The following is a 60,948-nucleotide window of genomic DNA, read 5'->3' on the forward strand; positions in this document are numbered from 1 at the left end:
TAACTTATGGCAGCTGCAGCCTAGATACAAGCAAGGGACTGTCAACTCTGCATTATAATAATCCACAGAGGTAATAAAAGCATCAATAACGTTGAAGGGCACTATTTCTAGAAATGTTTCATCTTTAACATGAGACTTGAGAGTGAGGTTCTGGTCTAAGATAACACAAAGGTATTTAACGGTGCACTTTCTCTCCATCTGCGAGAGGAGAGCTTCACCAGTAAGGAGTTACCTCTGCGGCAGCGTACCTGACAGAGTCTGAAACACTCGAGAAACTTGGTAAAAGGACCTCACACAAGGCACAAAGCAAACAACTAAGGTGTTTCTTCTAAATAAATACTTCACACTCGGCCAGGTCAATTTTGATATATTAATATTAAGGGACTGAACTGAAATCACAAGAGCGGCTTTGAAAGTTTTGCCTTGACTACATTATCTATTCATCTGCCTGAGCACAGGATGTGTAGATAAGGCATTTCCCACTATTTGGACCATGAGAATTCACATTTATAAATGTTTAGTTTTGGTTTCTTTCTGAAGGAGCTTTGTAACCAAACTGGCCTGGCCGTGCTTTGAGTGTCTGGTCACAACCGAATACACCCTGAAACTGAAATTTCAGAAGGTCTATATTTAGTTGAGTTGGTGGATGAACTGAATATACCTAACGAGATCATATTTCTGCCATTCAAACTAATGGTTAAGGTTATCTTCATTAGTTGAAGGTGATGAATATGATCGGTGTGACGAGTTAACTGACTCACAATTGAGTATTTTTCTCAGCTTTTGCTGACAAACTTTCTTTTCTTATGACTTTACACAATATGGCTTGATTCAAGACACTAAAGCTACATTTTCAGCGTGACTCAAGATGTGATGTTTCTTCTTCAGCTTCTTGTGAGACGCACCTTGCAGTAGCTTATGTGCAGATATTTGCAGCCCCAGTGGGAATCAAACCCTCGACCTCACCAGTCAGAATGCCTTGCTCTGCACGCTGAGCTGCCGAGGACACATGATCCCAGTCATATCAGAGGGTTTAAATGGGTTTAAATGAGGGCCCTGGGGAGGGGTGAGGGAGGTGGGGTTGAGAGGAGATGAATGGCCAACATTGGGAGCAGCAGCAGGGCATTCTGGGAACTGGTCATGCTGAGGGGTTCCTTATGGCTCTCTATGAGAAATGGAGAGAGTGTGACAGGAGCCAAATGGAGCTGACAGCCAACTGGTTTGACTTCCTCTGATATCAACACACACACACACACATACACACACATACACACACATACACACACACACACACTCATACAGACACACTCTGACACAGAGTGTCTCATTGCATCAAATCCCTTTCACTTCCATTCTGACCATGTTTTTTTTCTCCTCCATAATTTTGTTTTGGAAAAACATAAGCTCGTGTTTCGCCTCTCTGAAAGCCACCAGCGCTCTCCAACTACTTTCATGTGTCTGTCCAGCTCGACCCTCAGCTACTTAAAGACTTTTGTTTGGCTGCCGCGGGGCCGAGGGCAGATTTTGGCAGGAAGGCAGGTGCTGATAGGGACAAAGTCCATAACGCAGAGCAAGCTGTGTGCCAAGATGCTAATGGCAGTCTTTAAAAAAGAATGCCAAAGGAACAGAGTGTCGGGTGTGGTGAGTCTGCCAGCGGAAAATATCCCTATGACCCTGTTGTTCTTCTGAAGAGTGATGAGTTTCCTCTGTGGACAATCGTCACAGGTTAAAAACAGACGGAATAAAGAAGCACTTTGTTATTACTTTATGTTTACTCTGTGAACTGTGTCATATCAGCTCTCACTGTACAGTTAATCCGCAGTGTACCTGCTCTGTTCAGTGTGTGAGATTTAGATGAAATTGATCTATCGACATAAATTGAATATAAAATAACCCTAGTGATGATTTTACTCGTGTGTAATCACCTTACTTGTATGAATTGTATTTTTTTACAGAAGTCAAGATCCAACAAACTTAAAACCTTTTGAGTTTTTATGAAAACTGAGGGCTACCATTAGGTGCTCAATCACGTTTGGAAGGGGAGGGTGTGTTGACGAGTATTCAGCTGCAACATGTTACTTCACCACTAGAAGTCACTAAATCCTACACACAGAACCTTTAAACCCAACACCTGCTGTTGGGAGAGCTCTGCAGGGACAACCTATTTGTTTAGGGCTGTATGAATGTGTCAATGCAACTTGACACATTATACAGTGGTATATATATTTAAAAACCATTTAAACAAGTAAAATACTATAAAAAAATGCTACTATTGAAGGAGCCAGAACTTTTGGCGGAGTTGACTGCTTTTAGTAGCAGCTGGAACTAAACCACTAGATGCAGTGAAGTTCACCTGTGACAATGGAATGGAATCAGCTTTTCCAAATTATTTTATAGCATTACGAGTGCTTCTCACACTCCCCGTTTCAGGTGCTTCAGGAGAACGTAGTTTTTCAAAGTTGAAACTGATAAATAAAACTACATCTTCATTGAAAAGGAAACAAGACAGACTTAATGGACTGGCTACGATCTCCATAGAACATGAACTGGAAGTGCATGTATAGGTATGTGTGTATATAGGTATGTACATGTATGTATGTATGTATATATATTTATATGTGTGTATATGTATATGTGTGTCTATATGTGAAGGGTCATGTTCGCGGATGTCTGTATCTATGCGTCTGTGGGAGTGTATATGAATAGGTGTAGGTATATTTACACAGTGCTCGAGGGGGATAATATTGTACTATGTGCTCTTGAAGGTTTGATGGAGGCATATTACTAAGGGCTTTGTAGGTGAGGAGGATACTTTTAAATTCTATTCTAGATTTAACTGGAAGCTAGTGTAGTGAAGCTAATACAGGAGAAATGTGATCTCTTGTCATGGTGCTTGGCAGGAAACGTGCTACAGCCTTTTGGACGAGCTGCACAGTCTTTAAATACTTGTCGCCTGATAAGTAAGAATTAAAATAATGTTTTTCTTTTTGCAAATCAGCAATACACCTCAGTCCTTTTTCAACTGAAGATCTGTTTAAAGAAATGTTTCTCGTAATTCCAGGTATGGAGCTACAGCTGCAGAACTGCATATGGATTAAGTATATAATAAAATTTTTCCTTATCAGCAAAGTAGGAATGATTTGTTTATGTAATTCACACAAATTGAACAGATTCTTCATCAGGTTATGACTTAAAAGTGAAAGTTTGCCACAGGCATCATCTCACTCCACACACAACAACAATCAATCAGGATAATCATTATTGAAATAAAATATGTGATAATATATCCTAGAGTCTTGATGGTTACGGTTAACTAATCAAAGTTTTAGTGCTTCTGTGGCTGCATCATTTGCAGTGAACAGCAGTTTATGTTTAACTGTCAGACCTCAGGATGTAGAATTCATCATGGTGCACATGCTGAAACATGATTCCTGTTCATTCGTGGGGCCTCCCTCACCCTCGCCCTCGCCACTCAATGTTTATGGCGTGTGTGCTGCAGTTACAGCTATGTAGCCGAGGCTGGACAGCGACTTTTTACTGCCGATGGCCTGAGCATTCCTGTTGCTTTTGTCACAGCAGCGATCCTTTCTGATGCATGAAGAAGAAGAGGAAGAGGGGAGGACAGGCAGAAAGCGAGAGGAAGTCCGAAGCAGGATCAGCCCCGGGTTCAGTTTCCATGACTGAGGACATTCTTTGGCCGTGTAAAAGATTAAAAACAGCTCTGCTGACTCGCACATCCAGATCACTGAGTGATGAGAGGAGCAAGATGGCTGGAGACATTCACGTTTAAATTTGAGGAAGTCAATTTAACCACATTGACAATATCAGGGAGTCCCTCATGAGGATTGTCAAAATCAAGGACAATACAAGCTGCCACAATTCAACCTATTATGTTAACATTAATTGTTGTGTTGTGTTGTTGGTGTTTCTACTGGTCTTCATTGTTCTCTAAGAAAACTTTGTACCAGTCAAAAGTCACAAAAGTTAGACACACCTTCTCATTCAGTGGTTTTTCTTAATTTTTCTTTCTTTCTACATTGCAGATTAATATTGAAGAAATTCAAACTATGAAGGCACACATATGTACGGTGGCCCTGAGAGCTCAACGAACAACAACTTAAGAAAACACATGTAAGTTGACAAAACACAAGCAAAGTGAGAAAACATCTTCATCAATTTCACAACACAACACAACACATTACAGAAATGCGCAGCAAATAGACAAACACGCTGCAATTAGAGAAACGCGCAGCAAGTAGAGGAGAAAACACAACGGAAGTGTTTCCAGAGGACAGCTATAAGTGATGGACACTGCTGCCACAGGAGACACAAAAACGTCCAATACACCATACAAATTCGGTTCCACACAGGGTTCTGCCATCCGCGGCTGTACAGTTCAGTGGTGTTCATATGTTTCGCAAACGCTGAACTTAACGAATCAGTTTTCATATTATTAACGTGAACGTAACGATGAACGTGAGTGAACGACATGATCATTTTTTTAATCATCATCGTATCAGGCCATCATGAAATACCAGGAGCGGGCAAGCGTGTGTGTTTGTGTGTGCGTGTGTGTGTGCGTGTGTGTGTGCGTGTGTGTGTGCGTGTGTGTGTGTGCGTGCGTAGCGAGCTCTCCGGTTCCGGGCATAGACTGTATATAGGTCCCGGGGCTCCGACCCCGCCCACTCGCTCTTTTGATAGTAAATGTTTCCTACCCCTGCACACTATGGACAATACATTGCCTCACAAACAGGGGCTTGCTTGTTAGCGCTGTTTATTCAGTTTAACAGGAGAAGACGGCATGTCTGTGGATCCAGTGTTGTGCATGAACGAACGCAAAAGAACGCGTTCATTGAACACGTTGACTTTTGTGAGAACGATGAACTGAACGCAACTCAATGACAAATAATGAATTTGAACGGTGAACACGTTCATATTTCAGCGTCCTCGCTTATAGACGACAGGAAACTTATCTCTTTATGTGTAACTTTATTAAAGTCCAGCGAACACGACACACTTCTTGTTGTAACTCCGACACTCCTGTCATCCACCACTGTGTTCTTCACTCCCCTTCCTCATTCACCCTTGACATGCCAACTCATCAGCCAATGAGAGCCTGTCATGCCAGGTAACTCTCCAGCCATTGGTCTAGAACTGTCACTTGCCCCACCCCGACTGGTTCACTGACCCTCTGGAAATCCCAATACTTATTGACATGTTGTAGTTAGCTGAACATAAGTCATAACAAACACATAGCAGTCAAACAGAACATAAACCTAACTACCAGTCCGTTACAATATTATCTGAGGTCTAGCTAAAACGTTACGGAATGTCTTCTTTCTCCTGAGGAGAGACGCTGTCTAAATCGAATGCTTGCACCATGTAGTTGCTCAGTGCCCGTGAAATGTCCGCGATGTAACCTAACCTGAACCAAGTAACTCGACTTCACACTACGTTACCCATGATTCATCGCACACACACATGCACACCAAACAAGCAACGTATTCCAAGTGTTTTCTTCTCTGGCCAGGTTCTCGGCTCCGAGCCGTAGTCTGGAGCTCGGCTCACGGGTTATCTTGGCTCGCCGTCCGGACCGCTCCGTGAAGAAGGAGGAGGAGATGTTTCTTTACTTGGAATGCGGCCACTTTATTTCTCGGATATACAGCAGGAGCAACACTCGCATCACCTCTAGGTGGTCCGTCACTTCTCCTTATAAACACACTTTTAGGGTCTCTTCCCACAATACCCAGGTGCACTAAGTCACACACTACAAACTTTCCTTAAAGGGGCAGGCCATACCTGCAACACAACAGCTCTGGGGTCGGATTTATAAAGGATTGCGTAGGATTCCTACTAAAAGTGTGCGTACGCTCAAAAGCCGGAAATGACGTTGGCCAAAGCTAATTCCGATTTATAAAACCGTGCGTACGCACACCTGAACGCAATGTTCACAGTCAACTTGGAAACATTCGTACGTGGATCTGCCTCCAAATCCGCCCTCCACACGCCCACCGTCAACCATGAATGGTCAATGCAAAGCACGGCACGAACATTAAATGATGCCGCTGACCAATGGGTTTCCACAGTGAGTCCTGACGGAGGCACGGCATCAAGCGATGTGAAGAGGAAGTGAAACTTTCTGACACTGACATCGACGTGTTCGTTAGTGAGGTGAAGAGCGATTTTATGGGACAGCAGTGATGTCACTAATAAAGAAAATACACTGACACTCTGCCGCTGCTGTGGATAACACAATGTGTGAGATCAGAAATCGCTGAACCCTCTCTTCCTCCTCGTCCTTCCATTCGCATGCACACATTACGCAGATCCCCGCACCACTTTCACGGCAGTATTTATTTATTTAGAGAATCGGAACGATTCCCCCACATCTGTGGATCCTTACCTCCACTGGGATATTTTTTGGAAAGTGTCTTCATTTCTTATAAGTGATCTCCTGTGCGCTCTGTGCGCTCTGTGCTCCGTGCGCTCCGTGCGCTCTGTGGCACGGTCATGTTCACTGCAGTGAAAGGAAGTACTGAAGATATTATAGAAGATATTATTAAAAACTATTAATGACTCGGCTCTGTAACTCCACTGTTAAATAGAATATGAACGTAATTTGCTGTAAGTTGTTTTATATATTTTTTAATTAAAAGGCTCGGGTGGAGCAGATATGTCGCGCGAGCAAAACTAAGATGTTGGTTTCAATGTAAATGATGAAGTGGATCAATAATCTGCTTCAATTCAACACCTCATGTCTATATCGCCACTTTCCCGTCCCCAAAACGTTCGTACGCATGGGTCAGAGTTTGCTTAGAAATACGCAAATTTTCCCGTCAAGTTCGTTTTTATAAATCCCAACTTTGGCGTGAGCAGTGGCGTACGCACGTTTCAGGGCCCGTTTTGTGCGTATGCAACGGTTATAAATCCGACCCCTGGCCTCTTACAAAAAAGGCAAGTGAAAGGAGAGATGTAACCTCAGCCACTACATCCGATGCACCTTATCATCATCTGCGGGATTTTTACACAATATCGGATAAAGATTCTGATCGTAATAATCTCACCTTTTTGTGCAAATTATGTCCTCCTGCGCTGAAAAAGCAAGTCCGGACGTCAGCCTCATCCACATCTAATTTAAAACGGCATGTGGAGCGGAAGCATCCAGCTTGCCTAAAAAGCTATCTCCAAGAAATTGAAAGTCAAAAAAAGACCAAGACCCTCTGCCAACAGCCCCAAATGACCCAAACCTGATTGTCTGCAGCCTTCAAGGGTATGATTTCCCAGCAACAGGTAGACAAACTCATAATTGACTACATTGTTGGAGATTTACAGCCTCTGAGTAAAGTGGAAAAGCCCTCCTTCATCAGACTAGTGAATGGTTTGCAACCAGGCAGACGTGTGCCTTCAAGAAGGCAGGTTCAGGGACTGTTAGATCACGAATTCAGTGAGGTCATCAGTAAACTTAAAGCTGAACTTGCTGATATTGACCATGTTTGCACAGCAGCAGATTGTTGGTCAGCTGTCAACAAAGGATTTATGGGCATTACCATTCATTGGCTGGACAAAAAAGATATATCACAGAGAAGGTCAGCAGTCCTTGCATGCCGCCGAGTCAGAGGAGCACACACATATGATGTGCTGGCGAAAGTGTTGGCAGATGTGTATAAGGAGTTTAAAATCCAAAACAAAATCGTGTGCACTGTGACGGACAACGCTTCAAATTTTGTTATAGCATTCAACTGTTTTGGAGATAGTGTTGCAATTACTGATGCAGCTGATGAAGCAACTGAAGATGATGCATCAGAAGAATCTATCCCTGCCAGTGAGAGCTCAGATGAGGATGATGAGATTGAGCCTGCACCTCTCTCAGATTTAGAGGATCCTTGCCTTCCACCTCACAGAAGATGGATGGCTCACACCTTAAATCTGGTTGCCAAAGACACAGAAAAGGTCTCTGATGGACGATACAAAACGCGAGCGAGGCCCGTCTTTTCAAAAGCATCTGCTCTATGGAACAGAGTGAAAAGAAGCCCAAAAGCCTCCGATTTTGTTGAGGAAAAGCTTGGGATTGGCTTTGTAAGAAGCTCTCTCTCCATGCAGCGACTGTCTAAAATAGCAACTATGATTCCCCAGGACAGTCTGTCTACAGCTCCTGAATATGACAGACTCCTCCTGCATACTGTCTGTGATGAGTTTGGCCTACGTCGATTTAATCCAGAAGAAATCGACTTCATTCACAAGTTTGTGAATGTGATGAGCCCACTAGCCTCTGCCCTGAACTTCCTTCAGGGGGAGAAAAACACATTCCTTGATATCCTGGCTCCCACTATTGTCCAGCTAAAGAACGAATTGAATGGCCTATTGGATGAGAGTTTCGAGCCTACAGCTACGCAAGGTTTAATTGCATGTCGTCCCCTCATCCAGAACATGATACAGTCACTCTCTACAAGAGTGGAAGGAATGCTCGAAAAGAAAGAAAACATACTGGCAGCTATACTACTGCCAGCATTCAAGATGGACTGGGTGGAGGATGAGACTAAGTGCTTGCAATATCGCATGATGCTGAAGCAAGAATTTCAAACTGTTGACATAGCTAATGCCTCTAATCAAGCCAAGTCATCTGGTGGCTCTGAGAGCAAAAGACCATCCTTTTTCAGATTTAACCGCCCAAAAGTCTGAGGTGGACATCTACCTGGATGCACAGACCAATGATGACTTCACGGAGTACATAGTCTTACCAAAACTGACAAAGCTGTTTGTCAAATACAACACAGCACTCCCTTCGAGCGCTGCAGTAGAGAGGCTATTCAGCATTGGTGGCCAGATCTTTAGGCCCAGGAGAAACAGGTTGGGAGATGCCAACTTTGAAAAGCAATTGCTTTTAAATGCTAACAAAAACCAGTAGTCTAGACTGTTGACTAAGCAAGCTTCTGTGATTCTTTGATAAGAACATTGTTTACATGTTTGTTTTCTCAAAGTTTTGTCTTTAAGTCCCATAACAGAGGGCACCTGAGTTCTACAGGGGTATAGTTTACAGTATAAAGAGTTAAAAAGGAGTTTTGATGTCCAAATGTATGTCATCAGTACTTGTTAAGTTGTCCAAGTAATATTTCAGGACTTTGTCTGAAAAGTTAACAACCTACCTCTCTTAAGCTGTTTGATAAAAATAGCCATCTTGATTTTCATGTTTCATTTCATTTTCATTTCATGTTTTTTTTACAAAAATACATAGCCTACATTATTTAACTGAAGCCATTTTGTAAAGATGCAGCAGACAAATAAAACAAACCCCCCAAAAAACTTTTTGTCCTCTGTCCACACATTTACTTTATAAATTTAAATGATAGAATTTAAGGTCTAATTGGTTTCATAGCAAGGCATAGCACTATGATTTGTTGTGCCTTTTGTTTGCAGGATATGAATAAATAAAAAGGCAAAAATTAGCAATAATAAAAAAACATTTATTTTAGGAATTGATACATATGAAGTACAGTTTAATGCAATGGGTAGTGATGGATAAAGTTTCATTTAAAAAACAAGTTAAGTCTTTCATTCTCACTTTCCACCTTAAACTATGAAATGAACTGAACTATGAACTAGTTCAGAATTTAAATGGTGAACTATGAATGTGAACTATTCATATTTACTTGTATGAACTGAACTTTGAATTAGTTCATGAGAGGTGTGAACTTGCACAACACTGTCTGGATCGGACCATCTTCCGTGATCAGATCTCACTGTGGCTCTCTCTGAGCGAGTGGGCGGCGCTGAAGCGCCGGGACACACATGCACGCACACACACACATACACACACACTCGCCCGCTCCTGGTATTTCATGATGGCCTGATACGATGATGATTTAAAAAATGTACGTGACGTTCACTCACGTCACGTTAATAGTATGAAAACTGATTCGTTAAGTTCAGCGTTTGCGAAACATATGCACAACACTGTACTGTACAGCCAATGCAGAGGGGCTGAAGAGCCACATTCAGTTCCAGAGCCGCGGGTGGCCGAACCCTGTGTGGAACCGAATTTGTATGGTGTATTGGACGTTTTTGTGTCTCCTGTGGCAGCAGTGTCCATCACTTTTAGCTGTCCTCTGTAAACACTTCCGTTGTGTTTTATCCTCTATTTGCTGCGCGTTTGTCTATTTGCAGCGCGTTTGTCTATTTGCAGGGCTTTTGTCTATTTGCTGCGCGTTTCTGTAATGTGTTGTGTTGTGTTGTGAACTTGATGAAGATGTTTTCTTACTTTGCTTGTGTTTTGTCAACTTGCATGTGTTTTCTTAACTTGCATGTGTTTTCTTAACTTGCATGTGTTTTCTTAAGTTGCTGTTCGTTGAGCTCTCATGGCCACCGTACATATGGAATTAGGTGGTAAACAAAAAGGTGTTTGACAAACCAGAATATATTTTATATTTTACATTATTCAAAGTACCCACCTTTTGCTTCGATGACAGCTTTGCACACTGTTGGCCTTCTTTCAATCAGCTTCATGAGATAGTCACCTGGAATGGTTTTCCAGCAGTCTTGAAGTGTTCCCAGAGGTGCTGAGCACTTGTTGGCCGCTTTGCCTTCACTCTGCGGTCCAACTCATCCCAAACCATCTAATTTGGGTTTAGGTCGGGTGGCTGTGGAGGCCAGGTCATCTGACTCAGCACTCCATCACTCTGCTTCTTGGTCAAATAGCCCTTACATAGCCTGGAGGTGTGTTTGGGGTCATTGTCCTGTTGAAATACAAATGCTGGACCCACTAAGCGCAAACCAGATGGGATGGTGTGTCGCTGTAGAAAGCTGTGGTAGCCATGCTGGTTAAGTTTGCCTTGAATTTTGAATAAATCACTTACAGTATCACCAGCAAAGCCCCCCCCCACATCCTCACACCTCCTCCTCCATGCTTCACAGTGGGAACCATACATGTAGAGACCATCCGCTCACCTTTTTGTGCGTCTTAAAAAGACATGGCTGTTGGGACCAAAAAATCTAAAATTTGGACTCATCAGCCCAAAGTACAGATTTCCACTGGTTTAATGTCCATTCCTTGTGATTCTTGGCCCAAGCAAGTCTCTAGTTGTTGTTCTTCCTCAGTATTGGCTTCTTTGCAGCAATTTGACCATGAAGGCCGGATTCACGCAGGCTCCCCTGGACAGCTGATGTTGAGATATGTCTGCGAAGCATTTATGTTGCCTCTAATCTGAGGTTTCTGATGCTGGTAACTCTAATAAACTTATCCTTAGCAGCAGAGGTAACTCTTGGTCTTCCTGTCATGGGGCGATCCTCAAGAGAGCCAGTTTCATCATTGCGTTTGATGGTTTTCGCGACTGAACTTGAGGATACATTCAAAGTTCTTGGAAATTTTTCCGGTTTGCTGACCTTCCTGTATTAAAGTAATGTCGTTTCTCTTTACTTAGTTGAGTGGTTCTTGCCATAATATGGATTAGAACTGTATGCAAATAGGCCTATTCACTGTATAGAACTGTGCACCAACCCCTCTCTCTGCACAATACAACTGATGGTCTCAAACACGTTAAGAAGGCAAGAAATTCCACAAATAAACTCTTGACAAGGCAAATCACCTTAATTGAAGCTGATTGAAAGAATACCAAGATTGTGCAAAGCTGTCATCCGAGCATAAGGTGGTTACTTATAAAAACATATTCTGGTTTGTTTAACACATTTTTTTTTACAACATAATTCCATAAGTGTTCCTTCATAGTTTTGATGTCTTCAATATTAATATGCAATGTAGAAAGAAAGAAAAATAAAGAAAAAACATTGAATGAGAAGGTGTGTCCAAACTTTTGACTGGTACTATACATACATTATAATGTAACGCGGGGGTAACGCAGGGGGCTCATCCCAAGTACTGCTCTACTTGTCCTGCAAGCAACAGGGTGTTATTTTCACTCCTTGTGTGTGTGTGTGTGTGTGTGTGTGTGTGTGTGTGTGTGTTAGTTTGTGTGTGCTTGTGTGTCTGTGTGTGTGTGTGTGTGTGTGTGTGTGTGTGTGTCACCAAACGTATTTTCAGCAAAGTTGATGTGAAAATGCACGGGAGGGTATCTCCAGATGAAACTCCTTGAGCTGATCGGTTGGGGAGGTGGGTGCTGATGGTCAATCTGACATTCTCCAAAGCAAATCACAATTTCAATTTTTTTAAATAATCTGTTGATTCCAGGATTTACTTAGCAGGATTAGATAAAGGATCATCATGGCATCTTTGACGTTCTGGACACATTGCTGTGGATGACAACAACCTGAGTGATGTCTGACATTTTGTCAAAGTGTGAAACAGGAAAACAACCTGGGAGGTTTGGAGGTGTGATGATCCCTAATTGCTGCAATTCAGAGTTTTGCTCCTGTCAGACATTCAGCAGACGAAACACTGGTCTGTACGGTGGCCCTGAAAGCTCAACGAACGGCAACTTAAGAAAACACATGCAAGTTGACAAAACACCTGCAAAAAGAGAAAAGCGCTGCAAATACCGGAACGAGCTGCAAATAGAGAAACGCGCAGCAAATACCGTAACGCGTTGCAAGAAGCCAAACGCGCAGCAAGAAGCCAACGCGCAGCAAGAAGCCAAACGCGCAGCAAGAAGAGGCCACAACACAACGGAAGTGTTTCCAGGGGACAGCTAAAAGTGATGGACACTGCTGCCACAAAAACGTCCAATACACCATAGAAATTCGGTTCCACACAGGGCTCGGCCACCCGCGGCTCTTCGGCCCCTCTGCAGTGGCTGTACAGTACAATGTTGTGCATATGTTTAGCGAACGCTCAACTTAACGAATCAGTTTTCATATTATTAACGTGAACGTAACGATGAACGTGAGTGAACGTCCCGTACATTTTTTAAATCATCACCGTATCAGGCCATCATGAAATACCAGGAGCGGGCGAGTGTGTGTGTGTGTGTGTGTGTGTATGTGTGTGTCAACTGCTAACTGAACATGATACTTCAGTACTGTTCCCATGATCTGAGTTTAATGCACCAAGAGCTCAGGTGATTAGAACTACAGTTGGGCTGTCTGCATATATGATTTTAATTACAAACAAGAATTTCCATTAATGATATAATCTATAGATTTTAATTAAATAATAATAACTGAAAAGCTGATCATGCTTAATGCATGTAGCAGACAAATGAAAGAAAAAGAAACCAAAGTGTGTCAGTAATGTAAGGACCCTCCAGATCATTCTCACTGCTCCTTGCCATAAAGTATTCCAAGCTCTGAACTCCACTGTTCTTCTAAAGGAGAGTCACTTATTTGATGTTCTGCTGATTTAATGTTGTCTGACAAATCATCTAAAATGTTTGACCACCCCTAGAGAATCCTAAAACCCTCTAACGGCCCCTGGAGGACTACATGAATCCCATGAAAGGATCACTAGTCCCTCCAAAACACCTGTAGAACCTCCTCAGTGACCACCACATCATCCTATCATTCCCCTCAACCTCTTAATATAACTCCAGTATGTTGCCATTGACCACTTAAGCGATACCACTTCATGTGGAGCCTTCTCAATAACATTTAGAACCCCCCAAAAGGAACATTTTATAGAACCTCATCAACCACTTAACTCACAACAATGACCTTTTAAAGGACCTCCATTATGGGGTGCCGTTTGTAAAGCAGCTTACGCTGAAAATAACGGCAACATTTTGTCACATTTGGCTTCAAACCATGTATAAAAAAACTGGTGTGAATTTTTGAATCACTTTTTTGCACATTTACAACAATATTTGTCAATTTAGAGATATTTTCCAAATGTTAAATGTTACACTTAAATGTTAAATCTAAATGCTAAATCTAAATGTTAAATTTAAATCTAAATTTAAATGTGAAATCTAAATGTTTAATCTAAATCTAAATCTAAATGTTAAATCTAAATCTAAATGTTCAATTTAAATTTAAATCTAAATGTTAAATCTAAATGTTAAATCTAAATGTTAAATCTAAATGTTAAATCTAAATGTTTCGGGTGAAACTAAATATTTAACTAATATGCAAATTCAAATGCCGGTAACAGGAAGTAACAAAATAAAAGCTCAAAGTGCGCCCCCTTGTGGCTGGCTACAGGTCAAAAGTCCCACATCCTTCATAAAAGTGACACTAAAAACTCAAAGTACACGATAATCCATGTCCAAGAGTCCATTTCCCCGGATAAGATTTATTCGTTATTTGCCACTATAAACACACTCTGACCTCCTCGAGCTTTTATTTTGTTACTTCCTGTTACCTGCATTTGAATTTGCATATTAGTTAAATATTTAGTTTCACCCGAAACATTTAGATTTAGATTTAGATTAAACATTTAGATTTCACATTTAGATTTAGATTTAAATTTAACATTTAGATTTAGATTTAACATTTAGATTTAACATTTAACATTTAAGTATAACATAACATTTGGATTTAAATATTTAAAATATCTCTAAGTTGACAAATATTGTCGTAAATGTACAAAAAAGTGACTCAAAAGTTCAGACCAGTTTTTTAAACATGGTTTGAAGCTAAATGTGACAAAATGTTGCTGTTATTTTCAGCGTGAGTTGCTTTACAAACGGCACCCCATAATGGAGGTCCTTTAAAAGGTCATTGTTGTGATTTAAGTGGTTGATGAGACCGTCAGAGCCTTCTTAATGTCAATAAAGACCTGGTAACACCACCCATAGAACCGGTTCAGTGACCCCTTAAACCTTGTAATTACCTATAACCTTCCCATCGACCAGTAAAACATGCTAAACAATCCTCAGACCGTTCTTAATAACTATTAGAATCTCATTCTCAGGAGCCCTAGAACCGTCTTGAATGTAGTGATGTATGAAGTGAGGTCCAGACATACATTGTCTTGAAACCAGCCGGAAGTTATCTTAATCAGAGGCGTTCACAACAACAGGATATGCTTCTAAATATTCTAGTAAAGGGTAACGCCTGGGCTGTGTATTAAAAGACTCCGGGGACCTATCAATTAAATTGTATTTGTATAGCCCAGACTGAAAAATCACAATTGCCTCATAAATAAAAAGGTGAAGCATCTTACCTTACATTAACACTCGTGAGTGCGAGAGTATTTAAGCAGGGGAAAATAAGGTAGATCCCTCAGAGAGCCACATGTGAGGGATCCCTCTCCAAGGACGGACAACACTAATATAAATGGAGATACAAATGTTCAGAACATGTCTGATGGAAATTAAGGGAGCAGCAATAACAAATAGAACAATATATCTATTGCAAATAATGGTAGTATATGTGAGTAGGCATATTGTTATTCTAAGCAATCTAGTCATACTCTACGATCAGATGCCACCGAGATCCATGTTCAGGATCCACAATGTGGCTGTAGCTGTGTTCCTGGATCAAGTCAGTAAGTGTGTCCCCTGACAAGCCTATGGCAGCATAAGAATTGGTCCAAAACAGAACCAGCTGGATCTATAAGCTTTATCAAAAAAGAGGATTTTAATCAATCTAAATGGAGAGGGGGATGTTTTAAGTATTTATACAACAGTACATGTCTGATGGAAATGAAGGGAGCTTTGGTGCTGGACATCTATCACAATTAGAATACTCTGTAAGTTACTCATAAAATTACTTATTTCTTAAATGGCAATAGAAGATACCGTTTCAGCACGGTGTGAAATATTATAACTTGTTTCTAATAAAATGAATTCTTTTCTGTTAGACAGAATAATATTGCAATGTGAGAAAACCCAACTTTGTTTATGAAGATATCTGAGCTGAAAACTTTATTTTAGACTGAACACATTGCTTTTAATGTGACGTGTCCCACAGCTTCGCAGCCATCCTCTCCTGTCCCTGTCAACTTTAGTGAAGTCTATTTTTCTAACCACCTCAGGAATGTTTAGTCCAACGGTCAGGAATCACCCATGAATTGGTCTTGCGGACGTGTTGACGTTCGACAGATACTTCACCATTTGTACAGGACAAGAATGTAACAAAGTGTGTGGACCACCAGGACTAAGGAGACAGGACACCCCTGAGCCATCGTTAGGCTCTGACGTCCAGTAGCTGGTGAAGCCTGCTGCGGGTCCTGGGTCTGTGTCTGGGTTGTTTTCAGCCACTGGTCCTCTCAGAGCCACGTGGCCACCTCTCGCTGTGCACTCAGCTGGAAGCCTGAGGGGACACAGACAATCAAACATTCAGTGCTGAAGATAAACATGGAGCTGCTGTGATCTAAGCTGAGGTCTGCTTCAGTCCTGCTGGGCCAGGCAGGAGGTGGAGGGTCACTCGGCAGGAACCGGCCCTGCACCTCTGAAACCAAACTAAGGCTGCTTTACCAACAACTGTCCTAATAATGGAAATCCATACTATGTTTACGTGATCAAATTATATACATTAATTTATAACCATGCTTCTTTGGCAACTCACAGAACTGAAATTGATACATAAAGTGCTAATTTGTTTTATGGTTTAATTATGCTTGTGACTGAGAGCGTGTCAGATCCCCTGTGATACACAATAGGTTCCACGTCATTATTAAAAGTACAAGAAGGACACAGTGGAACATTCACAAAGTGAATGAGCTGAATGAAATGATTCAAATCTAAGTGATTTGGCATTTTTCGTTTGGCCACCATCCAGCTCAACCACCACCTGGCACCTCTGCTGCTATATATTACTACACAACATTCAAAGAATCAAGACTGTATTGTGGTCCAGATATCTCTTTCAATATTTGGTTTACACAGTTTTTTTTATAATACAAATAACCTGCTAAAGAAATGACTGTTCTCCCATTGCCAGTCAAGGTGTTTGCCTTTTTTCCCCCCCAGTATGTCATGCTCAACTTCACAATCTAAAAATGGAGGTGTGTGCTCACCTCGCTGTCTTGCCAAATTATCACATTCACGTGGGTGTCATTATCAGTGCCGATCAGAGACAGAGACAAGTAAAACCTGTGTGTACTGCAGAGTCATTTGGAGAGTAATTTGCATGAATGCTTATTGTATCTATATTCCCATTGTGGATAAAATACAGATATTCTTTTTTTTTTTTCTAACCATTGGAAATGGGCTTGAGATACCTATTACTGTTAGCACACTAACCAGCTAGCCACAAAATATCACAACTTATAATACCACTCTGTACCTCAAGAGGTGACACTAAGTCACTCATCCATAGAGAGTGAGTTTCCTTGTCTTACTTTAGGGGTGGACACTAGAACTTTCGCTTAACTGCTAAACTGTCTCTTATTTACAAATTCCCCCTTTGACATATGTGGTACTACATTCATTCTAAAAATGCAGAGCGACTATAGGAGACCGCGTTTGGGCAACAGAGCATCAAACACATGTGAAACAGTGCAAAGTGTCTGGAAGGACGTCTGTGGATCATGGTGATGCTGAAAGTGGATCGGACTGTGACACACAAAAGCTGCGACAGCCCTCACACAAACTTCCCTTTCTGCCCTGAGTGGGATCAGAGTGTGAAGAGCAGCAGCAGCAGCAGCAGCGAGGCTCTCAGTGTGTTGACTCAGACTGTAGAGGCTACTCAGACCTGCAGGTTAAAGGGTGACAGACCACACAGAGAGGATGGCCACCTCATGACCACACACACACACACTGACATGACCCAGCTCACAAACACTCAGTGTAATCTGAGCCTCATTAGCCTGGGAGGGATTACTGTGATCTGCTCTCTGCTCATCACAACATTAACTGCTGTGTAACACACAACTGGCAGAGTATGTTTACTGCTACCTGTGTTAGACACTTACACTACACACACAAACACACACCACACAGCAAAAGCGATGGGTCACTGCAAGTTTACCCCCTACAAAGATAAAGACAAAGCTTAGAAAAAGCAAAGCATCCTCAAGATTATTTGACAATGGTCCTGTTCCTGTGTGAAAGTGACTCCTCCAGGCCACCGTAAACAAACAGGGATCTTCATGTGTGTTTGTTCATATTCTGAGTTATCATACATGGGTCAGTATGGCATTAATTAACATGAATTATCAGAGGATTTGCTGCATCTTGCTGTTTCATGTGACACTGGTTTTGAAAAGTTGAGTTTGAGGAAATAACTTTGCATTTTGGGAAAAATCCATTAGTGGTAGTGCATGAGTCCCGAATCACGAAGGAAAACAAAACAATCATAATGTTACCTGTACATGTTTTCTGTGTGAGACCCTGGGAGAGAATATGTTTCTCTCTTGTTAACTGAGCTGATCTGTCTTGTTTCTTTAATCACATGCATCCAAACGACCTTATTGTGTGTTTGTTTAGGATTAAATTGACACAGCAACACACGTCATATCCATCCACCCATCAGGCCATGCAGGGTAGTCCAGGTGTTCCTCAGGGTTTTCCAGCTCCTCTTGGGGGAAACCCCGACCAGATAAAATATAGAATCTCTCTCCTGTGGTTTTGGTCTTTGGCTCGGTCTCATCCCTTTTGGATATCCTTGCAAAAACCTTAAAAGCAAGGTGCCTGAAACTATTCATCTGTCTCTGACTAACACAAAGAGGATCTGAGCTGCTCAGTGTACTGCTACTCACATAGAGTAGTAAAGTTACAACCTGGATGCTCTATTACATCTGAAATGTAGGTCATACACATGTTATTAAGATGTTATTATTAACCCCCAAACATTCTACAGAAAGATATGAATCTTCTTAAACCAACATATGTATGTTGTGTAATTTTAAACATTATTATGTGATAATACACATGCAGAGTGTGAGGGTGGGCGCTGTGGGTTTAAAGAGCTTGTCTTCAAAGGAAGTTTACAGGGAGGACGACACGAGGCAGACTGAACCCTGCTTAACAGACACACACGCACACACACACAATTTGATTAACAGAAACACATTAAGATAATCAAATTGCAAAGTCTCAAATGAAATCAAAATACATATTCATATACAATATATACACCGAGCATCGGACTCACAAATCCCTACAGAAGACACATAGACACACACGCACACGCACACACACACACATGGACACGCACACACACACACCCACATGGACACGCACACACACACACACATACACGCACACACACTAACACTGAGACTAGATCTTTTCGAAGCTGCTTTGTTTTCACTCTGGGTTTGAGTTATTTAAATGAGCTGTTCACCTGTATGCAGTGCCAGGTTGGGACATTAAAGCCTGAAACATGCTTCTGCGTTTTCACGGGCCCGTAAGCGCAAGAGCCCTTCCAGGCTTATGTATCCCTTCTTACGTGCTGACGGGCGTCGCCCCACTTTTCTAAAATTTACGGCAAAGCTCCGCAAGCTCACTCAGCCCGCAAGGCTGTGATTGGTCTGCTCTACATCCCTTCTGGAGCTGCATTTCCGGTTTCATGCCCCATAATACAGGCAGAAACAACGGGAGATTTAGAAGAATGAATATGGACCAAATAGAAGAGCGTTTGGCAGAAGAGATCCGAAAGTATGTCCACTTGTATAACCCGTCACTGACTGGCGTATTTGTCCGCCTGAAAAAGGCTACAAGGAGCCGCAGTAGCTATGTAAATAAACAATCGATGAAGAAGAAAGAAGGTGTCTCTCAGGTCGTCTTCGACAAAAAGCATTACTCCGCCTAGTGTTCTGGCGCGGAATTGCTTTGTAAGACGCGCAAGGGTTGGGGAAGCATGAATGACAACGAGTCTTGTGCCACAGCGGCGTGAAAAGATGCAGACGCAGTCGCAGAAGCATGTTTCAGTCTTAAGGCAGAACATGGTTTGAATTGAAAAATAATAAGAGGTAAAGATTATGAATGTGTTTTACGGCGAGTGAATGTTTCAACATGAGAACAATACTTTTTACTGATTTTTGGTATTAGCATTAAACAATGAGGTAACTACATGACAGCAGCTAAATTTCTCAACAGGCATCAGAACTATTCACGTTTTATCTGTGCAAGAAGCTGCGGTCTATTGGATTCAAACCGTGCTTCCGTCACAGTACTCCAAGTGTTCACCTGGACTTGCACTTGAATGTTATCTGTTTCACATGATATTATTTTTTCCTTCATGGTCATTTCTTTCTCCTCCAAAATGTAGGTAAATATGAATGGATTTGTCTCTTACCAGGGGTTAATTTGTGCCGGATCCTGCCGGAACAGGATCCGGCACCTCTTGGTTTTGGCCTGCCCGTGTTCCGGGACTTATTTGGGCTGATCCGGTAACTCTCGTATAGAAAAAAATATTAATACAGAGCTGCCAACTCTCACGCTTTCGGCACATCCAATTTCTCACGCCAAAAAAAAATGTGATTCCTAACAAGTGGCCAATACGTCGATCGCGAAGGCAGTGTGGGCCGGCGCCGCCACGCCCCCCCCCCCCCTGACAAGAGGTCTGCCGCGGACGAGGTTCGCTACATCGTCCAGGGCGGGGGTTGGCGGCGGCGGCGGCGGCTAAAGACACACCGCTGCTGATGTGACGTTTTTGTAATAAATCTCTCATTTGATTTGTGTTTGCAACTTGTGTTTCTGCTTGCGCGGCTATATTTTGGTCACCCCCGACAAAATCTCAGTCCAAGGTTTTTTGAAAAGTTGGCAGCTCTGTTAATATTTAAAAAAAAAAATGAAATGTATAAAATAAAACAATAATATTCATATAATTATTTACAGAACAAATCCCATGAATTTCATGTTGTTTATTAAGATAAAACGACGTCATTTGAAAGACTCGGAGATCTGTTGTTGATGCACCCCGCTTCGCAGACAAAAACTTTTGAAATTTGCCGCATTTGGGGAGCAAGCAGCAGAGAGGAACAAAGAGTTACCTGTTCAATGCAAACATGTCAAAAAGACAGTTGAATTTACTGTCCTTTTTCAAAAAGAAGGAAGAGTTGCATGACGCTTCGAAACGAATCAGAAAAGCCTCGACAAGCGGCGACAAGGGCAGTTGCAGCGGTCATGTTGACGAGCAAAACCGGCTGCAGCAGGAGACTAGCTCCGCAACCGCTAGCCAGCTTCACCGACAGCTAGCCAAGCCAGGGCAGGAGGCCGGTACCGCGGCAGCCGCAGGTCAGGTTGCCCGCCAGCCGGAGCGGGAGCTAGCTACAGCGCCAGCAGTCACAGACACACGCAGTAAAACCCGAAACAGGGAGGAGGAGGAGAATCCGGACATGGTCGTGATGTGGGGTGTTTTGGACAAGTAAATATGGTGAGCTTACTGTCTATTAATAGGCCTCCGTGCCAATCTTTAAATAATAATAATGGAAGATTTATGTGATTTATTATAAGCTTTGAACTTTTATTTTTTATGTTTTACAAGTTAGATCTATGTTGAGAAATTAATTGCCGACTGTAAGTCCCACCTGTGTTGATGTGGGCATTTGCCTGTGCTGTGCAGTATAGCCTTAAATAATTGTAAATTATTGTCATAAAATTTATACCATGGATATTATTTGAAATTAAGGCTTGTAAGTCCCACAGCATTGTCAGTGGGCATTTGCATGTTTTTTTCAGCACTGTTTTCTGTATGCGTTCCGGGACCTGTGTCCGTCTCGTCATCCCTGCGCTGTCATATGTACTTTGCGTTCCGGCACCTTGTGATTTACAAATTAAGCACTGTCTCTTACATACACAAACAGATTTCCTGGTGTGTTTTGATCTATCAGTGGAAATTAAACGCGACTTGTTGATATATTATCTGCTTTGGTCAGAGAGGAGTGTGAGTTGATCAGCAGCAGTGTGTTTCCAGCGATGATGACCCATGTGTCAGTGATCATCTCTGCACACGATATCTGAGTCAGCGGCACTATTTCTACGATGTGAAGAAACAGGAGACACAACCTCTGGGTAATGACTAATCTCTGCATGGATACAGTACTGCAACAAGTTAATTGGTTTGCAGAGTCATTAGCTTCAGTTTTTGTTGACACATGTTAGACTGATATTATTTTTTATTGTGACTAAAACCAAAAGTGACACAAGTACCTCCCGTCGAGTCAATCGAAGGTTGAAACTGTAGGTGAGCATCTCGAGGCTCTACATGGACAGATGGTGAGTGTATAATAAAATATAAGTAAAAAAGAGGAGTTGGTTTCACATGAACCAGGCCAAAGGTAATGTTAGATGATCTCACGTTGCAACTTGAAGCTGGATGTTCCTCCATCCCGTTGTTGCCTCACATTTGTAAAGAATTTGCTACAGCCACTTCTGAAAATAGTCTTCTAAACATCATCCTTCATTATTGTTTGATTTCTGCCACATAACACTGCGGCATCCATTTACCCTACATCCCTCAGTGGACCCCAACGGGCTATATTTGTCTCTTTAATGAGGAAGGGGTTCATTCCAGAGGATCTCTGGATAATCGCAGTGTCTAGCACAAAAGGCATCCGAGGGGAAGGGGAGAGGGGTCTCACCAGGCCTCTGTGCCAACCTTGGATATACTCTCCTTCCCTTTCAGAGAGCAACAACATCCTTCAAACGGCCCGAGGTTGCTCATCCACATGATGAGGTTCCTCACACTCATGAAAGCAGGAGCAGCGCTGGGACGGGGTTATGGTCCCCGTAACGAGGCAAACTCTGGTGTCAGGTACCGGCAGTGAAACGGGGAGCCCCGGCAGGGTCGGGTGTCCTGCGCTCTGATCAGTAATTGTATTTACCTTGTCTCTGTCTTCCCTCCATTAAGGGCGGTAATGAGCCAAGTTGTGAGCTGAGGAGTTTGCCGCTGATGACGATCCGGAGGATTCTTAACGGACAGCTGTTGGCTCGGTGTAAAGAGAAGTCCTGCTGATCTGTTTGACAGCTGTGACCCGGTGCAGGCCGGGCCAGCGCCAGGCCCTGCTCGCTGATCATCTCAGGACTCTGCTAGGAGACATTAAACTGATTTTAATCCAGCAGACACAGTTGTCATGCAGGCTCATGTTGTGACTAAAGAAAAGTTGTAAAAGCTGACCAGTATTTAGTTATTATATTTGCATTAATTACACTTGTATTTATAACATGTTATGTAGTTAATGGGAACATTTCATGAGCCTGAACTTAATGTTAACTTGACAGACACTGAGTGTAAAGTGGACGTGAAGAGATGGGATTTTGCTTTGGGCAAATTAAGCTAAAGACATCAACTTTTCTAAGTGAAATGACTGTTGGGGCCACTGATGCAGTGGATGGCTTTCTTTTAGGTGTAACGCCTGGGCCACACTGCCAGCATGAGCGACGCGTAGCGGCTGTGCCATGGATCTGCTGCGTGCCACACACAGGCAGTGTGTCTGCTGTGTGTCTGCTCCAGAGCTGCAATGTGAGGTTTCTACAGTATTTCCTCAAATAAAAGTATGGCTATATACACAACTAAATACCAGGACTTTACAGAGTGAAGCCGTGCATCTTCAGGTCCTACAATATCATAGGACCTGAAAAAGCTTGAAAAGCTGCCAATATCTCCCAGAAAAAACACATCAGGTCGGTACAGGTTTGGATATTTCATGGTGAAAGTATTTGAATACATTGAAGTAGATTCTGATATTTTTTATCACTATGTGACTTAGGTTAGCTCTTTGTCGGAGTTATAAAGAAATCAGTTAATGCTTCATTTAACTAGGTGCAGTCTTTTATAATCTGAGGAGAGATTATTTGATATTAAAAGCAAATTCACAATCAACCTAAAATCTGAAAATTCAGAAAATGTACATCACATTGATTTGCTGTAAACAGAAGGGCAAACCTTACATTTAAAAATGGATTGGAGTGAATGTATTTGATACTGATGTCCACACATCAGTGATGGAAATGTTCTCAAAGTATCACAGGAAATCTACAAACAGACATGATACAGTTTGCCTGGTTCACCTGCCCATCAGGCAAATTCAGTGTTTTACCCATGGAACCTTTAGCATGTGGACAGGAGGGGATTTTAGTATCTTACGGTAATAACACTATGGACAGTCAAAAATCGTCAACACTTCAGTTCCAACGATCCTCGGGCATATAAACTGACAAACAAAGATGAAATCAAGACATTTCAAGGTTCAGGAAGAGGTAAGTATAAATCAATAGCTGATCTTCCTGTCTAAAGTCATTGATATAACGTGGTAAATGTCAGACTGAGCAGGGTGGAGGAGTCCTTGTTACCCTGCAGGAGTCAGATGGGTCTGTTTTTGTTCTGTTTAGTGGACCAGCTGTTCTGTCTGAAGCATGAAGACATGAGGCCTGACATGAGCGCAGAGCAGGGACATATTTATAAGCCGGGTCATGTGATGAGAGACAGGAATTCAAAATGAGAGGCGGCGTTCCTGAGGAGCATACAGAGCTGTGAGTCCGCTGGGATCCCCTGAATAAACGTCGGGTGAATTTGTTTCCCCTCCTCCCTGTCTGAAAGGAAAAAAGCTGCTGTGGGACTAAGAGCCAGAACTGTTGCTTACAAGGTCAAATATGTCCAATACACAACTACAAGGGGGCAAAAACACTCCAGACAATTGCCTGGCAATATCTGGAGCGGACGTGTATGAGATTGCAAATGGTCTGTGGGTGTGTTGATCAAGTTTGAAAATAAATAGAACACATAATCTCTGGATTAAAAAGAGGTTTCATACACGTAGAAGACAGAAGAAAATGTTAACTTGAAAGGGCGATGAGTTTTTTGTGATGCTTTGTAAACAAACACATGTGATTTCCACAGCACATTTTATATGATAAGTCCTGCCTCCTGCATGCTCAACCCACATCCCTTTCGTCACCTGAACTAAAGATTGTCCTGGTGTTTTGAACACATCTAACCTGGACAATCTCCAACTGCACTCTTCTTTTGTAAAAGACAAAGTCTGGATAATGTCCAGATCCAACTTAACCTGGGGTTCATGTCTGAGAACGGCTTAAGTGATCTGCAGTCATAAGCTTGTTGTTTTACACTAAACATAATCGTATTTACAATGATATTTACAACTGTTTGAGGAGAACTCACTAATGATAAGGAATCATTCTGAAGCAGCTCCAGAGCAATAACACAGCCCACTGCACCTACGGTTATAACATTGACTTGGTTTGAAATAAAACCTGAAATTTTTTTTCTTGGTTTGGTTTAAACAGAAAAAAAATCACTAATGACTTTTTGACAGGGAAACAGGTGATATTTTAGGACCCTGACCCAAAAGACAGAAATAACTGCGGTTTCTGGGGAGTTCAGAGACCAGCCAAAGGCCAAGTGGAAAACAAACACACAGCCACAGCTGGTGTGCCAAATTCACACACATCTCTCCCTGAACATTTGCCTTCAGAAGAGGTCTTACGCCTCATCCATTGATTTAACTTGTTTTTTGATGTGTTAACTTGTGTCTGCTTCGTCAAATTCCGAGACAAACTGTCCACATTTCTGAAATGACTAACAATATTTCAATAGAACATCTATTTACTAGTAAAATCAGGCCTACAGTTTAATCATGAAGATCTCCGACATCCATTATTTTGAGCCACCTTCTAAAAGCTAAGGAAGATTTGACTTACACAGAGGATAAGTTGACTTCGCTGAACATAACTTGATAACAGTGTTATACAGTAAAACCACAGATATCTGCACATAGTGTGTATATCATTACATATAATCTCCATGCTGTTTACTTTGTTCAGTCTGAACTCTGTTTTAGTCCACTAAAACAACAAACCACTGTCCCCACAGCATAGATCTGCCTCCATAGCTAATCCACACCAGTGTGTGTGTGTGTGTGTGTGTGTGTGCGTGTGCGTGTGTGTGTGTGTGTGTTTGTGTGTAAAGTAATCTACCACCAGTGCAGGACAATGTAGTCGTTGTAGTGTTGGTGGTTTACGGCAGGCAGCAGGTGTGAAGGCTGACACCTCTGCTGTCAGATTTTGGGTTTAATAAGTGCTTTGTGTGTGTGTGTGTGTGTGTGTGTGGTGTGTCTGTGTGGGGGGGGGGGATCTAGTCACACATACAGTACAGTATTTATGAGCTCTGTCTTTTAAATACAATTTAAAAACAAGTTCACATTTTGGAAACTATTCTGTACCGAAGTTTATGATATATTTAATCATTTTATAAATTTTATATTTTAATCATTTGTAAAAACTCGAAAGAGTAAAATCAATCATCTTCAAACAAGATAAATAGTACTTTTCGAGTACTCTCTAAAACTAACACAACACGGACACATTCACATGCAGGATACTGTAGCATGATGTTTACTGTGTAGACATGAGAGAAGCATCAGAATAAATATTTCTATTTCTCAAGATGTTGAACTATTCCTTTATCGTTAAAGGGGCTGACCGTGAAACTGTATGTCATTCTGAATCTCTCTCTTCTATTCAACCTGATTGAGAAAATGTCAATAATGGAATCAACTTTTGACTGATATTACTCAGCCCCCTTTAAATCATTCTATTATTAGACGTGTGACTTTTTTATTTTTATTTATTTTTTCCTTATAACAAATAAGTGAAGTAACTGTAATTAAAGGCTTCAAGCTGATGGACAGCTGTAAAGGTGAACGCTTACATCATCCAGAAATTGTGGTCAATTCTATTTTATTTTTTGTTCATAATGACTATTGTATTTGTCAATTGCATCAACTTAACTTTAACTCTGCCAAGTTGTGCAGATGGAGAAAAACAACACAGTATCTTAGTGTCTGTTGACAGCTGCAATGTCCAACACACCAGTGTATGTGCGCATGTGTGTGTGTGTTTGTGTGTTTGTGTGTGTGTAGAGTTGACGGGTTGCTACAGTCCTCCAGAAGAAGACCTCCAGGGCCATGAATCAACGTGTTCTGTCATCTGAAGCTCAGCTGGGGGAGAATATACAAACCAGTGTCCGGGTGTAAGAGCAGAGGAATATAAACTCTGCAGCAGTTTAGATAGTGAAAGAAAGAAAAACCCTCAAGTTTGTACTCTAGTTATTGTTTCTGAGGATTCAGCCTGTGTGTGAAGTACTCTGCAAAAAACATTTACATCATCTACAGACTCAGAGAATTCAGTAATCTTATCAGTCAATGCAGGTCACATTGTAACATCAGGTAATTACGGTGGCCCTGAGAGCTCAACGAACAGCAACTACACACGCCCGCTCCTGGTATTTCATGAGGGCCTGATACGATGATGATTTAAAAAATGTACATGACGTTCACTCACGTTCATCGTAACGTTCACGTTAATAATATGAAAACTGATTCGTTAAGTTCAGCGTTCGCGAAACATATGCACAAAACTGTACTGTACAGCCGCTGCAGAGGGGCTGAAGAGCCGCATTCGGCTCCAGAGCCGCGGGTGGCTGAACCCTGTGTGGAACCGAATTTGTATGGTGTATTGGATGTTTTTGTGACAGCAGTGTCCATCACTTTTAGCTGTCCTCTGGAAACACTTCCGTTGTGTTTTCTCCTCTACTTGCAGCGCTTTTCTCTATTTGCAGCGCGTTTGTCTATTTGCAGGGCGTTTGTCTATTTGCTGCGCGTTTCTGTAATGTGTTGTGTTGTGTTGTGAAATTGATGAAGATGTTTTCTTACTTTGCAAGTGTTTTGTCAACTTGCATGTGTTTTCTTAACTTGAATGTGTTTTCTTAACTTGCTGTTCGTTGAGCTCTCAGGGCCACCGTAGGTAATACTTCTTTTACAACACAATTAGCAGATTGTTGTCTTTTTAATGCAGAAGATTGACTCTTGTTTTTGCTTCTGTTTTCTTCCTGGTACGTCAGATTAAATGTCACAAAGGCACTAAAAACCTCTCTCTCATGCTCTCTCATGCTCTCTCACCTTCCTATTTGTCGGGTTGGTGCGTTCACCTGGGTATCTCGTTTTCCATCTGTTTTGATCAGAACCGATAACAATTTGTGTCCACTGCAGATACATGTGCAGTGTCAAACGGGACTGAATGTCGATTTGATCCATTCCCATTGCAGACAAAAGCCCGATGTTAGTAAGTGAGTGGGTTTGTAGACCAGTGGAAAAGAGGCTAGAGATAGATGTAGGCTCAATGATAAATGATATTGAAATATAGGGCTATGAATCAAGACTAGAATAAAAACAGTGTGCATCATCCATCTGCATTAAAAAAGTAATGCTTTGTATCCAAATATTTAATTTGGCTTGATACTGGTGTCGCAATGAACTTCATTTCATATTGCATTCCTATTGGTTGTCTAGTAGACGTGGGTCAGAGTAAGTTGCTAAATTTCTGACACTGACGCTTTGAACCTCTCATAGTGCATTGTATTACAACCGGTTTGGCACCACGAGCAAGCATATCACCTTATTTCTTACAAGTTGGCCACCTTTCATCAGGGACAGCCCCAAATCATACAGTATATTCCTACCATATAGAGAAAATGTATTAAATTTAGACTGTAATGGAAAATTCCACTGATCATTGTCTTACTATTGTTTATCTCATTGTATAAAAAAATTATAATGGGTTATTCCTTGACCCATTCCACATATTTCATGGCATTTCATGTTTTACTGTTTTTTGTAATTTTGCTCACAACAAACAAAAACAAAACTTCTTTGGAGGAGGTGATGAAGAGCATTTGGCATATATGTGATGAAATAGTAGATTACTGTGAAGGTTTAATTCTGTGACATCTGATCTGAAATAATCAGATGAGACTATGAATAAAATAAACCGATATATAAGACGTGTCTTCATGATCTGATCATGACGTCAAATAATAGGAGATTTGTTCACATTCAGGTTGACACATCCTTCTTATGAGGAGAAGAGAAGAGAAGAGTGGGACAGACAGATGAGACAGTAACAGAAACAAGAGAGGTGAAGAGGAGAGAGTGTCAGTGTTAACACAGTTTGTCACAGTTCACAAGGAGCTGTCGTCACATAACAATACCTACATTTTTGTACTCCTGTTACTACATAAAATATCAATATATATATATATTTTTTTTCATTTTGATTCCCTGTTGTTCTGTTCCACACACCTGAACAGAAGCTTAGGTTAGAGCCCACTGACTCATTTCGAATAAATACATTTTTACCGTGTTTCCATCTACCTTTAATTCCGAAAAATATCGGTCGGATGTGGAATCTTGTGTGAACCATTCATCAGATCAGCTTCACACTTGGCAAGAGTATTCTTAGTGGTCTAGAGAAGTGCAGTGTAGAATTTGGAAGTGTCATACGTTCAATATTAATAACATTTGAATAAACAGCAGAACAGTGCTCTGTAGCAGTCAGTGGGGCGGTGGGGCTCCAATCGGTGGACCACATTCAACATGTCTTCTTAAACTTCCCGCTAAACTACAGCAGCGGTCAACAACTGGCTGCCTGCGGCTGTCTGTCCTGCCAGATCATTTTGATAATTATCTAACCATATTGGACTGACACAGACAGTCACAGGTGTCCTAGGTGCAGATCTCCGTTATGACAACATCTTTCATAGAGCCACCTCCTCTTTAGCAAATAGTCTTTAATGGCTCAAATATCATTTTGTTACTCCCATGCTTTGTACAGAGCTTTCAATTGGAAAAGTGACCTTCCATCACTCACATAATAAACCAGCTACATTATATTGTGGGTCTGATTGAGGAGGACCTCCATGAAAATAAATCATTCCGAGCATTTGCACACACGAGCAGTGTTCCCATGACGTAGAACAGACACTGCACTTGTAAACCTAAGGAAAATGGCACAATACTACAGCACTGTCACTTCATAAAACTTATTTATCCACGTGTCTTCCTGCTCTCGGAGTTAGAAACAACATGTTTTACTTTAGAGTCACCATAGACAGCAGAAACCCATCAGGGTGGATGACGTGTGACAGCAGCAGAGTAGGAGCACAGATGGATGCGTCCCAGTATCCGGTCCTCTGCCAAACTGGCCTCCTGCACAGCTTCACCTGGTGGAAGGTGACTGACCCCCTGCAGTATGTCTGTAATCTGTTACAGCAAAGTCCGGCCCAGGTGATTACTGAGGCAAGGGGGGTCGTGTCAAGGGTTACAGTCGCCCTTTCTTCCCTCCTGGACCAGTTGACCCCCCGTGGAGCCGCCAGCCCCTCCCGTCACTCATCCTGCCTGGAGGAGCTGAGCTGAAACAGGAGTTGAGGAAGAACCAGGGGTTAACACTGAACCAGGGTCCACTGAGGAGAACCGACTGATGACGGCCAGCTGATCGGTGACAGAGAGAAGACAGGAAGGTTCATTAGTGTCAGCTGATGATCTAATGTCACTATCATAACTTCTAAAATCATAATAAACTATATTTACTACTGTAAATCAGCGTATGTTGTTTCCTTGCTGACGGTTTCTTGTTCATTTGGATTAAAGCTGTTTAGATTCAGCAGGGTTTTAGAATATGATTAAATTCAATTTTATTTAAACTTATCATAATTTGATCAAATCAGTTCAAGACAGTTCAATTCCATTGTTTCTCTACATACACTTTGAAACATGTAAATTGAACACGAGCCTGATTTATTTAACGTAACTAACTGAAACTAGCCCATAAGGATTTTGGTGTAGTCTGCTGTATTGGCTGATCTGGAATAAATAAATAAACTGAGGTCTTTTTTTCTTTTAATTTGGCTTTTTACTGTAGCTGGTTGCTCACTTATATTCAAGGTATCAGAAGGTAAACTGTCATGGCTACATTGTGCATCCCATTACATAAAACTGATAAAAGACTAATCGTGTCTTATAGCTATGCTAGCAGCTCTGTTAGGCAGTGTAGTGCTTTCCCTTAGCAAAATATGCTGATCAGAAACAGCAGTACATTTTGGTTTAAATGGAAGGGATCTAGGTGTGCATGTGCTTTAGACATATGTTGTGGTGGAGCAGCAAGTATTCTTTACAAACACTTAACGTACAAGGAACATTTCACATCAGTCCTGAACTGCACTGGCTCCACCTAAGAACTCATATTTTATTAGTCACTTATAAATCACTAGAAGGTTTGGCTCCACTTTACATTTCATAATATTGAACTCCTTACTCTGCTCCAGGACGTCTGAGATCACCTAATCAAATGTTGTAAAAAGCCCAATAATCCAGACTTTAAACAAACGGGATCGTGCTCCAGCTCCCACACTGAGGAACAAACCCGCCCTCAACATCAGACCATGCAGAATTAGTGCCACAGTTTAAAAAGTGATTCAAAACTCACATTATTGCACCAGCCTTTTTAGAGTTTATAATTTTTATTGTCTTTAAATGTTGTGTTTTATCGTTTTGAACTTGCATGTTCTCTTGTTCTGTGTCGATGATATGGAACTTTACTAGTGAGTCCTCCTCAAAACGTTCGACAACATAAATATGTTTGTATTGTTTGTGTGCTGGAGGTTGTGTCAATATATTGGTCTCAGTCCAATATGGTGAAGGAGCTCAATTTACTTCAATCAGTCCTCGCTGGAGTGTTTATTAAAAGAAACAAGGAAAAACATGGACATCCCTGCCTGAGCTCCACTTTGGCTATGTTTACCTATATCTAGTGGAGAACCCTCACCTTATACCACCACCGAGATGAAAACTCACAAAAGTACGGATGGTTCTAATTGATCTCGATCTGGATGGGTCAATAATCGTACAGGGAGATGGGTGTAGGGATATTCCCTAAACTCCCGGTTCACTGTCGATCTGAATGCAGCCATGTTAAACTTGGTCCACAGACTGAAAGCACACTGCACCACCCCCAAAGCGCTTCAATTTGTACCAATAATGAAGGTAACAAGTCCCAAACTCTGCAGACAGACAGTCAGACAGACTGATCGATGTTTGTTAAACTAGCTTTTCTTATTGTTCCGTTTTTCTTCTTTTATCTCTGGTGTTTTATGGCACCGCTGCGAATGATCTGACTTTTCCATGATTTGCTAGTTTCCCAAATACAGCCTAGTTTGTTTTGTGAATCCCCTTGTAACTGGTTTTGGACTGTGCTAGATATATTATTATATTATTATTTTTTATTTTTTAAATGGATGTTTACGATGAACTGGTACCTCAAGAGGCACAAATTATAATCTCATTAGGGCCGGTTAACTCGTCAGTGGAGACACAAGTCCTCTTGATGGGATGAAGAAAATTCAAGTCAAAAGAAAGGACGTTCTCTTCTATTCTGTTTCTTATCTGAAAACTTTTAGCACTTTGACTTTCAACTAAAACAGAATAAATCAAACAGGAGACTGGTGGCTCCATCACTGGTTGTTTCGATAAGACGTTTGCACTGCTGTATAACATTTCTTGTTTTCATGGCTGCAGCTCAGACGCCCCGGATGAACTTGAGCAGCTGACCGGGAAACAGTTGACGCGTGCGGGCTAAAATTATCCGCTTCTGGGGCTCAGGTCTGCGGGGGAAAGACACGCTGCTCCTGCTCTTTTTCCAGAGGCGTGAGTTTATCACCTGGATCTGTATGCGCTCGATCTTCCGCAGCCTGTCATCGCAGCCTGTCCCAGTACAGGGCCAGCGCTCTGTGTGTCCGGGTGGGGACATGGCCGAGCCCCCAGGGAAGAAGCTGAAGAGCAGCCTGCCACAGTGCAGAGCGCACCCGAGCAGGTAGGAGACACTCCCGTCCTCATGAAGCCTGCTCTGCTGCGGGGGACACATCCTGAGGACCGTGGCTGGGATTTCTGCCAAAGTAGAAAAAATATATATAAATAGATACGTGTGAGTAAGAGGAAATGCAAAACAGAAACACTTTCCTCCAGTATCTGTAAATATTGTCATTTATCAAAAGGTTATTTTATCCCATTTTATTCGTAAAATGTGAGAGCAGCACTAATGTCCTCAGCCACCAGTTGATATGACAGGATTGCTTGTCTTACTAAAGGTGGTGTTAGATATTTGTTCCCAAACAAAATTGCATTAATTTCACAATAATCAAATGAAATTCAACCCTTGGATAAGAAAAAGTGAAAAGAAGCTTTAACCTCTTCTCACCTTCCCTCTGAAGATTTGCATACACTTCTTTATTCAAATCTACAAGGCCTCAAACGTTCCGTTGTGGTGGGGACTTTGCTCAATGAGCAATAGTAATATGAATGTGAAACAAAACAAATATCAATATATTATGAATAATTATTTTAAACACAAATAAGTACCACATTTAATCTTAAAACTGTGTTTAGTCATGTTGTTCAGGTTTATTGATGTGATATGGTTTCATATTGCACAGACAGAACATGATCTGGCTGGATAATTTGGATTTATAATCTCTAGGCTGGTGTAAGGGGCCTCAATTGATGTTGATGGGGGGGGGGGGGGGTCGAAGAAGGGAGTAAAGAGAGGGGAGGACAGTAACAGTTGTGTAACTATCAAATTTAAGCTGTGACAAACTTGTTGTTACAATGAAAAATAATAAATGTGATATTTAAGGATGTTATAATAATAATAAATATAATAATTATTTTATATCCATGAACAACTGAGGTTCTAACGTTAGTAAAGTCACAAACATGATGACGATGGACACACAACAAATGAACTGATCCTTCGACAAAATGCAAGAGCAGTAAATCCAGAGGATGGTGGACATTAGGAATCAGCCTATGAGACAAGAGCCAGGGAATGGTGCATCGTTGGTATACTGAGTGAGCAGCAAAGGACTTACTGGTTCTGTCCTTGAGATTCAGTCATGTGGAGGTTCTCTTTCTGAGAGTCTGTAGACCAAGGCAGCTTGTCTTTTCGACATACTCAGTTTGAAAAGGGCTTTGGTTTTTGCTATAATCCCTTTCAGCACATAAAGTTACTTTTGATCAGTGCAGTGTTACGTCTGTCTACTATCAAGTCACCGTTATGCTCATGAATATGTGTAAAAGAAGGACCAAAAACACAAGTCACAAGTGCGGGAGGGAAAGAAAGAAGTCTGGAGACATGGCCATGTGAGTGTCACTCTGTGTGAGGCCTTTGTTTTGTCTCCTTCAGGCCAGTGCGTTTGAGAGGGATGACGTTGCCCTGCCTCGCGTATCTGCTTTCTTCCACCAGGAGGCGCTGAAGCAGCAAACTGAGGCCGAGGCTATGCTGGGCTACCTGGCTGAGAGGGGGGGGGCAAATACTGCGGCAAAGATATCCAGGTGAGAAGTTTCAGGAAGGAAGAGTTTGTAATTATTTTTCAACCATTGCTCCATCAATGATGTCAAAAAATCAAATCAAAAAGGTTTCCGATTCAGTAACTCGAGATTTTGATTTTCAGCCCTTATATGGTAATTATCACGATAAGATGACTCCATCCATTAATGTCCTCTGATAGCCTCTTCTGAGGTGTGTTCACGGACCCTCTGGCCCACCATCGTGTGGCTACGTCCGCTAGCATCACCACTTCCGGGAGTGGACATTTCGGCTTAAAACATGGTTACACAAAATTCCACTACACTACTTACTAGACAAGGTTACCACACTATACACTATAATAAACGCTAGACATACATACAAGATACAAATGACAATATATAACTACACTGTTCTGTGCCTATATATATTTTTTTGTTGTTGCTCTAGTCACCTCGTAGCTGGTCGACCTGGTTCCAGACTCAGACTTTTTAAACTTTGATGGAGGAAATTAATGGGAAATGAATATCTTAAATTTAGTAAATAGTTAATTAATCCAATAGTTTTCACCATGAAACTTTCCCAAATGATTACCTACATTCCAACAAGTGTAGCACAATTTTTCGGATGTTTTATGTGAAAGTTATTTGTAGAGAAAAAATATGAATATGTGTTATAAAATTGAATTGAATTATTGTGGCTAGATTACGAAGAATGGCCCCAGTAGGGTTGTGTTTTTACCCCTGATCGTTAGTTGGTTGGTTGGTTGGTTGGCTTTTTAGTTAGTCTTGCCTGCCCAAAATTTTGTGGAAGAATGGGACATGGACCAACTCATAAAATGTTGACTCAGATCTTGGCAAAGAAGTCGATATAGGAATTATTTTATTACTTTCTTAATGAAAAAAAACCAGAAACATTTAGCGAAGTGAACTCTATGAGTGTGCGTAAACACTAGGTTTTAGTTGGTTGATGAGTTTATCTTGTTTCTTAGCTTATACTGTTGGGTTTGACATCTATAACAAGACATCACATATTCCAAGATGCATGTATGCTTCGTGGGTAAAATATTTAACTGTAAAGTAACCAGTCGTTCCAGCTGTTGGGTAAATGTACTAGTACTTTATAAATGGTTCTTAAGTGCAGTATTTGAGTAAGTGTACTGTGTAAAACATAGGTTAGTCAGAGGTCAGGGTCAAGAGCATCTGTTGTCCACAGACACTTCAGCTGTGCGGGGGTGGGCTCGTCGGGGGCGTGCAGATGATCTGCTGTGAAGAGCTGATTTGTGGATCCATTTTGAGACAAAATTTATGATTTGAACTTTATCTGAGGGACAGAAGAGCTTCAGTCTGTAACTGCCTTCTCGTTTTACACCACCAGCAACCTCATGTTTCCCCTTAAATGTCCCATCATGAGGATTTATTTTTCCTCCTGAGCTATCCGTCATTTTGTCAGAGCAGGTGTCTCTCTGTCTCTCTGTGTCTCTTTTTTTTCTCCAAATGGCAGAGATCTCATTTTGGAGCGAAGCACTTCATTTGGGCCGATGCAGGAGTGGGTGAGGGGGCTGGGTTAAGATACCAAGAGGCCAGAGGAGAAGGTAGAGAGGGAGGGAGGTTAAACCCCTAAAGACCTGCCCCTGGCTCTGGCCGTAAGCCGGTTGGGTCGTACACCCCCCCCCCCCACCAGTTCCGGAAAATTGGCGAGATTAATGCAGCGGCAGAGACTGTGGTCGCTGATGGTGTTTCCAGATGGCCAACAGCTTCGGCGGTGGCACTGGCGCGTCGCAGCGTGGCCTCCGACCACCGCCCCGGGTTTATGAGTCGTGTAAAATCGTTTCAGGACTGAGGCCCAGGCCCAGTCAGCAGCATTTTGGGACACCTCGTTATCCGTCTCTCTAGTGCAGGGTACCTAAGACAACACAATGTCTCAGAGTCCTTTTACTTCTCAGCTTGATTCAGCTTCACACTCCATTTCATGCAGTTACATTATGAAGCATCCTGTTGATTTGTGCATCCTGGCAATTTTATTTTTAGGTCAAACAAATGACATGCTTAATATGGTCAGGAAACAAATCTAATCATTATGAGATTTATTGTCACTGCACTACAAGTAAAAGTGGGTCAAATCAGGCTGGTTTTCAATTGATTGTCAATTATGAAGAAAGTCTGTCAACCTTCACTTTTTCATTGCAGCATGACAAAAAAGAAAGTTTATACTGTTTAAACTTCTGCAGGTATGTTGTAGGTGCATATCCTACCTTGTAGCCTTCAGTTCACCTCCCTGGGAGTGTGATTCACAACTCACACACCTTTCCCCCCATGTACAGTGGTCATATACATATCATAATCATTCAAATAATTATTTTCAGTAAAAGTTACTGTTCAATATTCAATAGCCCAAATTCCATCATGACCGGCTCAGTTTCAGTCTCCAATGTTTGAATTTCATACACAGAAACTCCAAGGCCAACGTTTGTCTTTCAATCATAAGGTTACATAAGTAAACTTTAAATTACTGCAAGAATTGGGAAGCTCCAGTGCTAAAACCTACTGAATCCGTCAATTGGCCGGGAGATTTAAAATTTTTTACTTGTTTGACAGATGAGGGTTGTCCAGAAAGTGATAACATGAAATCTTATCATGGCAGTTGTGTGTCTTTGATTGTCAGAAACCGGGCTATGAGGCGGTCTGTGCCGTGTTACCAGCTTTGGAGCTGCTGCTGCTCCAGCTCAGAGAGGAGGCCGGCGCGCTGGTGGAGCTGAGCCAGCTGGCCCGCGAGCACGGGGACCCGCACACTGCCAGCGTTGTGAAGAGCCACTTCTTGGCGCCGCGGGTTGACCGTCTCAAACTATTAGGCGACCTGCTCACCAGTGCCCGTCGGATCGGCTGCACCAGTGACCAAACGAGAGGGTTTGGGGAGTATATCCTGAATGAGCTTCAGGAAGAACTCACCAGATGATCAATCTGCTTCACCTTAAAGGAGGACATGGCTGGTATACTGAATGATACTCGTCGCCTCTGAATAGAAATCTGACATTTTGTGTGATATTTCAGGAGCTGCATTTTTGCTCAGTGCAGAAATAAGTCCAGAAGGTGTTTAGCCTAGCTTAAAGCAAAGACTGAAAGCAGGGGGGATTGTTAGCCTATCTCCATAAAAGTTGAAAAATGTATATCCATGCCAAATTTATTTTAATTACATTGCTTATATATATATATATATTTTTGGCTCTCTTTTGTGGTAGCTAAGTGAATATAATGTAAATTTTTCCAAATTTTTTGTAGTAACACTATATATTTTTAACTCTATCCTTTGAGGAATTTTTAATTGAAAACCTTTTGACCGACAAACATGGAAACAGCACCTAACTTCAACGGCAGCTTTAGCAATAATTTTTTAATCTCAGATTTGTAGTTGCATATTGGATGATGATAACCAGGCCCTGTACACAAGGTTTAGTTTAACTTAATAATTCAGAGTTCTATGAATGTTTCCCAAATGTACTTATAGCCAGTTGCGAAGGGTCAATACAGGGTTTTGAAACACGTAAACTGCCACTCACATCTTTGAATGTGTGTATTCCAACAGATAATTTACTTTTTTTTAATTATTTGCCCCAAGTGTATTTACTTTTGAATCTTAAACTTTTGTTTCTTGACTTTTGATTATTTCGACAGAGCTTCAGAAGTCCGGATGTATTGAAAAAGTTTGTAAACTACCGCTGACTTGATTCTCAATAGGTTCAGACTTGTTGTGCAATTTATAATAAAGTGGAAGTGGAAGAAACTGTGTTCATCAGTGTTTTCTCTCATGTTTGAAAATAAAGAAAATATTATTTGGTATTTTACCGTAACTTCAAGCCATTTGACATTTTATACATTTATTATTTCATTATTATTATTAAATGTCTTAATTATGCATAAAAAAGTGTGTTGAACTTAACATTGATATAACAAAAACATTATTATGAGCAAAAGGTGTCCACAACTTTTGATTGTTAGTTGTTAGTTATTTAGTTGTCAGGGGTCAGGCCTTGCGTTAAAAGTCCTGTCAGTCAATTTGAAGTTATAGCGATAATCCTATGAGTGGAGGGTTTGAATACTTTGTGCGACATCCACAGAGCAGAGCTTCTAACCATCTGTCACCCCTGACTGGCACAGGTCGAGTGGATGGTTCATAAGAAGACTGAAGAGCAAACCTCTGCTAAGGTCTGCGGCGAGTTCAGTGCTCTGCTCTGCAGCGCCCTCCAGCTGCATATCACCGCAGCTGCAGCTGCACGACACCGATCTGCAAAATTCGCTGCATGTTCGGAGAAAATCCCCAATCTGCCTGTGAACGCGTGTGGATGGTGGGTGCTGTGCTGACAGCTGAGAGCCGCAGGCCAGAGAGGAGGAGGGAATCTCTCTGACTGCACACGCACAGAGACACAAACACTCAGGTCTAAAATTAAACTCAATGACATGTCCACTTGATTACCACGCTCACACTTTCATGTAGTATTAACACTCTTTAAAAATGGCGTTTGGCTGTGTGAAGTCATTGAATATGATCAGAGCCCACAGGCGTTTCAGCTTAGTTTGGATGTGGGATGTTCGTCCACATGTGAAGCATCTCTTACTTCACAGTCTGAACTGGGGAGGATCATGAACTCAAAAAGAACTTATTTTCGTTCCAGTTGCGATAATAGAAATGCATTTACAATTAAATCCTTGAAACCTCATCAGAGCACATTATTAGATGTGAATTTAAGATTAAAATTTTTATGATACATAATTATTGTGTTATTCTTTATCCCTTTAAAAAGCTTCAGTGTGTAAGATATAGGTGACATTGATATATTGGGAGAAACTGAATAAAAGTGTATCCATAGTGACGTTTTCACTAGTGTGTTTCATCTAAATTTTACAAATCTCTGTTTTCTTTACCCTAAAATGGGCCCTTTCTAAAACTTAATATTTACATCCAGAGCGGGCTTATCTATGGAGGCAGCCATGTTTTATATTGTAGCCCAGACTGGACAAACTAAACAGCTTTTGAATTTTTATGACAACTGAATGCTACCACAGGTTCTCTTTCATGTTTGGAAGGGGAGGGGGAGGTCAGGGGTGTTCAGCTGCAGCATGCAACTTCACCACTACATTTTACACTCTGAACCTTTAAAGTTTGATTCCAGTTTACTTTATTTGACGAGAGCTTTAAGTTTAGATTATTTAGTATTAGTAAATAGTAGAAAATGTAAATACATTTTAAATAAATGGTTAAAACACATCTGCGACAATGATGATAATTTCACAGCGTACACGGGTTTTAATATAAAGTGCTGTCAGTTAACACTTTCAAAGCTAAATTATTTTCAGTGTATTTTGAATGTATCAAAAAATAAAAACATATATCTTTAGACGGCCTTTGATGGCTTAATGGGGGTTACACTAAAATAAGATTTAGGATTAGGTTATATGCCTCCTATTACTTAAGTGTTACTCTTGTTCGTTTGGTTATATGTACTATTTAGCCCACTTTATTTTTAATAGGTAGGTTTATAGATTTAAGTTTCAATTTTAAACGACATGCTGTCTTAAAAAAAATAAATAGAACAGCCAATAAAATAGTGTATATTTTATCCATCAAATTTCATCAATGTTCAACTTCATTTGTTAAATTGTGTTTATTTTTTTACAGGGAAACAATTCTTTAAAAAAGATTGCAGCATTAAACATGAACATCTAATGGATTAATGAACAACTACATTAACACTTACCAAATTTCCCACCGGGATGAATAAACTATGTTTGATTCTGAGGAATAATAAATTGTATCAGAGAATAACAAACACACCGTGTTGTACTGTGCAGGGATTGTAATAAGCACGTTATGTGTCCTCAGTATGAGGCAGTCCACATGTGTGTGCACCCCCCCCCCCCCCCCCCCCCCCCCCGCGCTGTTAGGGGTAATTGTACACTAATTACCGTGAAGTTGTAAACCCCTCCCGCTGGCCGCTGATTGGGCAGACCCCAGTGGACACGGTCGCCTGGTCCCCGCCCCCCCGGCTGCCCCAGGTATAAAGTGGTCCAAGTAGACAGCTAGGAGACACACCAGTTTGTGACAGGACATAACATTCCCCCTGAAACCACTCAGCCTGCACCACTGTCTTCTGCCAATTCTTCCTCTTCCTGCTTGTGTCTCTATCTCAAGACTCCCTGTGTCTTCCACTGGATTTGTCTTCCTCCTTGGTGTGCCGGGGACTGAACTATGGAGCTGTCGGATATCTCTTTCCCCATCCCCGCGGCTGATGATTTCTATGATGACCCCTGCTTCAACACCAGCGACATGCACTTCTTCGAGGACCTGGACCCGCGGCTGGTCCATGTGGGCCTGCTGAAGCCGGACGACTCCTCCTCTTTATCCTCATCCTCCCCTTCCTCCTCCTCCTCCTCGCCGTCCTCCCTCCTTCACCTCCACCACCACGGCGACGGGGAGGACGACGAGCACGTCCGCGCCCCCAGCGGGCACCACCAGGCGGGCCGCTGCCTACTCTGGGCCTGCAAGGCCTGCAAGCGGAAGACCACCAACGCGGACCGGCGGAAGGCGGCCACGATGCGGGAGCGCCGGCGGCTCAGCAAGGTCAACGACGCCTTCGAGAACTTGAAGCGCTGCACCTCGGCCAACCCCAACCAGCGGCTGCCCAAGGTGGAGATCCTGCGCAACGCCATCAGCTACATCGAGTCCCTGCAGGCGCTGCTGCGCGGCGGCGGCCAGGACGACGGTTTCTACCCGGTGATGGAGCCCTACAGCGGGGACTCGGACGCCTCCAGCCCCCGCTCCAACTGCTCCGACGGCATGGTGAGTTCAGGGACTGACAGGTGTGACTAAGGGGGAGTGAGTGTGCGCTCAGACTGGAGGGAATATGTCCACGAGTTTCTCCAGCGAGTCTTTACGCATGGACGTGTTATTCTCTTTTTGTTAGCCATTTGTATTTACTGTTGAAATATGTCTTCATATTTTCGTTAGCTCTGACCACACACTTTCCACGCGTTCCACATGCCGGTTTTCATATCCCCGTGTAAAATGCATTTAACCACACAAGCCACCGTTTTCTCGCTCCTCTTCATAACTATGTAGTTATCTGTCATCTGGGTCATACGGGGATCCATCGTTTCGTTTCACAACACACACGATTTTCTTTTACTTCAGTAGCTTTCCCTGTACGATTAGAATACAGAAAGAAATCGTCACATCACACATTTAATTTAAACACCAACATGTTTGTATTTCGTTAGAGCGTTAATAGGACAAATGTAACAATACATAACCACCGCAGACTCTCTTTGTTAAAAGGGGTATTTTATTTTATTCATGTTTTTTGCTTTTTATATTGCAATTAAATGTTAAGAAACTTATTGAAGAGGGGCATAGATTGAATAAATGTGAAATGTGTTTAGATGAAATTTAACCTCGTATATTAATTCATTTATTTATTTATTACCTACATTAATTTAATTATTTAACCCATTTTTGTATTTCAATTTCTGGTTCTGACACATGGGACTGTAGCTTGATCTAGTTTGGTCATTAGTTAATAATTAGTTAATACGATGAGTATTTTTTCGATCCATTTCAGGAAAACTAAACAAAAAAATTTTTTTTGAAAAAGAACGAAATAAACTAAATATTTATAACTCTCTAGGGTTTCTGTGCTAAATTGGAATTATTCTACCTTTTTGTTTCTCACTTAACCTTTGGTATTGTCTTTATATCTATTATTTTTTCAACACTGATACAGTCCTAGTCAGATTATCACTGTGTGTTTGACTGGAGTTATTGTGGAGAGTCCTCCCTGATGCAGTTTCTCTGTTTCTTCCTTCAGACGGATTTTAACGGGCCGACCTGTCAGTCCAACAGGAGAGGAGGTTATGATAGCAGCACTTATTTCTCCCAGACTGCAAACGGTAAGAATCCACAGAGCAAAGGCCCATAACCAGCTAGCAGGCCACTTGTAATCAATTATTCAAATAATGAACCACCTCATTCCAAATTTTTTGTCTGATTTGTACTAGATTGTCTTATTTTTATTATAACTATCATCCTAAATTTCACACATTCAATTATGGACCAAAATTAGTTTGAGATGAACTCATTTTTGAACAGATTCTTTTCATTTGTTTGAATTATTACTGTAGGCTGATTTATAAATCAATAAGTAAGATCACCAAATTGTTTCTTGTTTTTGCAAGTGCCCATTTTTTGTTATGTAGCATTAAAACTAATTCAACCCACATTTTGGATGAAAACATAACTGAAGTATTAACTCTAGTGTTTTTGGTTTTATCTGCAGGTGGTCAGAAGAGTGACCGCAGATCGGTGGTCTCCAGTCTCGACTGTCTGTCCAGCATTGTGGAGCGAATCTCCACTGACAACAACAGCTTGATGCCGGCTGCGGACGGCCCTGGGTCCCCGCCAGGCGACCAGACGGGGGAGACAGCAGCACCCGGACCCCCTCGGCTCCCCTCTCCGACTGCCAGCCAGGACCCCAACCTGATCTACCAAGTCCTATAGACCCTCAAACCTGAGACAATTCACATCCTCTCACACAGTCCACTCGTAAAAATCAGCATCAGATCTTTACACACCAACACCAACACCAACACCAACACACACATACACACTTAACACCCTGTTTGCATCACTTGTTAAGATTTTATAGTTTTCTTAACATCCCTCCACATTTGCTGTTATTTCCTTTAGATCAAAATATGGAAGCTCATTCTTGTCAAAAAAAAAAGAAAAGATGGGTATGAAGGTTTATTAGTAGTGCATCATTTAAAAAGAGAAAAAAATAATCTATGGCCCACTTACTGACCCCTGTTTGGGCTTTTAAGCCCCATCTATTTCTCAATCAATAAACAGACTTTGATATTTTATAGATCTTATTAATAGATTTAATATACACTGAGCATGCTCCATGCATTGATGAAGATCATGGGACATAGTTACAAGCTCTTAAAACAGGCATCTAAAGAGCAAACAAGTGTATTCTTAAATCTTGATTCAATAGCTCTAAAATAAGGAATGACAAAAATAACAGCTCCATATTTAAGTGTCAAATAATAATTGCAATTATATTGTAAATATTAATTACAAGAGAGACGGTCTCTATTGCTTTTTCATGTCAACTTATAAGGTAGTGGATTCACTTCAAAATACAATAAGTGACAAAAATGCAAAAATGTGAGTGGAGATGCATAGCCAGTTGTAATGTTGACTCCATATACAATGTGCATTTTTTTTTTGTGGCAGCAATGACTTTCCATAGCTGAGCTTGTTTGTCCCACAGATTCCCCTTCCTGGTAGTATAAGTGGACTAGACTGGAGCTCAAACCACTTGAATGCTGGAAAATGTAGTTTTTGCAAACATTTCTTGATTGATTATTGTTGTATTTTTTAATTTTAATTTATAAAAACACTATTTTAAGGCTCAGCTGGGTCGTTCAGATAGATTTTTCTTCCTGTGTATTCTATTTGATGGACGGAGGCCAAAGACCATCCATTTACATTCCTCCACATTCGTCCATCTGAAGTTCTAACTGCTCCAGCTGTTCAATTCCCTCAGGAAAAAAAGAATTACAATTATTATATGATTTATTTAAAACATACCAGATTATACAATAGATATCTGTAGTAAAACTTTAATACTTAATAAAAAAATACTTCTACAGACACGTAAATCCCACAGATTAGACGATTAAAGTATTAGAGGAGGAAACGTAGTGTTAAAGGGATTTCGTTTATCATTTTCATTCACTGCAGCGGAGGACCATTTTTCTGTTTCTGTACATATTATGTAAATAAGAGCTGATTTGTTCCAACTGAAAGTATTAATTATGTATTTAATGTTTCTGTCTGTATGTGCTTCTGTTTGTTGTGAAAATGTTTAAACTTTATATTTATACATCTGAAAAATGAGTGACAGTCTAATGACAAATAAATGAACCTGCTTATTTATACAAAAACATGTTTTGAATGTACATTTATTGAATGGTTGTGTGCAATTTAGTCCTATGAATGAATCATTTTATTTCATACATACGGTAATTTGAGTGCAGTACAAGAAAACATTATATTTTGTTCTGCATTTAGACTACATAAAGACAAAACATTTGTAATTGTAGCCTTTATGAACGGTTACTGCAGCTATGATTTTACTTTAAATGTAATGATGGTTTTTACATACCCCCCACTCATTAACTCTCTTAATTTAATATTATTACAACATATCCTAACTATGTGTGATCGTTTATCTTTTACAAATATATATACTTTAATTTATAATTTATTTATCTTGCTTTTAAGAACCGCTTCACAATGTAAGTCTATGATTATGTTCTGCATCAGTCACAAAGGAAACATTTTAACATGAGAGTTGAAAAATGTATTGTATTAAATGTAAGCAAAGGTTCAGTTATCAGTGGTTGCTATATTGATATAAAATTATATTTATTTACTCTATATCTTAAAGTTTTAAATATGATAATCACCACATTATAATACAAGACACTATCAGCTCTTAGGTCATTCTCCACAAGCACTATATAAAACTCGGTCTTCAATAAGAGGGCGTTGCAACATCTGGTCACAGACTCGAAGATCAGCAGCGCCATCGTGTGACTGTTCAGAAAACCTGCAGGTATTTCTGTTCACACATTCTACATTTTCTTGCAGTGTTTCTCATTTTCTGTCCAAATAACGAATGAGGGAGACATATCATCAGACTCATAATGTAGTCCGCACTGATCTCATTGCTAAAACACAATGTTTGTTAATGGCAGATTGTTTTGGATTGTAAAGGTCTACATCTGCCAAAGTAGCCACTGTTGCTCCAATCGACTCAGACAGCAAAACTTTTATTTAAGAATCACTCAAACTCTTTTTTTCATTGGACCATGTCACACCTGTTCCTAACATTTGTCTATAAAGTCCAAATACACTTTGTTCCACACTGACCTGCCCATCGGATATGAACCTGTCGGAACTCCTGACCTCCTGGCTCATGTCTGTCTTTAGTCTGAGGGTGACATCACACATTTATGAGGCAGCTTTCTGTCTTTGTGTTCCCAGCTGCTGGAATATACAACCACACAGCATTAGATGTGCTCAGACTGCATCTGTATAAATGCCCACCTTATACACCTTATATAAATGTTTATTTACACAAATTATTACATCACCTCGGAAATGAATGAGCAAAATTTGGTAATCGCACATATTCACTGCCAATTGGATTTCACATATTTCAAGAGAGACACAGACAGTTTTTAATGCTTTTATTTCTTCACACCCATTTCATTTTTATTTAGTCCTAAACTCTTTTGATGGGCTCCAGACTCCAGAGCTGGGCTGCCAGGCTTCTAACCAGAACCAAGAGGCGTGACCACGTTAGCCCTGATGCTCTCTCTGCAGCAGATGAACTCAGCTACATGGAGTTGAGCCATCACCCAACTTATAATTTACACCTGTGCTTTTACTGCTGGGACCTGTCAAAATGTCTGCTAGGAAAAGAGATCCACTGAAGCCGGTCTGGAGCAACCGATTTACTCCCAGAGGAATTCTTCATTTCTTCAAAAACTGTACTTTTTTATCTGAACTTAAAATGGACTAAGTTTTTTAATCTGACCCTATAGCTTCAATCATCATGGCCACAAAACTGATGGGCTCTGCTAGGCTTTATAGACCTGCCCACAGGTCTGCTACCTGTATGTCCAACAGATGCTGACACTATTCAGATTATTTGATCCAAACCTTAAAAACCCTTAATAAAGAATGATGACATAAATCTTTCCATGCAGCATCTGGAGAACTGATGGATCTTTTACATCTGTAACAATAACCCTTGAAGTAAAGCTACTTTCACTGTATTTTTCACACATGCTCATTACTTCTCAAAGGTGGCTGCAGGTGGCTCAGGGGGTAGAGCTGGTTGTCCACAAACCAGAAGGCCGGCAGTTTGATCCCAGTCTCCCTTGTTCCGTGTGCCGAAGTGCCTTTGAGCGAAATAGTGAATCCCAAATTGCCTCTGATGGCGTATGTTTGATAGAGGAAGTGCCCCACAGAAAGGAAGTGTATGAATGGGTGAATGGCTAAACTGTACTGTGAAGCACTTTGAGTGGTCATCCAGACTATGACAACTCAATTATAAACACAAACCATTTACCTTACAGGGACCCTCATTTGTAAATTTGACAATTATAATATAATAATGATATTCCAATCCCCTATTTTCTTTTTTTCTTTAGCACAATTGTTTTGTGTTTTTTTTGGACTTTCTGGTAATTAATCAGCCAATGGGGAAGATGCAGGGTCTGTTTCTTCATGTTTACTTATGAAACCCCAAGTCCAATTCAACCCTGCACTTGGAAAACAGTGCTGAACAAATAACCTCAAAATTACATGACAAAAAATACTGAACTTCATTGATTTCTGAATAACAAGAGATCTACAGACATGGCTTGAAGAGTCACACTTTATTTACAAAAATAGTGAGAACCAAACAGGCGATTGTGAGGAAGCGAGAAGGCGATTCAGTTTCAGTACTTTTTATTCCTATTGAAAAGCAGCTAAAGGCCCCTGGTTGCATAAATTAAGACGTGGGTTGGTAACTTCCGGGTGAACCTCAGCATTACTTGCTTCTTCTGAGGTGCGACCTTCGCCACAGTGTGCGTAGCTTCATCAGGCGTTTGTCCGAGACGATCGCAGTTTGGTTTCTGAGCAGAGGTGAGGGCTCGTTTACTTTCTGCGGCGGGCGGCGGCTCCCTTCTTGCTGCTGTAATACAAAAGAAAAAGGGACACGTGTCAGAACGATGGAGTTGTTTTCAACATTTTGAAACCTTCATTCAACGTGGGCTAGCTGACGGCTGTGCAGGCTGAGGTTTCATGTCAACCCCCACTTGCGTTGTTGTGCAGAGCCAAGTTATCAGGGATGGGTGCCTTGCTCAATGGCTCCTGCGCAAAAGTTAAGTCATATAAAAATGCTTTTTTCTCTTGACAAAGTCTATACATAAATAATAAGGTTTGTACAACCATGCTGGAGTAAATTTGTGACATAGAAATCCACAATATCAAGTCCTCATGTTTTGTCTAGTGATAAATGGATACATATACATGAATTATCTGTCTAGATCAAAAGAAAATGAGCCAAACTAAATAAACATGTAAATTCACCAAAATACTTTTCTTGGTATCACACAAACACAACATATAAACAACTTCTCTGTTGCACATGTGACATTTTCAGAGGGCATCTGGAATACGTCAGAGATGCAACATTTCCAGGCTGCGACACGTCAGAGACACACTCATGCAGCACTTACCTGCACAGACTACGTCATTACTAATATGGGCTATACAAATAAAATTTGATTGATTGATTGAGTCCAACAGCCACTAACCTAATACGACCATCTTTGGACTTACTGTTGACATGGCTCTCCCACACATTGAAGTGAATGTGTCAGTATGAGGACAAGGACCCTGACAAAAGGATGCACTGTTTTGGGTATCAGAAAGCCCTTGTTAGTTACACAGTGGCTGCAGCTCAACTCTCAAAATGACATTAGCGTTTCTTCAAATTAAACTAAAGTTGAGTTTTAACTCTTTGCAGCTTGTGACAGTTTTAAAGCCTAAGACCTGCTGAAAGATTACATTGTTTACAAGAAGCTGGTGGCAGCACAGTACTGCTGCTGCTGTGAGCTGTGTTGTGTAACATGTAAATGAGCTGTGACGGGATCAGTGGCTGCACGGTTTCGATATGGGTTTAGGTTGGTTTGTGGTGTTAGTGGGGATTTGGTGCGTTTATGGCTTGTTTGAATCTATATAAATTTGGATTATCATTGGGTAAAAGCCCAAAGCTTTAGATTCGGATTCTAAAATTTCTGAACTCGGTTGCTGGTTTAAATATAAACAAAAAAGGAGCTGATGTTTTGATCTTCTAATGCCATAAACAGATATGTTTATGTTATGACAGTTATGTCTTGCAAAGAGAAGGGTTGTGACGTTCACCCAAACAACAAGTTGGAGTTAAATGGAGTTATGAAGTTATATTTTTAGAGTTTTGAGATTACTATGTGTCAGTGAACGCAGCAAGGACAGTACTTACTGCTTCTGCAACTCATCAATGCGTTTCCTATACGTGAGCACCTGAAAGAATGACACAGCAGCATCTTTAACACCCACCAGGACAGGTTTACCTCGCAGGGGACCGACTCCCTTCCCTCTCTTCTTCTGAACAGGCTCCGTGGGCTAAAAGCTGCAGACTGAGGCATCATGGGAAAGCAAGACGGCGGGCGTGCATATGACCAGCGTTCAATATTTTTTCACTTTGGTTTGATTTGAACTATATGTTCAGTTTCAATTATGATGTCTCATCCTGAATTCTGTAACTAACAGATGTTCTGACCATTTGTGCTTTGAAACGCCCGCCGTCTGTTTCCCCAAGAAGACACGTGGATGGTTTCGAGACATTTGGCTTCTCACTCACCTGCCTGAGCACTCGCTTACACGCCTGAAGAGTTTGATTCCAAAACATGTCTGAGAAAATTTGAACTGTTATATTGAAATGATTCAAAATGGAGTCAAGATAACCGACTCATGTTTTGCTTTAACATAGTCGAGTCTGACAGGTGCTAACAAATCCCCATATTAAAGCTGTGGGACTGTTTTAAATGACAGAGGACATTCAACTTCCTCACTTAGCGGAAATCTTGCTGTGTCATTTTCCAGAGTGACTCTTCAGGGATCAGACGTCCCTTTTGGAATCAAACCCTTCAGTGGTCTCTCCTTCAGTGGTGCCTCTGGACCAGAGTGGTGTCTCTGGTTCTCTGACCTTCCTTCATGCTAACATGCAGCGAGCCTGAAGGCGGCGGGCGGGACGCCCTGCTCCGCTCTACTTACAATTTACTGAGCTCCTCCACTCTCTTACGCAGGGTTGTAACCTGGAGGAAATCAAAGAGTATATCAAGGGTTCATATCCGGGGGTGTCGGGACGCTCAGCGGAACGCCCACCTCAGGACAACGTTGTCAACAAGCAACAACAACATCGCTGCTTCTGTTTCCTTGGAAGGTTTCTGGACTTTAAACAATTTACTGTGGCTCATATATACCAAGATAACTAAACTGGAAGGTAAACAATGTCAAAAACAAACAAACAAACAAACATAACAAGTAATGGATGAAAGAGACATATCATTTCAAATGGAGGTAAACAGAGGGAGGAGGTACGTACCCAGAGACCAAGCTGTGGATCTTAACTGTCATGCACATTTTTATAAAGGCTCTCAATGATGAATATTAATGATATTCATATATTATAGCATCTTTTCAAAAAAGTAAAACAAATAAAAAACTTTTTTTTAATGAATAAATCTGACTTTTATTTCAAATCCAACAGCTCTAAAAACGCTAAATTCAGTTTGTTGTCTTTATTCAATAAATTATATCAGTAAAGTATAAAAAGGTTAGCTCTAATCAAGATTATATATTTTTTTGTCACCAGGGCATCTCAGCTTTTATCGGCCCACAACTTATTTTTAGGTTTCAAAATTTCTCATGCAAAGTATTGCATGTGGTCATGTACCGACGTATTTCAAACCTACTGAACCTTTAAATGGGAATGTGAAAAAAACCATTACAGACAGTAAACCCAGTGGACATTACTGAGAGTCAGAACAGGGTCGAAGTCTCACCTCATACTTCTGCCTCTTCAGTCTCTCCATATGGTCGAACTTCTCAGACTCAAGCTGGGTCATCCATTCGTTCAGCTCATTGATCTTATCCCTGCAAACAGCACAGAAGCAGGAGGAAACGATTAACTTCCAACACAACAGCTGATGCTCTATGTGCAGAGAGAACTCAAATATTTGAATCCAGTTAGATTGAGGTGTTGCTATAAAAATCTTAATTATGTTTTCAAGAATATTTTCCTGCAGTAATGTAGGATATATTCAGATTCTGGAGTGAAATGCATTAGTTATAGTATGAACAAAAAGCATCATCATAAAAATTCACTTAAATTATGCATTTTAAAAGGACTTAGTGTATAAAAAAAAGTTATATGACTTTTATTGTATATTACGTTACAATACATTATATTTCATTTAGCTGATGCTTTTATCCAGCCAAACAACAAAGTTTTATAGGTAAGTGCCATATAAGTGCTAATAATTTTTTTTACGGTGTAGTCGGATATATTAGATACATATTTATATATTCATGTGTCAGCAACATTTTGTTGTTGTTACTTACTACTGACGTACTGATAATGATAACTATTCTGCACAGGGGTTCAACAAATATTTGGGCTGCTTAGTATGTTCTCAATTAATCAGTTAATTTTTTGTTATGTATATATGTGAGAAATTTATAATTCCAAAATCGCCTTGGTTTTGTCCAAATTACAATTGAAAGTTATTCAGTGATGAACAAATATAAAAAAAAAAATGAGGAAAAGAATCATGTTTGAGAAGCTAAAAATCATGACATGTGAGAGTTTTACATGAAGATCAAAACAGTTGTTTGTTAAATATTTGATAATGAATTAAACCTTGAATCAATGAAATATATCTGCTTTCATTGTTTAGAATGTTGGTAGAAGATTAAAGTGGCATGAAACCAAAAGGCTCCATCAAAAAATCTGCTCACATCCATGTATATATATACTTGAGAAAATCTACTTCTATGAAAAAACACTGACATGGAGAAAAGGTGCAGTGTGTGTGTGTGTGTGTGTGTGTGGGAGCTTTGACTCGTACTTCAGCTTGTCTTCGTTCAGATGGTCAACGTTGAGTTGCTTGCGCCTGGCGGCCAGGATCTTCTTCTTCTTCTCTCTCTCAGTCTCTTTCTTTCCACCTCTCTTCTGGTCAGCCTGTTCAATGCAGAAACACACACACACACACACACACACACACACACACACACACACACACACACACACACACACACACACACACACACACACACACACACACACACACACACACACACACACACACACACACACACACACACACACACAGTAGAGACGCAGGTTAACAGCTACCCAGAAAACAAGACAATGCTGTGGATGGTACAGGAGTGTGTACTGACTTTCTGCAGGTGACTGCTGTAGTTGGAGCCCATGCTGGACAGAGCTGACTTCTTCTTGGCATCCTCATCCATCTTCTTCTTGGCATCATTCTCCTCCCTGATCCGCCTTTCCTCCTGGTTCACAAAAACAAAGAACACGGCTGAGTGAGTGAGACCTCCATGCCACACACACAACTCAGAAAAGGAAAGCGGAAGAATGGTGACTAACAGATACCGAATTATAATGTGACACTTGAAATATTGTTATGCACAATCAAATTAGAGCTAAAGTCATTGAAAGGAAATGGCGAATGTGGCATTTTGATATCAAATATTTTCAGGAACATGGATTATGAATAGGAAAACAGAAGCATGAATAGCAGAGTGGGCAAGGCCCTTCTCCTCAGTTTTTTACCACTAACAAATTAATTGACAAATATGAGTCATGTTCTCTGGAAAAATGAAATGTGATAGAACCACGAACCTCACGTTTGACCTGGCGCTCCTTTTCCTTCTCACTACGGACCCTCTGCTGCTCGGACCTCTCGGCACGACGCTTCTCCTGCCACAGACAAACATAAACAGTGTCAAGCATTTTGTTCTACACAACTCACTCCATCACATGTCACACGTGAGGTGGAACAGCCAATACAACCTCTAGAGAGGAGAAACAACTTTCAGTCTGTTGCTAAGCCTTTAAAAAATGCCAAGATCATTTTCTGGTTTAATTTTGGCATTTCTTTCTTGTTTCAGGATGGATGGATTTAAATAATTTCCCCTGGCTGTCTGAAATCGTTTGTGTTTGTTTTAAGAAAACAATTATAAGAAAACTTTTTTAGGTAGGAAAAGTTTTAACAATAAGGAAGGTTAGGGTTTGTTTATTTTTAAAATGTCAGGGATCAATATGAAATTTTTTGCCATCTTGCTTTTAGTGCAGCCCCTGAGGTGTCTCATGTCACAGTGTGATGCCATCGCATGAAAACTCACAATCCTGTCCTTGAGGGCAATCAGCTCCTCCTCCTCCTTCTTCCTGTGCTCAAAGTGAGCATCGATCAGACCCTGCAGCTCGACCAGGTCCTTGTTCTGACGTTTCTTCTGGATGTCCTGCAGGGCAGAGAAGCAGAGGCAACACTCAGCCCTGCAGGGAAACGAACGCTAATCGACAGAAATCCATAATGTTGTTACGTTAGGTCGACTTACATCAAAGTCCACTTTCTCACCATCTGGGATTTTTGGAGCGCTGGGCCTACAAGAGGAGATCAAGTGGGTCTTAAGTGCATTGACACATCTCTGGGGGTAATGTTGTTATTTGTGATTTCAGCCAAATGGCTCAGACCAAAATATCTGCAGAAATCATTGGAGGTGAGATGACATGTGAAAGAAACTTACTTGAACTTTGGCTTCTCCTCTGCAGGTTAGGAAATGAAGAAGGGACAAGTACATGTCATTGGGTTAGAAACAAAGCAGACTATTTCAATTCTCTCAGGCATTAGACTGTATAGTTTTGTCTCTACATGACAGATTAGATTAAGATTAAAAAATTGAAGATATAATTATTAAACATTGTAGGTTAGGGTTAGAAAAACAGAGCAAACAAATGAAAACTTGACGTATCTAAAGAAAACTAAAGCATAACAAAGTGCAAGGGTATAATGAGGTTTTGTGAGTATCAATGTTATCTTGCTTTGAGTGCAGCTGAAGTGTTTTGTTACTTGCAAAGACATTTTTCTAAGATTTTTCTTAATGCCTTAGTATCTTGCTTTTTCATTTCCCCCAAAAAGTGACTTTTGTTTGTTTACCTTTTCTTTTTCTTTTTTCTATTGGCTTGACCCCAAAACTGTTTTACACAAGCAAATCATTTCCCCAGTTCCTTCTTCAGATTTAACCCAGATTCTGGCGGCTCCATGCCATGCAGATGACGAAGGGCATAGCAAGAGTGTAAAGGTCGGGGTCGCTGTGCAGTGAAGCTTGTTAGCATCCTATATTCCTACGCCCTTCTTCTCCACTTCCAGTCTTAACTCTCCGAAACGCTCTCATTTCCTATATAATATGGGTGTGTCCATGTGCAAGTGGATGTGTATGGGTGGGTCAGTGGGGAGGGGGGGGTGACTTTTTTCTTTTTATTTCTAATTCTTTTTCACAAATTTGGATTTCAAATTGCCCTCTTGAATTTTCAGATACAATTTCAGACCTGGACACCGCAATCCTTCCAAAACCAGAATGACAGATTTCAGATTTGTTATAAGTTTTAAATCAACATACCTTCCTCTTCAACAGCGTCTGCATGCAGCAAGCATCGAAAATAAAAGCAGAATAGACAAGAGCATTAGCAGGCACATTAGAGCTAAAACAGATTCAGCATAACTCGCTCAGAAATGAGGAGGATTTTAATTGACGTAAATTCTCAAATATCCCCAATATTACCAGCTACCACAAACAAATAAAGAATGTATGGCTGAGAAAAATGCATCTGAATTTCCTTTTATTCATTAATAAGGTGTTAGCAATTGGAAATACCTGGAAAAGACTTCAGAAGATCTAAGTATTTGAGAACTTACTTAAGTATTGACTTGTTGAAGCCACAGTTTCAGTTTCAAACAGCAAGGGTGAGACCTTCAACATTTGACCCTGTATTCATGTGCCACTGGATGTTTCAGAAATTACAATTAAGAGGATGGAAAGAAATTTGGATGGTAATCGTAGTTTTCACAATCCAAACGGCAGCGCATGAATACAACATTGACATGGAGGACTTTCCCACCAGCATCTGAGCATTAAAAGGTGACATCCATCAGGTAAATTATATTGAATGATAAAATATATCTTTTTCTCTTCTCTTTTAATTTAAATAAGCATATGTAACATGTTCATGTTCTGCAGTAAAAGTTATCTTATACTTAATCTGAAGTTCACCTTCATCTGACGTCACAGTAATGAAAAAGCAAACATGTACACCAATTACTTGGAGCACATGTGGTACAGTAGTATAAGTAGAGTTAGAATGAAAAAGAGCCTAACATTAGTCTTTAATTTGAATTATGTTTTTAAAAGAATCACTTTGTTTTAAGAAGACAACTCTGTCCTCAGTGAATGCTAACAGTTTAGCATACAGTACAGTTAATTGAGTAGCAGTATGTTCTGATTTGTTTGCAGCTGTCCAATGGTAGTCAAGGACAAATTGACTAAATGTAATAAAATTTGAATAGGACTTTTCTAAAAAGTTTAGCCTTCAACAATTGTACTGTATGCTAAAATGTAAGAAAGCTAACAGATGAGAAAGCTAACAGATCAGAAAGCTAACAGATTAGAAAGCTAACGGATCAGAAAGCTAACGGATCAGAAAGCTAGCGGATCAGAAGATAACGTTGATGTGAGGCAGGACTTAGGGTCTTTATCTCAGCACAAGGTTATCGGCCTTCAAATATTAGTCACATCCTTATTGTCAAGTGCTTCAGACAAGATCATATCAGCATTTCATCAGTTTGTATGAACAGACATAGTAATCTCATCCCAACTTGCAGCCTTTGAGCGCTGCATGTATGGACTGTCTTTGCTTTAGGTGAGGAGAATGGAAGGTAGCATTAGCATTAGCAGACATGATGACCATGTGTGCGAATCAGGATTAGTGGGATCTGTCTGGCTGGCTTTAGACAGTGGAGCGCACCTGTCGCCTGGGAAAGTATGAGAGAATAACCCCTACCCCCTCCATGCCACATACCTTCAGGCTCAGCCTCATCCTCGGGTTCAGGTTCTGGTTCTGGTTCTACCTCTGGTTCTGGCTCTGGCTCTGGCTCTGGTTCTGCCTCTGGCTCTGGCTCAGGGGCTGCCTCAGGGGCCACCTCTACCTCCTCTACTACCTCCTCTTCTACAGCTACACAACATGCATCGAATCACCAGGGGAGAGGAAGGGCGATGAGAAGTATGAGAAGTTAATGGAAGCAGAAGTATAGGAAAAGTGAAGGTGGTCGGAGTGAGTAGATGACAGGAGATGCAAGAAATGACAAGATTCATGGTGGCGAGGACTACCACCAGATGTTAAAGCGGCTGAAAAGCAGGCTATTGCAGGACGGAAAAAGTCAGTTGTTGATGGTCAGTTGTGGTGGATGAAATGTGAATGATTCCTGGAAATATCTGCACTGGAACTCTCTGTTTGAACACGAAAAAACTTCTTGATTCTATCTCATCGCGATATTTGTTTGAACCAGTTTCTTTTAATTTATTTCAAATACCGTTAGTGTTAACCTGCATGCCATAAAAAGTCCATTTGGTGGTAAGAACACACGTCGTCAAAAGTGGTTGACAAATTAGTATCAGTGACGTAAGACTTAGCGTCCGGAGTCTGCAGGCTGTGTCTTACCATCGTATTCTTCAAGTCCGTCCAAGAGAAAAAAAGGAGCAGAAGAACATTATCAAAAGATCCCATTGTACCCAATTTTGACAGAATTAAATTCAAAAATGTGGGTACACTGGAGATTCATGCTAAGCATACGCAGCTCAGTTCTCCTGGGTTGATCAGCGCTCGCAGGCGGGACTATGGAGTGGGCTTCAAACATCCCTAAAGTCCCTTGGATCTGAAAGTGTGTTCAGCTCAGGAGAACTGCAGGCTACAGTTGAAGAGAGACATGCAGAGCTGCAGGTAACATTGGCAACAGGTCAGTGCAGGCCTGTGCAAACCAGATGTAGTCAATTTAGATTTAGATTTCACACAGCATATTTGGCACTGTCCTGTTGCCATCGTTGGTGCCTGCAACCATGCTACAGCCGGAGGAAAATATAGGCTATGTGCACATGTGCTCAAAAGTGAGAAAATTGATTGCACAACTTGAATCTGGAGGAGTCAAGCCAAACCTGTAAACATACAAATTTGTCCTCTAAAATTAAGTTTCTTAAGGAGATCAAAGGTCGGTTAGGCAAGTTTCAGAAATAATACTGGGATTTAACATGGAACTCCAGACTGTACCTGGACTTAATTTTGGGGTATTTATTGGTTTTGTAAATGAGAAAAAATGTGGCTACTTACCCTCGACCTGATCACTGCAAGACAGAAAGAAAAGAAATTCTGACTTAGAATTGAAGCTCATTGTCAACATTCATCTTGAATATTCATTCTTGTCTTTAGAAACATTGGTTTGGAAAAATTATCTTAAATCAAGATATGTAGAAGCTTTTCCCAAAGGCGTCGACTGTATTGAACACAAGCGATCCACACAGAGAATCTCTTGAAAGACGCAAAGCTGGCTGGTAGACCTTCAATTTGAGTTGATTTTTCCTACAGCTTTAAGAAATTTGTGAATGAAAATGTCAAATACTTACACTTCTTCTGTGTCGGACATGGTGATAGTGGACTTTGCAACCTGGAGGCAAGAGAGAAGAAAATAACTTAGAGTCAGTCTGCAAGGAGCGACTGAGCAGCCTAGTGTATTAATAGCTCAGGATTTGGTTGCAGATATCTTAAATATCTACTGCCCCACCCTAAAGAAACCCCACCTGCTTGCCTGCGCATATTTTACTCACACCCTAAAAATAAAAATATAAGCTTTATGAAGATTTATTTAAATAAAGCATGTAGATTCTCACTCATTTTAGATCCTTATCATTTAAAATATTTCGCAGGTCACCTGTATATAATCTTTGAGACATTTTCCAAATTTATTACATCCATACCTCTTCAGTTTATAATTAGCGTGAGAACGTGGACTGAAATTCGAGCCTCAGTCTTGAATCTGCTTCTCTGAGGATAAATGAGACGGGAGCCAAACATAGAATTTTGCCATTGGTCTGTTTTCAACTGCTCAGAGATTTATGTTGCAGGAAAAAATGAAGGGAAAATGTTTGCGTTCAAGGTACAGGTCAGCATCCTGCCCTCTCTGATCACTGCATCCTTTTGGCATCAAAGATGTTAAAGGTAATATCTGTCACATCTAAAATCATTCTCAGCACACGATCCTGTTGGAATCCACTTCCAATTCCAGCCTGGATGCAGTATGTGATAATACAATCATAAACATAGATGACCTGAGATTATTCATAATTTAATCTACCGGTGACTTGATTTCGGATTAGTTGCCCATCAGCCTCATTAGCGTGAGGCCGCCATGAAGGAGTCCCGACATCACAGCTATTTCCACCAGACAGCTGCACAGGTCCCAGATCTGGTTTCAGTGGACCCAATGTTGAAGATTGGGTTCCTTCCCCTGGACCCATAATTCCACCTTCATATCCTTATCTGGTCATTTCGCCCTCACATGGCTCCTTCAATTCCCTCTCGAGGCTCCCTGCTGACTGACGCCAATTTACTCAAGAATTAAAATAAACCTTGAGAGGAAGCCATGAAGGTTAAAGTTCTAATGCCTGGCTTCTTTCTATTTATTCTTTCAGTCTCATGAATTCCAAAATTGTTTACACCATTATGTAATAGTGGCAATCTGGAAAGACAACCTAGATGTAATGAATGGTTTACATCCAGTCTGGAGGTTCCGGGCTCCTGTTCAAAATGTCAATGTGTTTATCCTCATGCTATGTGCTATTTGGTCCCTTGACCCTCTGAAGCTTTACATCAACAACAAGATTAAACCTACAAGCAAAGCAAAGCTGCTTTTAAAAACTCACAGTTTACTTTGACAATGTCTATGTCAAAGTATCAATTCTAATGTCACAAAACTACATCAGGATTAACTGTGGCTATTCTCATGATGTTACATAACTCATTAGTATCATCCTCTGTCTCCGGAAGTGGAAAGCTGCTTCAAAGGGTTTAAGCCATCTGTAAATCCCTCAGGTATGAACCTCCCCTGGATCTCTGGAATTGGACCACACTAACACAACAACAATAACAAAGTCCTTTAAGGTAAAAGTTGCTGAACTTTTATCTCCAAAAAAAGAATCCACTTCATTAATGCATTTTAGGAAACCCAGCAACACAGCTTATCAGCATCCGACAGGGCAATCAAACACCAGCACAAACAAGATTTCATTGCCACTGAGCTTAAACACAAACACATCACACTCTCTGAGATTCAATGGGATTTCCCTGTGTATTATCCTTGTGACCCAATCTGTCATATCAGAAAAACTGTTTCCTTTTGAACACCAACCTCTACTCCCTATGGCAGTGATTGTAAAACACATGGACTCAGCTGTCCTCATTTTGAGTGATGTTTGGGGATATTGTACTTGAGCTTCCTATCCCCTCTTTCATTCACACTCTCACACTCTCCCTTCTTCCTTACCTCACAAAAGCTGAAAGAAGTGAGCTCCCTGCTGGCCGAGACTGGCTGTAAGGATCCGCAAACTTACCGTGCTGATTATGTCCTTCTGTTATAGTGACACTCGATCTGCTCGGCCTGCCCATTGGTCAAGGAGCCGGGCCGTAGGCGAGGCTGGGCCTGCGTTGGGGCAGCGGCCATGAATTTCCGACCCCCCCCCACTCCCAGTGCTGGCACTCAATAAGGAGATAGAAGGGTTGACTGGTAAGAAGGGAGGCTCAAGTTTGGAGAAGGGGGCAACCAAGACGCTCCCAGGTTGCTATTCTGGGGGCACTGCATTAGGCAAGCAAATTTCAACTCAGAGTGAGAGTAGACGTCAGGGACGGGAGGCAGGTGGTGTTTCCGAGCCTTCAAACATAATGTAAAGTACAGCAAGGGAGGATAGAACCTCAATGAATCCAATATGTTAAACAATTTTCTGCTTGTGGCCTATGAACTTGATTTTCTTGACTCCCTGGTCTGTAAGAAGGAATTAGTCTCCCACATAATCCCAGCATAAATGTACATGACATCACGACCTACAACATGCAGGAAAAACAGACAATGTGATGATAACTGAGGTATTAGAAATAATTCATCCTCTACCCATTGGGTCATCAGTTAGTAGTTCCACGTTTTTTGAGTAAAGGAAAAATATGCTTGAATGAGAAGAAATGCTAACCTACACGTAAACTGTTTTGTTACATTGTGATCCAAACAGTAAGTTTATGTGTCTTTTAGTTGTGCTATATATGAACACTGACAATTGTTTTATTATTGTTCTTTAAAATGCACCTTTATAGATTCAGTGCTTCTTTAAGAAATAGTTAAACCATAGTCTTAAACTGTCTCATGAGCCATATCAGAAATGTTACAATGTTTTTTTTCAGCTGTAAGTCACACCAATCTGCAGTATGAATCCTTCAGCAAACCTCTCAACTTAATTTGTCATTTGGATCTGACATACCCTACAGTTGTCAATTTCAGTCCTGAAAGACCTTCTAATTTCCTCCAGAGGGTGCTGCAATGACAAAGTTAACAGCAGAGACTCTGACACTCTGATCCGTCAAATGTTTTCATGTCACTCAAACACAAATAGACAAACCTGGGGCCAAGGACCTCCTGCTGGAGTTTGTTGTTCTTGATTTACAGTTGAAATTACTTGTCTTCGCTTCAGCTGCTGGAATGAATACTGAAACAAAATATTTATAATTGTTTTATAATTGTTTTCTTCTTGTTTGAATATTTTTAGGATAGTATTGTAAAATTAAACACATTCTCATTATCCCAAAATTCAATAAACCATTTCTTGCAATGTAACCTATAGTCATACCGATGGAAAACCCAAGAAAGAGCCCTAACACATTCTTAAGGACCCTTGACACCCAAAGGGACTACGAAACTCCCTCCCAAGGATCAACTCCAGCCATTAAAAATGGCTGTGACACCATTTGAGCCCCATGAATCCATCAAGCCATCTATGATCGAAAAACACTTAAACTATAAGGGAGGTGTGGCTTGAACCAATCCCAGCCATTAGGCAAAAGGCGGGGAACATCCTAGACCAGTTATCAGAATATATTGCACGGTTGAACCCAATGAATGACACATAAATTCCTCAAGAGTACACTTGGAACTCACTAAAGGTCTGTGCACCCGAATCACAAAGGAGAGCACCTAAATCGTACAAAACCTCACAATGACCCAGTAAACCATTTAAATACTATTGGAACTTGCAGAAATACTTACAAAATCCAGCACAGGAGATACTGTCAACGACATCATAAAGGACCTTAATTAACCCTCTGAAAATCCTTGTGATCACATAAATGGCTCCAGGAACCATACCAATACCGTTATAACTCCCTACTATTCCTCTTGCAAGGATAAATTCCCTTAAGGTAGAACTAAAACCTTCTCAATGAGTCCTGAAAAAACAACCTAGACATTAAAAAAAGACTCTCTTTGAATCCGCTCAAAGGTCTCCAGAATGCTCCTCCTGTGATGTCCCACAATCCTGCTATCCCCCAATGCCTTCTAACATCAGTCAAAGGTTCCTAGTAAACAAGCCTTGAACCCATGGACCCTCCTCCCCAATGAAACTGAGCAAAATATTTGAATGACTTACTATTGTTGACATCTTCAAGATGGTGGTGTGGTCATTGAGTAGGATTCATATATTGCTTTTAGACTAGTAAAAAACATATCTGGTAGATGTTTAAATAACATCAAACAATGCATAGCTCCAGAGGAGAGATTTATGTCCTGCAGATGTAGATCCAGTCTCTTATTGGATGCAGAAATCAATGAATTACATTATATAATGTCCTTCCTTCCGTATGATCATGAAGTATTTGTCTAATTATAAAAGCTTTAGGTTGTGTCTGTAGTCTTTAGAATGCAGATACCTTGAAAAATGAATTATGAATATGGATGGTTTTATTTTCTAACTTCATTGTTACTTCATGATCACTTTTCAGATGATGTCATGTGATGCGAAACATTTTCTGATCAATATAAACCTTATTTATTGAATCTCTTTTTTCAGTGTTGACCATGACCCTTGACCAATTACGACCAAAAGTTAATATCCCAATAATATTGCTACCAAATTTGGTAAAGCTCCACCCATGCAATGTTGAGTTGTTTTGTCAGTTTATTTTTTTTATTAGTGT

The 60,948-nt window shown here is 40.9% G+C and overlaps 3 protein-coding genes across 3 annotated transcripts; 2 read left to right on the forward strand and 1 right to left on the reverse strand.

Moving 5' to 3' along the window:
• Positions 1-32,188: 32,188 nt before the first annotated feature.
• Positions 32,189-37,706, forward strand: zgc:172145 (Ferritin light chain, oocyte isoform-like). Its single transcript, XM_053427440.1, is given in 5 exon segments — positions 32,189-32,435; positions 32,833-32,885; positions 33,766-33,920; positions 33,923-33,952; positions 36,591-37,706. Coding segments are annotated over 5 exon segments (672 nt in total). The 5' UTR covers positions 32,189-32,292; the 3' UTR covers positions 36,882-37,706.
• Positions 37,707-40,135: 2,429 nt separating this feature from the next.
• Positions 40,136-42,473, forward strand: myod1 (myogenic differentiation 1). The gene is made up of 3 exons (XM_053427903.1): positions 40,136-40,760; positions 41,785-41,866; positions 42,253-42,473. The coding sequence occupies exons 1-3, from the start codon at positions 40,170-40,172 to the stop codon at positions 42,471-42,473; spliced, it is 894 nt and encodes a 297-aa protein (XP_053283878.1). The 5' UTR covers positions 40,136-40,169.
• Positions 42,474-46,491: 4,018 nt separating this feature from the next.
• Positions 46,492-56,362, reverse strand: tnnt3a (troponin T type 3a (skeletal, fast)). The gene is made up of 13 exons (XM_053427441.1): positions 56,343-56,362; positions 56,050-56,063; positions 54,748-54,900; positions 53,292-53,309; positions 52,419-52,437; positions 52,230-52,275; positions 52,017-52,133; positions 51,514-51,591; positions 51,051-51,164; positions 50,717-50,829; positions 49,652-49,742; positions 48,861-48,901; positions 46,492-46,734 (listed from the first exon to the last, which is right to left on the reverse strand). Exons 1-13 carry the CDS (start codon positions 56,360-56,362, stop codon positions 46,698-46,700), a joined length of 861 nt encoding a protein of 286 aa, XP_053283416.1. The 3' UTR covers positions 46,492-46,697.
• Between the last annotated feature and the right edge of the window lie 4,586 nt (positions 56,363-60,948).

The sequence above is a fragment of the Pleuronectes platessa genome, chromosome 7 (genome assembly GCF_947347685.1).
Source record: "Pleuronectes platessa chromosome 7, fPlePla1.1, whole genome shotgun sequence".
Taxonomy (NCBI): domain Eukaryota; kingdom Metazoa; phylum Chordata; class Actinopteri; order Pleuronectiformes; family Pleuronectidae; genus Pleuronectes; species Pleuronectes platessa.

Coding starts and splice junctions, on each gene's coding strand:
- myod1 (XM_053427903.1), top strand. CDS start 40,170: ATGGAGCTGTCGGATATCTCTTTCCCCATCCCCGCGGCTGATGATTTC. Junction 40,761..41,784: donor CCAACTGCTCCGACGGCATG/GTGAGTTCAGGG, acceptor TTCTTCCTTCAG/ACGGATTTTAACGGGCCGAC. Junction 41,867..42,252: donor TTTCTCCCAGACTGCAAACG/GTAAGAATCCAC, acceptor TTTTATCTGCAG/GTGGTCAGAAGAGTGACCGC.
- tnnt3a (XM_053427441.1), bottom strand. CDS start 56,362: ATGTCCGACACAGAAGAAGT. Junction 51,592..52,016: donor TTGCCCTCAAGGACAGGATT/GTGAGTTTTCAT, acceptor TGTCTGTGGCAG/GAGAAGCGTCGTGCCGAGAG. Junction 49,743..50,716: donor CTGAACGAAGACAAGCTGAA/GTACGAGTCAAA, acceptor TGCTGTTTGCAG/GGATAAGATCAATGAGCTGA.